The sequence below is a fragment of the Amphiura filiformis genome, chromosome 15, assembly GCF_039555335.1.
Source record: "Amphiura filiformis chromosome 15, Afil_fr2py, whole genome shotgun sequence".
NCBI lineage: Eukaryota > Metazoa > Echinodermata > Ophiuroidea > Amphilepidida > Amphiuridae > Amphiura > Amphiura filiformis.
Window position 1 is genome coordinate 31975737 of NC_092642.1, and position 72089 is coordinate 32047825.

At 36.8% G+C, this 72089-nt stretch overlaps 2 protein-coding genes and 1 long non-coding RNA gene across 3 annotated transcripts; 1 reads left to right on the forward strand and 2 right to left on the reverse strand.

Annotated features, from left to right (window-relative positions):
- Positions 1-7119: 7119 nt before the first annotated feature.
- Positions 7120-39982, reverse strand: LOC140171518 (hypoxia-inducible factor 1-alpha inhibitor-like). Its single transcript, XM_072194785.1, has 8 exons — positions 39802-39982; positions 35553-35800; positions 34234-34382; positions 31628-31773; positions 12741-12847; positions 11245-11308; positions 9567-9677; positions 7120-9141 (listed from the first exon to the last, which is right to left on the reverse strand). Exons 1-8 carry the CDS (start codon positions 39940-39942, stop codon positions 9070-9072), a joined length of 1038 nt encoding a protein of 345 aa, XP_072050886.1. The 5' UTR covers positions 39943-39982; the 3' UTR covers positions 7120-9069.
- On the reverse strand, positions 20278-23088 carry LOC140172190 (uncharacterized). Its single transcript, XR_011861695.1, has 3 exons — positions 23009-23088; positions 22033-22100; positions 20278-20373 (listed from the first exon to the last, which is right to left on the reverse strand). It is a non-coding gene; the product is annotated as an uncharacterized lncRNA (long non-coding RNA).
- Positions 39983-51107: 11125 nt separating the features above from the next.
- Positions 51108-64653, forward strand: LOC140171519 (5-deoxyribose kinase-like). The gene is made up of 8 exons (XM_072194786.1): positions 51108-51338; positions 56877-57026; positions 58412-58547; positions 59252-59426; positions 60352-60589; positions 61345-61501; positions 62714-62798; positions 63687-64653. The coding sequence occupies exons 1-8, from the start codon at positions 51177-51179 to the stop codon at positions 63856-63858; spliced, it is 1275 nt and encodes a 424-aa protein (XP_072050887.1). The 5' UTR covers positions 51108-51176; the 3' UTR covers positions 63859-64653.
- The last annotated feature ends 7436 nt before the right edge of the window (positions 64654-72089 follow it).

Genomic DNA, 72089 nt, shown 5'->3' on the forward strand with positions numbered 1-72089 from the left:
TGAAAGCACAAAAATAAATGTTAGCCTATATGAAAATTGCCACTTTTACAGCAGTGCCATGATGGGACTTATAGTTTATGATACAGATTCCAGGCTCCCTATATATACAACCTGTATAATAGTCGGATATAATGAACAAAAAATCCAGGATTTTCAGGCCCTTGCACATGCAGCACACAGAAAGAAATGATAACAATCAAATCATCTATAATAAGTGATGTATGTGAAGAGCTTTGTTGTGTTGCAAAAACCCTTATATCCACTTGAGCAATTTTAAGAACACATGAAAAAAATCATCAAAAAAATCACTGCTCATCCTACCCAAGCATCCCGCCAAAAACTGCTTTTGTTGCAAACCCCCATAGATCAGTACTTTTTTGATTTTTTGATGTTTACTCAAAATTGCTCAAGTGGATGTAAGGGGTTTTGCAACAAAGCTCTTCATATATGTTGTTCTTGAACTTCTGATCTAGTGCATTGCAACATGTAGCATTTCAGTTTAAAAGTGTAGCGAACACACCATGATTTAATAAAACTTCATAAAAAGTAATGCAGCCATTACAAACCCGGCTATAGCTTTAGAAATATTAATCATATTCACAATATTCTAACATAGAAAGATGGGTGCATGGTTTATGTGTGCACATTTTGATACTCCATTAGCCCAATTTTGTTCAATGTTAATTACATAGCATTATTTGTAAAGGAAAAACCCTCAATTTTTGCACTACATTATTTTATTGATTTGGAGCCAGCGTGAAGATATGGCAGGTCTTACATTCCACAATGATTACGTTAAACTGTTGGGGTTTTGTTCTTAAAAATGCTGATGTGTTGTTACTGAAAGAAATTTGACTAATTGGGTACCAAATTGCACAAACAACTGTCTTTCTATGTTCAAAAATTTGAATGCAATTAATAGTTCTGAATTGAAGCTTTAGACGTATTTATAACGGATTCATTACTGTTTGTGAGGTCTTTAGTTTGGAATGTATCTGAGCAAAACACAAATACCTCCACATTTTCTCCATACAAAGATTGTACATAATTATGTATATGTTCAGATTCTATTTCTGGGGTCTACATACTATACCATACAGTATCATTTACAGCACGTTTTGGTGTCTGATGAAGAAAGCGTTTTGTAACAAATTCTCACCAAACACAGGTCAGTTATAGCATGGAAACAGTTATAGTCCAGTTGCTCTACGAAAAAAAGAATAAAAATCAAAACCACTAAATCCCTCCGATTATCCCCTGCTGAGCCCCTATTATAGAGCTATCAACATGGTGTGACTGCAGATTCAATAATGCCATTATTACATAACATTTTCTATCTATTGGTTTATCATTATGTGGGCTTGGATAGCTGGTAGTAAAATTGACCAAAGGGGGTAATTTCCAGTAATTGGGCCTGGATTTATATCCTTTTTCATAGAGCAACTGGATTATATATATAAATTTTATATTTGCACAACAAGAGCGCCACAGCTAGGTACAATATATGTACCAATTGATAGACAAAAAAACATGACAAAGCATTATGTCTCCTATCATGGCAAAACCCAGCAAAAGTCACCGTCCAATTTTATAAATGGCTTAAAATAGGTTGATGGGGTGAAATGGTCTTTATATATCATTAAACCTTCCTTTTTTCAAAACTTTGCCTGACTTTGCCATGTTTGCCATAATGGGTGACATACAATTATTTCTCTTAGAAAATTTGTGACAATGTCACAGAAATTAAGTTATACTAACAAGTTATACTATTCTAACATATATTTTTGCCAACTGACAATATTTCATATTTCAACAATATAATATTCAAATATACAAATACAGATTTCTGTATATGGCATTGAAAATAAAAGAAGCATACATTCCAACTTTACAAGCTAAATATTTGCAACATGTCTGCGTATATATAGGCCTACTTGCAAAGACAAAAAGAGACTCATAAATATATATTGCTGTATATCAACTGGTCAGTGCCAGAAGTGGGTATGTGCATTAGCTGCCCTGTGAACATTTGTCAATTTACACACAGTATATTGTACTGTACTCATCTATACATGGCAGCTACACATGGCAGCTATTGCACTTACCGGGACTTCTGCACTGAGCAGTCAATATTCCGGGAAATTTTAGCGAGGTTTTCATTTGAACACTGTTCTCTGTTAATTTCAGAGCCAAGACTTCAAAAGCCCACAAAAGTATTTAAATTACGCTTTTATGTGATCTCTGCATGAAATCAAAAATAAAAGAAACCACATTTAAAGTTAATCCCGCCCTCTACAATCATTGCAAGTTTTAAACAGTGTCATTCTCAGCTAATTGCTAAATTATTGCAATTCACAAATACATAAGACATGCAGACCACATATCTACATGTTGTATTTTACAACGTCAAATTCTAGTTCATTTTTGCCATATAATTTAAACAAGCTTAATCATAATAAAAAAAGCATGTATTTTTACACGTCTACAGCTGCTCGGCCCTAATATGTTAACCCCCTGAGCACTACCTGCCGATCTAACATTGCCTCTGATTGGTCAATTACATGATATCTTTACTTTAATTACCAATTAGAATGGTCCAATTGATAATGAAAACTTCTTTTTGGCCAATCGACAGGTAGTTCTCATGGGGATAAAAGGGTGATTCTTATATTCACTTCACTAATATGTGTCATAGTTTTGATCAATATTTTCAATTACCCTCACATGGTAAAAAGATGTAAACTTAATTGAAAAGACAACAAGGGGAAAATACTCAAAGTTGCAATACAAAATGGCCCATTCAGTGATCCCAGAAGGAAAAAAGTAAAATTGTGTATCAATTTCCTAAAAGTGAAGAATATGTCATTAAAGTTATCATTAGGTATTTTTGAAATGAAAAATTTGGCTAAAAATAACAAAAACAGCATATTAACAAAGTTCAAGGTCCCAAAATCTGAATTTTCATGATTTTTACGATCATGCGGATGATCAAATCACTGAAGAGGCCTTTAACCAACCTAAGGCAAAAGCCTGTAACACCGTTTTAATCTTGTAAGTGTTATAACATTTGTCCACCTGAGTCAAACAGAAATGGGGCAATCTTCAGTAAACGGCTCTTTTCAGAGCCACCACTTATTTACTTTTATCTGTTGACAAGGGGTGGTCATCAGTGAATGGCTCTTTTCAGAGCCACCAAATAAACTTTTACATTAGCAGATAGGCGAGGTCTGCTTGTTCACTGTTCACAGGGGCAATCTTCAATGAACAGCTCTATCCAGAGTCATCGGTAGGCAAGGGATGGCCTACATGTCTTGTACTTAGGTACTTTGTCCTAGGGGTACTCCTGAGGAAAACTTGACAGTGCCAAACTTGTCCGATGGCGAATCCTCTAGAGGCCTATGCCACAATTAGTAAATTACTAGTAATGTGAATAAAGATACAACCATTATCATATAAATAAAACAAGTATGGGCCGGATGCATTCTCATAATGATCCATTTAACATGCAATGTCTGTACAAAAATAATTCATTTAATATAAACAACAATTATATGTCTTTAAACTCTTAATGCCTTTTTTGTACATAGATCAATTTTGCACTGATTTCAAATATAACACTTTTTTGCATATTATAATATGTAAATAATTATTTGATACAAGAAATATATATACAACTCGGTGGCAAGATATTTTACAAAAACAAACAAAAAATTGCGCTAGAAATTAAACTATATATGCTCATGCAGTAATACATGTACATGTACATCAAAGATTATATACATTCCATTTGTCCACTAACATTTTTTCGTGACACACACCTCAAAATTGAGGTCAAGGTTCACATGGGAGATGAGGTACAGATATCCATTGATATATTCAGAATCTCAAATTTGATTTGAGCTAACTATAAAAAAGTTCTATGGACACTGGTGTAGTCTACAGGGTGTCTTCAAATTAAGGTCAAGGTTCACATGGGTGATGAGATATCCATTGATATATTCAGAATCTCAAATTGGATTTGAGCTAACTATACAAAGTCCTAAGGACACTGCAGTCTACAGGGTGTCTTCAAATTAAGTACCAGTACACGCAAAAAGGATCAATATTGCACATATCTCTTTGTAAAGGCGCAATAGCAATTTAAGCATCACAATTTCTACCTTGGTACTGATCAGAGTATACACCATACCTATAACTGGCACCTTCCTGTTGTTGATGGGGTGAACATCAGTATCATTACATCCAATCTAACATTGCCTCTGATTGGTTAATTACATGATATCTTCACTTTAATCACCAATCAGAATGGAGTTTTGCAAATAATTTGCCCCAATTTTTTTGTGTGGTGAAATTATTCTAACAATATTGCTGATTGGTCCAATTGATAATGAAAACTTCTTTTTGACCAATAAATGGAGTTGGCTTACAAGTAAGTCCCATGTGGATACACACTTGCAAGTATAATGCAATTTAATTACTGGTCGAAAGTAAAGTACTTTCAAAAGTAGGCTACCATCTAAACACATCTACTATGTGAGATCAATGTTCACCCCCATCAAATGGCAGGAAAGTGTCAACAATAGGAATGGTTTATACACACAAAAATTGTCAAATTTAACTAGATAGTGTAGTATGAGAGAGTGAGAGGAGAGGGAGTGAGAGGGGAGGGGAAATAAAAAGGAGAAAGAGAGTGAGAGAGAGATAATTATTCAAGCGATAAAGTTAAATACACATACAAATGCATATACAAAAGAATCAAATAATATCCAGGAATCATTTTTATCTAGTATCATTATGCAGCTGCTTAATAAACATCCAAATATTTAATTTAGAAACATTAATTAATCACTCTACAAGACTGTGGAACAAAATATAAAAATAATTTTTATGTTATTTATCTTGGCATCATTTAAACAAAGAGGGTCTTATTATTTGACCAAAGGAGGCAATTTTGACAATTTCAGTTATTATCATTTTAAAATAACCATAATAGTGTTCTATGCAGGCTTGGGCGACTAATAGTAGACTAAAGTTGGAGTTGTGACTGGTAATGCTAGTCGCGACTCCGACTCCTGCTATTGATAAAGTCAAACTATTGTATGTCGTATATAATACCTTTAAAAATAGTAAAGAAAGGGTTGAGAATTGGGATCCCAATTTTCAAGCCTTAAGGGTTGGGTATGAACGTTTGGACAGTATTTATTTTGGGACATCAGAGCACATCAGACATATCGATTGCATTCTGAATACTGAAGAATGTCATTCTGATATCAAATAATTTTCATTTTTGAAATTGCAATTTAATACACATTTTATGGCAAATCATTAAAATTGATATTTTTAAATATTTAACAGTACTTGAAGTAAACTTTATAAATCTGATGATTTATACTTAAAGTGTATGTAGGTGGGATGAAAAGCCGACGATCAATTGAAAATTTTGACTTTTCAGTATTGAAGATATGGATTTTTTCCCAAAACACCAAAAAAAATAGGTCTTTTGGGAAAAAATCCATATCTTCAATATGAAAGGTCAAAATTTTCAATTGACCGTCGGCTTTTCCTCCCTGCTACATACACTCATTAGATTTATATAATTTACTTCGAGGACTGTTATTTATCAAAAATTTGAAAAATATCAAATTTTTATAATTTGTCATAACATTTGTATTATATTGTGATTTTCAAAAAGTGAAAATTATTTGATATCAGAAAGACATGCTTCGTATTCAGAATGCAATTCGATAGGTCTGAGGTGCTCTCATGTCCTACAAAAAAATACTGTCGAAACGCAATAAACGTTCATTTTAGATCCCTTAAAAATGGTCTAGATATACATTGTAATGCAAGCACAGCGGGCAGGAAAATTGGTATATTGAAGCATTTCCGTTCTGTTTTCTAGAGCATTTTATTTTAAAGGTGCATCATGAATGTGTGCCAAAAATCGCTTGCCCCCTTTCATAAGTATTATTTTATGGTAATTGCAGTTAATATACATTTATGCATAGCTTCCAGGGGCTGCTATTCATAGAGTTGTAGTTACAAAAGTTGAAGAGGATACCACTCCCAAAACATTACACATTCTACAGTTATAATGTTGCACTATGTATTACATATTATACACCAAACAAAAATAAAGTTTACGTTATGCATAAAACCAAATCTTCTTTGGTGGTTTGATATATTTATATAAAAGAGTCAAATTTATGAAATTCACATTATGATTCCTGAAGTACAGCAACTTGATACCATATTTGAACTAATTAGTGCCCCCTAGGCTTTTCTTTTCCAACTTACAACTGTTTAACATTTAGCCCTCTCCAAGCGGGTGAAGAATGCAGACGACAAGTTTCAATTTTTTTTTAAATTCAAAAATTTCAGAATTGTATATTTTCATGACCATATTTGGAATCAGCATGAAACATGCATTAAAATGAGTACAAACAAGCCTTATATTCATTCAGCGGTTTTTGAGATAGCTCTTGATATTTTGAGAAAATATCCAAAACTTTTTATTTTGAAGCTTATGGCTAGCATGTAGAGCAATTAAAGGGGCACTTCATGATCCTAAGCCTCAACCCCCCAGCTTACCAAACAAAAGCTGAGATTTTTATACCATCAGAAACCTATTAAGGGATGGGGTATGAACGTTTGGACAGTATTTATTGTGGGACATTAGAGCACATCAGACATATCGAATTGCATTCTGAATAATGAAGAATGTCCTTCTGATATCAAATAATTTTGATTTTTGAATGGCAAATCATTAAAATTAAAGTGTATGTAGGTGGAAAGAAAAGCAGACGATCAATTGAAAATTTTGACCTTTTTTATAAAAGATATGGATTTTTTTCCTAAAAAAAAAAAAAAAAAAATAGGTCTTTTGGGGAAAAAATCCATATCTTCAATATAAAAGGTCAAAATTTTCAATTGATCGTCGGCTTTTCCTCCCAGCTACATACACTTTAAGAGTATATCATTAGATTTATAAAATTTATTTCGAGGACTGTTATATATCAAAAATTTGAAAAATATCAAATTTTAATAATTTGTCATAAAATTTGTATTATATATATGAATTTCAAAAATGAAAATTATTTGATATCAGAAAGACATGCTTCAGATTCAGAATGCAATTTGATACGTCTGAGGTGCTCTCATGTCCCACAAAAAATACTGTCGAAACGCCATAAACGCTCATTCTAGATCCCTTAAGCCAACAATAATGTTTGTATGCATATCCTCTCTTGTGGATTCAGTTGTTTGACAGAGACATTGTCCAATTTATATTTTCTGTCTTTCAACAGACAGAAATTACAACACAATGGCCTATAAGGGGCACTGTAATACACGAATTTGTGAGTTGCACATAATGTCCGATCAACTTGGCCTTTTTCGTGGATATCTATTGAAACATCCTAAAAAAAGGATGCTAAAATTGTGATCTTTTGAGTACCACCTTTAAAGCACTTTTAGCATGCAAAGTTTTGGTTAAAGCACTTTTAGCACACAAAGTTTCATATTGTTTATTAAATTACAGGTAATAATCATCAGATAAGCAATGATTATGACATTGTTTTCGATGACAAATGTCAATTTGGACTTTCAGAACAGAATATAATAAGTGTCCTTGAACGACTGTAAAAAAAAAAGTGCAGTGATTTATAGTGCACTACGCATAGGCACAACGCCTAGACGTTGATCCACAAGCCTCAGCACACTTTACTTTGTTGAATGCCTGAGGCACTACTTAGGTCAAATATGTTATGCCTGAATTTGGCAGAGATAGAAATAAGATGAGCCCTTGGCCCCAAAAAGGTAGTTTGTTTCGGTTAGAGTTTGTTCCTCAATTTTTGTTTTCATGTACATTTTATGTATAAGAGCATCATAGTATACAGCTATTTTGCTTTGCAAAGCTCAGTAACGTGCAAATCAAATGTACCTCTTGATTTTGTTGTTCAGAACAACGCCTGCAGTTTTACTGCCGCAAATGCACGCAACATACATAAGAAAGCATTCAAAGATCAGACTATAATGCCAGTATATATCCACTTATTCATCTCACAAGTTTACACTTCCTTTGCTGCACTGCGCATATAGACCACTAGACATGTGGCGTCATTGCCCGGCAGTATGCGAGCAAATTATGGCAATTTCCATTGTTCTTTGCCCTGCAGTGTGCGTATGCATCGTAGTTTGATCAGGGCACATGCATTTTAAATCACCCACCACATTTCATATAGTACAAGAAAGCCATTGAACAGTGTAGCGGTTCGTTCAAGCATATCGATAGACCAGTCTCTCGCCTTTGTTGATAAACAATGATGTCAAGTGGTCTATATGCACCAACAGAAAAATCCCACTACATGCTCACAGCGCATGGCGTAGAAGTCCATGTTGGTCATCTTGGATATGCGAATGAGGGAAAACATACTGTATTTAATTCACCTTTATTTAAATTCACCTTTACTGTACAACATCCAAGATGGCCGCTCATGCACCAGGAAGGGACTATTCCCATTACTCCCATTTATGGGTTGTGCACAGGAAGTGTTAAAAGAGCACATTATTGCCAGTATTTCCTCTTCAAAGAAATCTGGGAACCAATTTACAGATATCTATAATACATAAACATGCAAAAAGACAGTCATTTGAAGAAAATTTTAGCATATTTGGCAATAACCAAGAAGGTAAATAATTGTGGTAATAACCCCATGGACACCACTGTCTTTCTTACAGAGTCTCTGATTGGTTAATTGCATGATAAAATCATCCGAGTAACCAATCAAAATAGAGCTTTTAAATTCTTAACAATTTTGAGGTTAATCCCCTGTCATCAGCCAAACTGACTATTCTTACCATGTCTCTGATTGGTTCAATAAATGATACAGCCCTCTTTCTAACCAATCAAAACAGTTCTTAGAAAACAATTTCAGAGATAATACCACAAGATCACTTTCTTCAAATGTGTTGCAAATAAATGGATAACCTAACAAATTCTGCAACCTGTTCTTTCCTTTGTCTTCTCATTGTCTTGATTCTTCACAGAACCTTCCATTGTTTACTGGATCACACCGGTGGCATAATGTTATGTGTGTTGTAGTATCTGCCGTCTGTCATCATATGTAATAATGGACCAATCTGAAGTGAAACAAAAATCGGGGAAAATATGAGAAGAAATCAGGACCGCCCAAAATACACTGTGGCAGGATACTCGATAAATCAATTCCTTTGCATATATGGTTCCCTGTAATACTTGACATTTTCTGGTTTATAATAAACTTGGTATAACATGGATCAATAGTAAAAATCAACCTATCATTTGCAATATCTGGATGTGTTCTGTTCATTTTTCATTGAACTTTTTTTTCACTATTGATTCACATTATGTACAAAAATATGACTTTGAAAGTTCTAAAAAGTTACAGAAACATGCTAATTTCGGCCATTGGGCTATTACAGTTGAAATCCATCCACCATGGCAGACATCATGACCATATCTCCCACAGAGGGGGTGTAGATTGTAAATGGTGCCAACCCTATTTGAAATTCACACACCCTCTTACCTCTTCCGGGTTTCTTAAGCATTCCGATAGCATTTTCTCTATATTCCTCATAATGGATACTTTCTGCTGTGATGATAACGGATATGGGATCTGTTTTGGAAGTGTGCCAGTCTGTAAAATATCAACATGCAATCAAAAGAATCAGAAGAATGCCATATTCCTCAAATGGTATATATAAATATTCAATGCCTGAGCATGGATTGTTGAAAGATATATACCGGGTGCCCCCCAAAAAGGTTACATGTAGATTTTTGAATATAATCTAAGTTAATGTTAACAAATAAAATATCCTTTTCATGACATAATCTACGTACCCTCTACTAGTACCCCTGTGAATGTCAAGTTCACAACCTACATACTTAGCCCGCATTCCAGGCATTCCTGACCAAGCTCTTTACGTGACATAATGCAACACAAGGTTCATTATACCACCATGCATTTGGCGGGATACTTGAGTAGGCCCAGCCATAGCATGGCAGATGCAGTATTTTATTCTGATAAACACAGAATAAATCTTGTTCAGTTTTATTTCAAGAGTTCAGTCAGAAATGTAAAAACAAATAGCAGCGATTTCATGTCAACAAAATGCAAGCAATTAAGGCCTAAATGCAAAAGATTGTTATTAATTTCACTATGTTGATGACAGGAGATACAGCGTGCAGAAAACTGCTTTCACCAAAAACGTGCTCTTCTCTAATAGCCATCCTCCTTTATTTGTTACCACCAATAGTCAAGAAGCTCTAAAACTGATTTATTTCCAGTGTATAATATTTAATTTTTCAATATGTTCTTTTGTGCAATAAGTTCAACAATAAAAAATTAGCGAAACATAAAAGAAATAAAGCAAAAATCTGAAAACAAAGTTGTGCTTGTGTTCGACTTTTGTTGTGCGGTATTTTGGTGGTTAGTCAATAATGACACCCATGTCATCTTGCGCTCATAAGTTAAATTGCTTTTAAGACACGGAATTGAAACTTAGCAAATAGTTACAAGAAGGATGAATAAATAATATCTGATAAAATTACATTGTTTTGTTGCACCATCACAAAATGTGGTTCATTCTCTACATGTAACCTTTTTATGGGACACCTTGTATATCACAATGTAAAATGTTGACTTTTCTTTTTCACAAGGCAAAGCCAAGTGAAATGGAATACATGTAGTCCAAATTTGACAAGAGTGATATACTTATACCATTGCACAAACACGGGCAGGCAATATTTGTTTTATACAGACTGTGACAATAAAAATTATAAAACTGCAATTTTGCTTGTTAGAAAAAAATAAAAGAGATCATGGCAACAATGTTATATGCAGTGGAATCAATAACATCTTGGCTAACAGACAAAATTTACTTGGTGTTATTACTAGTTTGTAGTTTGGTCTCAAAAGTGTTAAGTTAGGGTTTAATGCATTCAGGTTAGGGTTAGGGATTAAGGTTAGAGTTTGGTTTAGGGTTAACATTAGGGTTAGTTTTAGGGATAGGGTTAGACTAGGGTTATAGTCATAGTTAGGATTAGAGTCAGGGTTATGTTTAGGGTTATGGTTAGGTTTGAGATTAGAATTAAGGTGAGGTGAAGTTTAGGATTAGGGTTTATTCTAAGTTATTGGGGTTTCAGACTAATGACCCGTCAGACTATGAAGGGTCAGAATTACATTGACAGGTTAGTTCCTTTACCTTGTACCAGAATGTGACAGATGTTGTTTCTTTTCCATTAGGATTTGATTCTATGTGATGCCACCTGGAGGAAAACAAGAAACAAACAAATCTAAGAGTGGTGTGGAACAATGGTTGATGTCTTCGACTCTGGTGCCACAGATCCAAGGTTCAAACTCTGACAGCGGCACAAAAAATCATCAGCAACTACAATTCTTCTACCCATTACTGCATTGAATTTTGCAGTAATGCCTGCATGATGGTAGCTCGTCCTGGTTGCTTAATTTCCTTTAGCAACCATAATGAGTTTAGGGGTTGGGTTAGGGCCCCGGTTAGGGTTTAGGGTTAGGATTTATGGTTAGGATTAGTGTATTGCAGCCTAGAACATCACCTGAACACTTACTAATGATTTCACAAAGGTTAAATAATTAAAATTTAAAAATAATATAAAAATAAATCAGTACTATCAGTAAATTTGTAAATCAACAAACAGCTAAATCAATATTTGTCAAATTAACCCTTCTCTATCAAAGAAGGACTGTTGCAATATTGATCACCATCCTCATACCATACCCAAAGAGTACCAGACTCAAAATTGCTCTGTATGTAATGCTATGGTAGACTAACCCCATCAGTCATCTACACTGCGCCGGGGTTCTCAGTACAAATGACCATACAGGGACGTGCACGCAAATATGGGTAGCATTTTCAGCCTCTTGGTATATCAATGACCCCTTTTTCAAAGCCTATTTTGGTATATGAATGGGTCCTTTTTCAAAATTTTCTCAATTTTTTCGAAAATAGCCCAATTTTTCGTTAATTTAGCCAACATTTTCAAAATTTGTAAAAACTAGGACAATTTGGGTTAAATTCTGCCGAAAATTTTGACTTTTGGTATATCAATGGGTCCAAATTTCTTGAAAAATTGGTATATTTATGGGTCCACTTTCAAATTCTCAGCGGCACGTCCCTACCAAAACCAAACTTGAGTACCCCCGGGCACTGCGCATGTACTTGTGTTGTAGTGACGACTGAATAACTTACAGTTCATAACATGTCAGACTTCTGAAAATATTCAATGCGACTCTGTGCATTGTACAGTGCTGTTGTGACAAGATCACGCTCTGAAGGCCGACTTTGAAAAATACCCTTTTTACGTGAATCTTTGGATGCGTCTGATACTCCCCTTGCCATTATACATGTAGTGTCCCCCCGGGTTATACATGTACATATAAATGTAGAGACAGCTGGTTTCTATCATGCATCACATATCATTATGATATTAAACGTCCAAGTTGTCTAGCTGGCCATCCTCATCCCAATGGCATAGTTCAATAACCTCAATTAAACAATCATAGAGTAAAATTTGACCTCATGCTGCAGAGTATGAGTTTATGTACCCACATTTTCAAAGGTCATTTAATGAATGTGCAACTGTATTGGGGTCAAAGAACTGTGCCCTGATAGATGAGCATGTTGTGGATCCTATGATGCATGTCTGTGTTTGAGTCACTTACCAATACATTGGAATATATAACACTTCTCCTGGATTGATAAATCCTTCTAGGGCTTTCACCTCTTTAAACTTGGGGAATCGCTCATAGTCGGGGTCATCAAAGTTCACCTGATGAATCAAAAACAAAACAAAAAAAACAGAGAGCATTTGAGGTCAGTGTTAAATTAGCAAAAAAACAACAAAAAACAAAACAATGGTGGCTGCAATAATTGAAAGTTGGGTCTTGATTGAAAGTCAATTGAGCCTGAGATTGTAAGTTAGCTTTGATACAGAGGTTAATGACAGTGCATCAGTTGTTTTGAGGGGATTTTTTTTTTAATTTAAAAAAAAAATATATATAATTTTTATTCAGATTTGGAGTAGGCCCATGAACACAAATTATAAAAAGTAATACTTTTTGGCGTATCTGCATATTTGATGTCTTGTTAAAATGCAAGAAAGTCATATCTACCAGAAACAACTGTCATTTTTCACAAGTTAATTAAATACTGGATGACCCCTGATGACCTTGTATCTTTCAGAGATGCCAGTGGGGTTGTCTAAAAAAAGAGGAAACAATTCATTCCAGTGACAACTTAAAGCGTAGCAAGCACAGTGTCAACGGCCTGGGTACAGGGGGCCAGCTAGGGAAGCGCCCTTTGAAGCTCCTTGATTCTAGCCATTTTACGTTTCCTAGGAAAGGCTATTTTCTTACTCAAATTTAAGTAATTTAAGTTTTTTAATGTTTTTCCTATACCCATACACAAACTCTAACCCACCCCCAAACCTTACTACATATATACAAACCCACCCCAACCCAACTAGCCTGATACCCTTGCCCCAAATCCCAAAATGGAATTAGGGGTGAAATTGATTTCACTCCAAAATCGGACCTACATTTAGTATGTTTAGTAAATGCATGAACACATATTAATAAAGTTTCAATTACTTTATTTTGCCGCATCTCATCAAAATGTCAATTTTTATGGCTAAATATAGGAAGGAGACACCTTTCATATAATTTTGGAAATAAAAAAAAAAATTCTAAAATTCTAAAAATACAAAGAAAATACATTGGAGTTCAAAAGCTTTTTTTTCTTCTGTAAGAATTCTTTTCTTACATGCAACAGCTTTTTTCTTGCAGGTTAGAAATTGGATAAATAGGTCCATGCATGCATTTTGTATATGATGACCTATTTATCAAATTTCTAACCTGCAATAAAAAGCTGTTGCAATGTAAGAAAAAATTCTTACCCAGAAGAAAAAAAGCTTGTGCACTCAAATGTATTTTTGTTGGTATTTTAGTATTTTAGAAAAAATTTAAATTATGTGAAAGGTTTCTCTTTTATTTTGTTAGCAATAAAAATAACAATTTCGATAAAATGAGGTAAAATAACGTAATCAAAACGTTATTAACACATTCATGCATTCAAAAACATTAAATGTAGGTCCAATTTTCAGGTGAAATCAATTCCTCCCTTTACTTAAATCTTTACTTATTTGACCCCAGGTGACCTATGATGACCTTAAAAATGACCCTGTGATATTTCACAACATTTTACAAGGTCATCAATTCTGACTTACTGTTCTTGAAAGCAGAAAGGTCAAAATTGGGGGGGTGGTCAGTTTTTTTGGCCACACAGGGGTCAAAAGGTTCAGTTTAGGGAGTGATACGGATTACATTCTCTGAGTCTGTATCAGGCTTGGCTTGAGCTATCACCATCACCTGATACAGACTCCTTGACTAGATATAATCTGTATCACCCCCAAACCTCACCTAACAACTAATACTATTGATATAGGCAGAGTTTTCTTTGACAAAGACATACATATATAAAGCAAGCACATTACAAGATCAATTTCTATTTTCTCGTCTTTTAATGTTTCTATTCTATGTGGTATATGATATAACACTGATGTGATGCAGAGGATGTTTAAAGACATTCCCATGACCCAATGGGGTTTCTGACCTTGGTATGTCTGGTTTTTGTACACATGTGGCAAGTTGACCATACTTTGCATTGGGATTGTGTGCAAATATCTGATGTTTTCATCCTATTATTTAACATTGAAAACATCGAGACTTAGGAATAAAATTAATGCAGTGGGACAATATGAATGTTTCCTGTAAGAAAATCAAATATCAGTCCTAAGTCTCAACTATTAGCTCGTTGGCTGCAGTTTTAAAATGACCATTTTGTGTGTGTGTCAATGGGGACTTTGCCTCTAAAATTAGGTTATATTGGTCAAATTTCCCAATCATAGTGCATTGTAGGAATGCCTTTAAGCCTCCTCTGGATGTGATGTGACTTGTATTTGCACATTTATAACAAATACAGTGAAAAATGATTAAAAAGTTACTTAGCACTGAAGGATAATGGTATGAAAAAGTATTCTTTCCCTTATATGCCAAGGAAGAACAATTGTCATCCTTACCCAGGGGTCCCAGGTTCAAATCCTGGTTATCTATCTAGCCAGCACTCTAACCAATCAAGGGAGCCAGTGGCACAAAGCGTAGAGACCCGGCATTTAAAATAATATTTCTCCTATTTTGCGAGTGACAAGCATCACAGGGAAATAATATTTTATTATATTGCAGGGAATTAATTACAATTTGCATACTTTATAACTTGCATACTTAGCCAAAAATTCCATGCATTCCTGAGCAAACTGTGTATGTGATATGAGGTTCGATCATTACCGTGCATTTAGCGGGTCATTTGAGTAGGCCCAACCATAGCATGGTAGACATAGTATTTTATTCTAGTGTTTCTTTCTTCCCTAATCTCTGCAATACATCATATGTGACTTCATCTGCTCCATGGGGGCCAAAGGAGGCATTTTTGAAAATTGAGTTACTAGTATAATTATTATCTTGTAGTAACATTATGCTATTATATACTGAAAACACCAAAGGTCTATTATAGTCTACTTGGTTTTTAAGTTATGAGATTTTGTGATATGTATTTTCTTATGTATTTTATTGTTTTTTAACTCCATATGTTTGCCTTTATTTCAGTTACATATTTGCCGTCTTTGGCCTCCATAGACCAGATCGTGTCACATATTCTTGACACCGGTACATTCCACCTTTTTCACACTGATGTGCTACATTTTAACACCTGAATGGAACCTACAGTTTGAACATGTAACTTAGACAACAGGTGAAATTTATGCGACTACTTTAATTGACCTAGCGACTTTGCAACTCAATTTGTTGAGTTACATTTCTAGTATCCTTTCTTTTCTGCCAATAATCTGATATCTCCCCATAAATTACATACAAAAATGGATTTATTGATGAATTGATAGGCAGTATGAACCCTATTATCCATACATACATTTCTGGGGGAATCTCAAAAAGGTTACACTGTGCAAGGATGCACGTTATACACAATGGTACCCAACAAAAGAAATCTGTAAACACAAGGGCAGACATTTTCCTGGCCATACGTATTTCTTCATCATGAGTTTGTGTTCGTGCTGCCTGTTTTGATGTATTTCTTGCAATTCGAAATATTTGTATGTAACATGCTGCTACCACCATAAAACACAATAAGTTAACCCCAATAAATATCACAATGGAAATGATAGGGGAAATTTGGCTTCCAGAAATTTCAGCAGTGGTATAAGTGACATTTTGTTCATATTGTTGTTGATATATATTAACATCATTTGGAATAAACACTACCGTGCCCGATTTTGCTGAAAGCGGATCAAAATTAGTTTTAGCTTCAATTTCAGTAAAATTAATTGGTATGCTGTGATTCTTCAATGAGGTCATGTGTCTACGAACTATTGGGATGCCAATGCACACTTCAGAAATGCTAAATAAATTGCCCTCCTCACTTGCTAAGCCAATAGACAGACCACTCATCAATATGGCTGCTAACCAAGCAAGGGTAACACAAATTCGAGCCATTCTTGTTGTTAACTGATGGCTACCAAATGGGTATTTCACTGCTATGCAACGATCAATGCTTATCAAAGTAATAAAAAATACAGATCCCTCACTAGATAATATCGATAAAAAACCTGCTAGTTTACAAGCAAATCCTTGTCGCCACCCAAGGACATATGATGGAAAGAACTCATTATAGTATAAATCAGCAATAACTAAAATGAGTATGCTGATGCCCATGAGGAGGTCTGATAATGACAACTGTGATATGAGTAATGTTTGTACTTTGTTTGCTTGTCTTTTTTGGAAGCGCAAATAAAAAGCAATGCAGTTACATATAAATGAAAATAATCCAATAACCCATATTGAAACCCTAATAGACACATTAGGTAACATTCTGTTACAAGTTAAATATGCTGGGCGTGGTTCTTGGGATATGCATTGGGCATCTTCAATAAAGCAACAGGGTGAATATTGGTCAACTAATATTACCGTTGAATTGTGGAAAATTGTGAATGATGGACGAGTTATTTGGTACATGTCATTTCCCCTAAGGTCAATAGTTTTAAGATTGGTTTGGAAAGCCTTATAATCAATTTCTAGAATAATGTTATGAGAGACGCTTAGAAATACAAGCTCATGTCGGTGATAAAATACATGTTTTGGTAGTTCCAACACATGGTTATTGGAAAGAAACAGATATTGTAATTTTTCCAGTCCACTAAAGGTTTCTAATGTGAAGATTTCAAGTCTGTTGTCACTAAGATCTAAGACTACCAACTCTGCTAGTGTTCTAAATGAAGGTAGAGTTAAAAGAACATTTCTACTTATGTTCAAATTGATCAATGCACTAAGATTCTTAAATGCATTAAAAGGAATTGTTGCTAAACTGTTTTGAAATATATCTAAATTTAACAAATTGACAGTTGTATGTAATAAATCGGGTGGAAATTGGGTAAGTGTGTTCTTGCTTATATCAAGCACTTTTAATGCAGTGAGAGACTGAAAAAGCAGGGATGAATTTATCTTCAGCCGATTACATCTTAGATTGAGTGATTTCAGCTGGTACAATTTCTTAAAAACAGGCAATGTAGCCAAGTTATTGTGACTCAGGTCAAGGGTCAATAGTTTTTTCATTGAAGAAAATTTGGTAGATGGTAATAATGTAACCAAGTTATTATGACTTAAGTCAATGGTCAGTAGTCCTTGCATCCTGGAGAATATTCTATTAGGTAATGTGGTCAAACTATTGTAGCTCAGGTCTAGGGTGCTTTGGTGTGTTTTTATTAGGGATGTGAATATTCCATCTGGTAGTCTAGACAAGTTATTATGACTCAGATCAAGGAAACCACGGGATATTTCCTGTAGTGATGTGAATATTCCATCAGGTAATGTGGTCAAAGTATTATGACTCAGATCAAGGAAACCAAAGTATATTATCTGTAGTGATGTGAATATTCCATCTGGTAATGTGGTCAAAGTATTATGACTAAGATCAAGGAAGCAACCAGATATTTTCTGTAGTGATGTGAATATTCCATCAGGTAATGTGATCAAAGTATTGTGACTCAGAACAAGGGAACCAGACTGTATTTCCTGTATTGATGTGAACATTCCATCAGGTAAAGTGGTCAAAGTATTATGACTAAGATCAAAGTCATTCCGGAACATTTTTTGTAGTGATGTGAATACATGTATTCCATCTGGTAATGTGGTAAGAGTATTATGACTCAGATCAAGGTTACCATTGTCTATTCTATGTAGTGATGTGAATGTTCCATCAGGTAATATGGTCAAAGTATTATGACTCAGATCAAGGGAACAATAATACATTTCCTGTAGTGATGTGAATATTCCATCTGGTAATGTGGTTAATTTATTATGACTCAGATCAAGGGCACCCCTGGATATTGCCTGTAGTGATGTGAATATTCCATCTGGAAATGTGGTCAAGTTATTATGACTCAGGTTAAGGATACCGTATATTGTCCTTAGTAATGTGAATATTCCATCAGGTAATGTGGTCAAAGTATTATGACTCAGGTCAATGATACCATCTATTTCCCTCAGTGATGTGAATATTCTGTCTGGTAATGTAGTCACATTGTTGTAACTCAGGTCAAGGTAGACGCTTTCATCTAGTAATCTAAACACATATCTTGGTACATGTATGATGGTAATATCATTGTGGCTCAAGTCAAGATAACTCAAACTAACTGATGAATGAAATAAGCCAGGTGTCAAATTAGTCAGATAGTTATAACCTAGGTTAATTACTTCTAATTGTGATAAATTCTGAAATATGGTCATGGGAAGTACATGAATGTTGTTATGGTCTAAGATTAAATATTTCAATGCATTGAGATCTGCTAATGCATGTGACTGAATGTGATTTAAATTGGTGTTAGCAAATGATAGACCCAAAACAGTTGGTTCATAGACTATTAAATCTGCACTGGTCTTATTAGTACTGTCTGTAATGCACAAATACCGCCATTCTCGATAACCTAATGTACATGTGCACGACAGAATGCATTCACATTCACACTTGATTATGTGAGCAGTTACTTTAAAGCCCATAAATGCACTTGAATAATGGACTCTGTAAATCTTGTTTTGTTCTGTCTGCCTGACAAGATTGTTATATAAAGTCAAATCACACACATCAACCTTATCAGATAAACTTCCAAAACAAGTTGACATATTGACATCTTCAGCGGCAGTATCTGAAGCAATATCTCAGTGTGCTGAAAGTGAAATAGGAATTGGCTTCCACTGAACGCTATCATGCAAGGAACATAGTCACCTGACATTAAAGCATATTTATCTGCACACTGTTGGGTTTCATTTCCTAACATTTCTATATAGAAATAAGAGTATACTGTGTTCCGACCTGAATGTAGCATTTTGATAGACAGAGCCATACTATTTCTAGTAGCAACCGACACATTGCATTTGTTTTGATCAGTAAATGCTTTGAGCTTAATGGGATTGGTAGAGACTACTAGAGTTTGGTCAGTATCACATGCATCAGTAACACTCAGGGCAGTGGGAGATGAAGGTGCAATTTCTTGTGTATTAGGCAATGTGTTTCCAGAACCAAAGTCACCACTTGCAGAACCAAAATCACCATATTCAGTAGTATATGATGAGAGCCAATTTCTTGGTATGGTTCTATCATTTTGTTCTGAAAATGTTGACAAAGATGCATCATGAATATCAGATTGTTGTGACTGATATTCTGTTTGAGTGACAAACTCTGTCGTCATGACAATGTTAGTTTCCAGAGAAGTTGGGTTTTCATTTTCAATGGTTCCTTTGCAATTAACATTTGTCAACCAAATACAGAACACAAGTACTAAAAGGAATTCTCGCTTGTGAACAATTGTTCCAAGCTGACTTTGCTGACCGGTCAGAAGCATTGTAATGTAAAGTGAATTTGTAACAGTGTATTAATATATTATTTTTGTAAGGAGTATGTGTATGCGTCTTTGATATTTAGTGACTTGATTGATTATAGAAATAAAAAATGATAAAAATTTGTGCATAAAAGTCTCCTTTAAATCTAAAAAGAAATATAACTACTAAGTACTTATGCTAAGATTTATGAATACTTGTACACACAAAAATACAATATATTCATGAAAATAAGAAACCGATGAGTTATTCAAAGCTATATGATGGAGTGTCCAGTGCGTGGCTTTAGTTTGGCGTTCAGTAATCTTGAAAAACAGGCTTGTTCTCTAGTTCACAGCTGTGGAAGAAACAAAGGAAATATAAAGTGTAATTTGACACTTCCATGAATGCAATAATTATTATTGTATCATAGAAGAATTAATGAATAAATAACTGCACTTGAAGTCAAGGTAACCTTGGTATTGTATCAGAGCAAGAATGAATGAAATACTATAGATGAGCAACATATGTAAACAGAGGTAAGAGATTGGAATGTATAATGTGACGTGTCATGTCAAAAGGAGACACTTTTGGGCAGGTTATCAATTTTGAGGTTTTTACATATCTTAAATAATTATAGAGATATTTTGCTCCACAATGCCCAATGAAATCAGACATTCCTAAGCAAAGATATTGAGTTCGTAAGTTATGGTATTATAAAATTGAGATATCGGCCTTTAAAAATATTGAGATGTTGAGAGTAGGAATTACCATGAAAAATGTCTCAAAAAATACAAGATGCCAGATATATTCCGGTCTGAAACTATCAGACAATATTCTAAACATTAATAACATCACAAATTCGCAACAAACCCAAATTGTGAAAAAAAATCACTCGGGGCAGATTTTTAGTTATTTCTCCATTTATGATCCTGCCCAAAAGTGTCTCCTTTTGACATGACACGTCACATATGCTTGAGGGAACAGTACATGTCCACTTTTCAGTTTTAATAGCCCCGATTGCTCTTCTAGTTTGATCAGCTCGTAATCAGTGGGCCTTAGAACATCGCAGATTAATATCAATAAATCTTATTTTGAGAATTGCCTTATGACATCTCGCAAGAAGCATTACAAATTACTAATTGAAGTCCTATACTTTGTCTACTTTATTTAAACACCACAATATATAGTTTTGTGATGTCTATTTTGTATTTTATTGTTTTTTACTCCATATTTTTAACTTTTCTCAATTTCAATTTTGCTGCTTTTGGCCCCCATGGACCAGATTGTGTCACATATATATGGTTCAATGTCACTATCATAGTGATGCAGTGAATCAGAAAATCTAACAAAAATCATTGAACATCTGACGTTGAATGTTTTTTGTAAAGAGCATAGGTATGCTGACATATACTCTGCATGGGATAAGACCAATTAAATGCAACCTAGTATAAGGGTAAACAGTCACATTTTAATCAATGTTGGACAAGTCTTGCCTGTACGGATATTTTCAAAAAAACTTAATGACAATCCTGTTGATTGTCCTAAAAAAGAAAAAATTATGACTCTTTTGCTGGGATCATCGAATTGACACATTTTCTGCAAAAGCGATCAAGTACATTACACTCCATCATATTATACGAGGGGGTATCAAAAACTTTTTGATACCCCCTCGTAGAGGGTATGCAATACGATGTCACTCATAACAGAGTCATCCTCATTTAAATAAAATTCTGTCCTCCATAAGGTACCACGGGAAAATTCGCATGATAATACAATAAAACGTGTGATAGGTATGAATGGTTGTGGAATCGATCTAGAGATCTGTCCCTCTGTCATCTTAAGTTAACTTAGAACTGTCCTCCAGCATGGCTGCCATTTCAATTGTTATACCGTTCCGGTTGGTTTATTGCATACACTCTATTGGAGTTCTACAGTCACTTTGTTGTCTGTAACAGAACTCAATTCAACAGCTCTCACTAATTATAAAAACAAATACACATGAAATGAAACTCACATTTTGTCTGTTTCTTCTTGATTGGTTTCCAGAGAAGTAGTCCTATCACAAGCCAAGGAATGCTCTTTCTGTAAAATATAAGATAAGAATAATACATGTATTCACACTAAATAACCGAACCAATGAAGTCAAATGTATATACTTCCACATTGCAGCTGCAATATAACGTCAGCGGTGAAATTAGAACCAGGTTGGATTTCTGGTCATCGCCGAGGTTTGATTTTTGTTCAACTTCATTGTGAGGGCTAGTGATATATTGTTCCTTTGTAATGATTGATCGATATAAAATGTTCATTTTAGGGACAGTTAGCTAATCTCATTCACAGCTGATTTCTGTCAGTCCTAACATTCGCAGTTCGTAATAGACCATGCAGTCTGGATGCGAGACTAAGAATCTCTCTAGGTTGCATTTACAAAGTAATGGGGTGAAGAAATTCATTGTTTTAATTTAGTTGATAACGGTCACACTTGCAACTTTCAAGTGAAACATACAATATTAAAAATTAACATGATTTACTGATATGATTTCAGACGTCAACGGTCAGGCTCAGTATAAGGGTGGCATGACAATGTATGTGTTCAATGGGAGCCCGCTCTAGACCATAGGGGGTAACCAGATAGAGGGAAGGGGTTGTGTTCCTTAGTCAAGAACCTTGTCGCTATTTTGGCATCCCCAATCCCCCTCACTTCTGAAAATCTCGTATCACACTATACTTTGTTTGGCTTATAATTGGCAAAAATTATTGATCGGTTTTGATACTGCAAGCGATAAAGTAGCAACTTATGCTTGCATAAATTCACATAAGCATAATTATGCTAGTCACACATTACGCATAGTGCAACCATCATAGGTGCTGTGCTCAACTGCATGAATGCCATTCTAATTCTATATCAATCCACAATGGTATGAGTCTGCACCAAATATAAGCAACACAAAATATAGATGCAGGTATAAGAAACTTAGATCTGTACTTACCAGGAATCTTCTACTTGCTTTTGAGTCTAACTAAGGCCAAGTTGTAGCCCTAAAGTGTCTTGGATGAACAACTCCTTTCCTGTGAGTGAAAAAAAATATTAGCCAATTTGTTCTCTGATTTTTATTTAATAATAACATAACCTTAACACCTATTATTTGAAATCAGCTAACTTTGTTGTGTCTGTTGGATTTTAATTTTAATTTTAATATAAAGACATGTATTTAAAACCCACTAAGCGACCAAGATAAGAAGTGGGTTTTCTTTCATTGTGCATCATTATTTTGGCTTAAAATGCTCAAACAACCTTCCTTACAGTTCTTGCTAATATTATTTCACAATACTACATAAACTGAGCTAAAAAAGAAACTTATAATTTTTTACAACTTGTGAATCACAAGGTCATATCTTAAAATACTGTCAATCAAAATGAACCAAAATTACACACAGGATTACCTTAATACTCTACTCAAAACACATGTCAGTAACCAAGCAGTTGTCCAACTCACACAACAGCAAAATGCACTGTCATGGGACAGCTTCCTGGACTTCCTTCACTTTCACAGCCCAACATTTGGCACCCAGGACAAAAAATCTGTCAGAATGCACACAAGATTCTTGCACAGATGATAAAACGGTGCTGCTTTCTGCTTTTCATACACTTTTTTCATGAAACAGGGCTGGGCTGTGAATGTGGTCCAGGAAGCTGTCCCATGTCAGTGCATTTTGCTGTTGTGTCAGTTGGATAACTGCTTGGTTACTGACATGTGTTAAGAGTAGAGTATTGAAGTAAATCTGTGTGTAATTTTGGTTCAATTTGATGGACAGGATTTCAAGATATGACCTTGTGAAAAATTATAAGTTTCTTTTTGAGCTCAGTTTATATGTCCTAACAATGTATATTGACATGATTGGATAATGGCATATGACCAAGCAAACAGCAGAAATTAAACAAATTATTTGTTTATCTGCTATAAGTTAACCAACAAAAAAGGTAGGCTACAATACGCAAGTGCAATGAGTAGGCATGCCTTTTCTCCCTGGGCTGTCTCCCTTTGCTGAGGACGGGGCTGAAGACAAGTTACTTTGTGCTATCCCATCAATTTACCAATAAGTTTAATGAAAATGGATTATTCCACTGTAAGCCATTAATGTACGATCTTAGAAAATGGAATTGGTTAATTTTGTTCACACCTGATTTTTTTGTAACATTTGTAATGTTTACACATGTTCCAACTTAACCTAAATGGAATCAGCCAAATTTGTTGTGTTTGTTAGACAGGCTTTGCCATTTGAAATTTGCAGGGGAGCTTTTAATCGCTCTCCTTGGCCTTATTATTATTATAACAATTGCAAAGATTTCCAACTGTCTCTCCCACAGTCTTTAATACTTTAATACCGATACACAGAAAAATGTGTTAAAAATTGAATTTTAGATAAAATGTTGTTTCTGTAGGACAAGGAGTATATATGGTAAATTGGCAAAAATTATATTGATTCTAAGTGTCATTGTATATTGTACACATTGGATATCTTACTTGCATAATCATGGCTATCAAATATATTTAAAAATTATAATTGTTTTCGAGATCCACCAAACATATATATGTATATCATGATATAAATCATCACAAATCCAAAACTTGCAAAGTTAATTCACAAAAACAGGCAAAATGTTTACTTACCAAAACGGATGCTCTAGATGACTTGATGTCCTTTGGATCCAGAATCAAAAGAGAGACAACATGAAGCAGAGTTAGCGAACAAAGATTGATTGTATATTACATGTACAATGTATAGTGGTTTTGATACCACTGAATGAACCCTCAAATCCAAGACTGAGTGATGAGTTATAACAGGTGTCTTGTCCTCATGAAAAAGTTGAGATATGACTGATCACCCACCTACCAACATCAATATTTATATGCAACCTAACCTCCCTACGCCCAACCCCTGAGATGGGCTGTTCCAGTTGATAACCATACACCCCTTTGGAAGACATGAATTTAATCTCCCACACGGGGGGTGTAGATTTCAAATGGAGCCACCCATTAAGGTAACCCTATTTGAAATTCGCACTCCCTATATGGAAGATTAATGCTATGTCTCCTATAGGGGGTGTATGAATTTCAAATAGATAAGCCCAATCCAGGCACCACAATCTGTTCTGTGAAAACATACCCTGGTTGGCATTGGTTTTTTGATTTATGATGGCAATCTGGGGGAACCACACACACAAGGTAACTGCATACAAATATGTGACACGGTCAAGGGAAATGAGTCGCATGTGGCTAATATCGATTTTGAGATATTGGCAAAGATGTTAAGGGGGCACACAGGATCACTCAAAGTCGGAAATTTTAAACATTATTTTGTATTGTAAAAGTAATGATGATAAGTTCATAAAAGTATACATTTTCAGAAAGGAAATGACACAAGGAATCCAACTAGTACAGCAGATTTTTGCAAAAATGAGCAGTTTTAAAGATACAATACAAAACAATGTCTAAAATTTCCCACTTTGAGTGATCCTGTGTGCCACCTTAAAATTCTTTTGTTTCATATTGTTTTTAGTGATTGATAAATTGATGTAACTTCGCAAAGAAAAGTCGTATCAGCATGAGGTTTTCAGTTTCTGGAAGCTTTATGTCCTCTTTAAAAATATATGTAAAACTAATTTTCGACGAGGGTCGACATGTGACTCATTCCCATTGATCATGTCAAATATAGTCAAGATCCTCAAAAGCTTAAGTTGCAACATAATTCAATCCTTTGCACCATCATGTAGCAAATTCCACAATTTTTTCTGCCACTAACTCTTCAACAAGCTTTGGTTTCACATTTGTTTCTATTATTCACAATCCTGCCACTGAAACCAACTTATTTAAAACAAAACATAAAGCCTTTTCAGCTCTGCAATGTGAATGTGTTTGATTTTCTAATTTCAATAGGCACAACTTCCTGAATATACAATGTACATGTACCCAGTAAGTAGTTTTCCAATATGTGATTTTCAGTTCACCCCGGAATCGCTTTCCTGAGAATCTGTTAAGTACCGGTATTTTGATTTTTAATCTGCTGCCCAAGACCCTATTTTGAACAAAAAGCCACACTGCACATTATAGAGTGTATGCAATAAACCAACCGGAACGGTATAACAATTGAAATGGCAGCCATATAGGACAGTTCTACGATAACTTAAGATGACAGAGGGACAGGTCTCTAGATCGATTCCACAACCATTCATACCTATCACACGTTTTATTGTATTATCATGCGAATTTTTCCGTGGTACCTTATAGAGGACAGAATTGTATTTACATGAGGATGACTCCCGGGGGGGCACTCGCATTCCCCAGCTATACGGGTATGTGCCGCGGCGACGACCCCCTTTTTCAGAGCCGCTAGCCGTTCCTTAGACCCACTAAATTCATTGATTGCCGCTCTTGAAGCCCAAAAAATTTTCTAGCCGTTCTATAGACTCTCAGATCACCGATCTCCGCTCTCATTGGCATTTTGATTGGCGTGTTTTCTGTCCTACTATTTCGAGCCCAAAAAGCTTCAAAGGGAATTTTCCATCGATTTCTTCCCCATTGAAACACATTATATATAGGAATAAGGTGGATTTTGGGCGGATTTTGGGCTCCTTGTACTTTGTAGTAGTGGCAACACTGGTTGGTTGATTGTAAACAGTGATTGCAGCACTGCCGGCCGGCGAGGGCCGAGGCCTTCAGCTGATAAGCATTTTGCTGAAATAAATGATTTTGAGATCTCTTTTGGGAATAAAATTGCCAAATATAAGGAAAAGTACCTCAAATAATTATGTACACGTCCTTGCAGCTGGCCATAACAGTGAATTAAAAGGTAATTTACGATCTACTGGTTCTGTTCCAATAGTGGAATGGTTGTCAAATTCTGCATACTTCACTCAATCGTCTCATGTATGCATGACATTTCAATGTAGCCTAAATGTTTTTTCTTTAGTTACGGCACTGAAAAAAATATTTTTGTGGGTTTGTTTTTATGGTGGGCTTTTAAATGCTGCTCGCTACTGCTATAATTAGGTCTGCAGGGTCTAGTTACTAGTAATTTTGATCCGAATGCTGTTTTGCTTTGCTGAGATTTCCATCGTAGGCCACCCCATCAGACCATGTACCAATTTTACATTAATGATTTTCTATATCAAAGTGAAAACGTAACGAAATTGAGCCCTGGTTTGGCCTGCATTGTTTAGTTCCGCGACCCCATTTTCAGATTTTGGCGGCTAATCAGTTCCCAAGACCCCCCTTTTTGGCTAGTTAATTAGTTCCCAAGACCCCTTTTTGGCCGCCAATCAGTTCCCTAGACCCCTTTTTGGCCGGCCGATCAGTTCCTTAGACCTCGAGTTCGAAACTGGCGGTGGCACACCCCTACCAAAAAAAATTCGGGTGCCCCCCCCCCCCGGGGGATGACTCTGTCATGAGTGATGTCGTATTGCATACCCTCTATAGTGATATGAGTACCACCCCCTAGCCCCTGCTTACAATCTAGACAGTGACAGCATATTATTAATTGGCTTCGGAAGTTTGAAACAGTACACCCATAATTTATTGAGTTAAGCAGTCATCAGATTGCCGCCATTCAATAAGCTTATTAGAAATTTTCTTTTGCATTACGTGTAATTTTACCCTTGTTTCCTTATGTTATTTGGTTGATCAACATTATCTGAGTCAAGTTTGAAACAATACACCAGTATTTTGGTGAGTTTACGTGCGAAAGTTTGTCACAATATTGCCACGGTAATGATGCCACCATTCAATTAGCTTATTAGAACTTATCTATAAATAACATGTAATTTTACCTTTGTCTTGTTTTATTATGGTATCAACACTAGGTGCACCTTTGACGGAGAACTTTACTATTGCAACACAGTTCTCAAGCAAAAACTTTTGGAAATCTGCCATGTGAACTGTCGTGAGGATTCTGATCCCTAGTTTGTTTCCAAATTTAATCCCAAGTAATCTAGGGGATATTGTGATATCCATAAGTGACAATTTGCAATTCTCAAATGCTGAATTTAAACTATGACCTTGCTTTAATCGGGGCTTTAATATAATATGGTTTAATTTGGCGTGCCTCTTGAGAGGTCACAGTATAAGCTTGCTGTTGCAATTCCAAAGCTGTACGACATCATCAGGTATCGCAAAACTCACGGTTTACAGCCTTAGATGGAGATCGTGTGAACACACATTCTGGAATTTACATGGAATTGCAATTCTGAAATTGCTACGACTGTCTAAACATGGCTACTAGAACTCTTTGTCAAAGTTTGAAACAATATACCAGTAATTTGTGCTGAGGCTTGTGGATCAACGTCTAGGCGTTGTGCCTGGGCGTAGCACACTGTAAATCACTGCGCTTTTTTTTTTTTTTTAGGTGCTAAAGTTTGTCATGCTTATCATGATATATAGCAAGATGCAGTCTGTTTATTAGAAAGGTAATATTACATGCATGTAACTATACCCTTGTTTAGTGTGTCAACACTATACCATATAGGATAATATTACATGCATGTAACCATACCCCTTGCACTATATACCAGGCATATCGCAAGGTGACAAAAAGTAGGGCACCCAAAGTTACACAAAGCTGAAAAAAATTCAAAACAGTACAAAAATTGCACAAACTGCAAAAAAGTGGGGTGCCTGGCTTGTGAAGTGCCTGCACTCTACCACTCTGCCCTTTAAGTTATAATTTGCCATGTAATTTAAAGGTACTATTATAGTTCGTCCAATTACAATATTATGTTTTCTACTGCACATTGAGGCCATCACCCAAACATTCTCAATTATTCCAAAATTTTGAGTTTTTTATCCAAAAAGACTTACATTTGTGGGCTTTTTGTGAAAAAAATGTATATCTTTAATACGAAAAGTGAAAATTTTCAAATGATCGCCGGCTTTTCCTCCTTTACATACACTTTAAGTTGATATCTAATTTATACATTTTACTTCGAGGACTGTTAAATATCAAAAATATCAATTTTTAATAATTTTATCATATAGCGAATTTCAAAAAATATTTGATATCAGATGGACATTCTTCATATTCAGAATGCAATTCCATATGTCTGATGTGCTCTCAGGCCCCACAAAAAATACTGTGCAAAGGTGGGTGACCAACCCCTTAAAAGGGAATTATTCAACAAAAAAAGTTGATGTCTGTAGGCCAACAATTGGCAATGAAAGGACCTTGTGTTGGCCAATGCTACAGCACCATGAATAAGCTACAATCCAGGCAAAAAAGGTTGGCACACTTTGCCTGTCTTTTGGTATATCTCTTCCCCCGCTCCCCCAATTCAATGTTGGACCAAGCCATGTTGTCAACAGGTCTGTGAGACCCTCCAACATTGAAAGATGGGGATGAGGGGAAGGGTGAGATATAGGGGGGAGACTGTGCATCACATATATTGCATGCATAACTATGAAATTATTATAATCTGATCTACTGGACTTACGTTTTTGTGAGTGGCAATATTTCACATCCTATCTCGGATGCATCATCAGGCCAACTGATGTTAAAGCGGCAAAAGTTTGTTGACCTGTGAAGAGGATGTTACATCAGTTGGCCTGATGATGCATCCGAGATAGGACGTGAAATATTGCCACTCACAAAAACGTAAGTCCAGTAGATCAGATTATAATAATTTCATAGTTATTTATACCTGGATGAATGATAATCTTCATAATCGTATATTGCATGCATGTTTCACTCGCCTCTCCAATTTTGATAGGGCACACATTTCCATTGTTTTGTGCAAGTGTGCCAACTATTTTTTTCCTGGATTGTAGCCTTTGTACCAAATACCTTCTGAAATTCAATTCAAAGTAGCTTATTCACATACACTTACCGCTATACTTAAAACAACAAGTATTTCACTCACCTCACATCTGCAACAACCTGGACCTGATCTTGAATCTTGATTCTTGGAGGCTGATCGAGCTGAAGTCGGTGTATACAGGCCTGCCCCACTGACTGCTTAATCAACTTCTATTTTCAAATTTCTATCAATGTCCGATGATCAAGTCACCATTGTCATGACATGGATATGAACATGGTGGTCATCACAGTGGTCCTAGACTGGTCACCACTTGGCACCAGCAGTCATGGCATACTATAGTGTGTGTATATGTGTTTGAAAGTGGGCTCTGCTGAATTTAGGCCATGCCAGGTCAGTCGAATACTAAACTAGGCCATATTGGTTGTAATTGCTACATGTATAACATTAGGTTATCGGCGTGACATCACATGGAAAGGCAAATTGGTATTTTCTACACAGAGAAAATTTACTGGACCTGAAAGGTTGTGTACAAACTATAATGGGTAGCAGCCGGCATCCACTACGATAAAATATTGGGACACTCAAACCATGCAACACCATATTATTTTCATGTGTAATTGTTGTGTGTATGTGTGGCAACTGTGCTTTAATATAAACAACATTAATTAGGGATATGGGAAATATAATGTAATAGGCGAAAAAATAAAAACTCATAACATAGCACTTATGCCAGTTGCGTGTTGCATAATGCATGCATGTCTCGCGCACGCTTATGTGAATTTACACAAGCATAAGTTGAGACTTTATTGATGCGCAGTAACAAAATGGGAATAATTTTTGCCTATTATAAGCCGAACAAACAGTGGAACACCTAAACTGCGGTTGTACCCCCCTTGCTGGATGGTGTTTCTAGATCAAAATAGCACAAAAACTCACAACCTCTGTAAGTTGGAAAACTGAAATGTATGCATTTGCCACTTTTGTTTGTCCTGAAGAAAATATGTTCTGTGTTTTACTGAACGTGTTTAGCGGTGGTAAAACATTTCCGGAGTTGAGAACAAGAAAGCCTAACTCACAATGTGACTCATTGTGAGTTAAGGCTTTCTGGCTCTCAACCCTTGATATATGTGGGGGTGCCATTGTAATTACCTGCAAATGTGGACCTATATTAGGATACACACATCACAAACGTGGACACACTTGCAGCTGTGGACGTCCACAGTTGCTGGCTATACCAAGGACAACACAAATAACGTAAAAATGCATTTGAAAGTGGTCCACGTTTAGGGGGTTCAGGACGGGTCACAAGTTGGATAAGAAGTTGTCGGGTGTAGGTCTACGGTGTGTCAAATGAAATCGGCAATGTGTGTCCTTGGTTAGATGCATATTAAATCATATGCAGAATGGGGTCCTTGTTTGCAGGTTTTTACAAATAGGGGCAGGGGTGTGTGTGCACATACAATGTACATACATATTCTCCCCTGCACACACACATGGGTACACCATACGTGCAATCGGCGTCAAATGTGGACGCTGTTTAGGAATATGCAAATGTGGATGTTCGAATCCGTACTCAATCGACATACAGAGGACATTTTTCTCCAGTTTGTGTATTTTTGTGGTTATGGAATTTAATCTAGTAACTGCGGACGTTATAACGATAGAGGACGTATTTTGCAAATATGTTATACATGCATTTGTGGTCGTTTGCAGACCTCCACAAACCTAGGATGGTCCACGGTTGGAATGTGGAATGCGTGTGTGTGTCCTCAATTGACGGCGATTGTACACAAATACATACCTGGCTTTGTCTATCATGAGGGTGATCTACAGGATACGGGTACATTTTTCCAAACTGATCTGGTGAAAATAAGAGGATACGCTTCTGACCACCCACTTGGGCAAAGAAATTTTCTTGTTCATCATAGTGTGCTGGTGTTATGCTGCCTGAAATTAAAGAAAACAATATCATTGCCAGGACAGAGCTAGCTAGTAGTATTAAAATTAATTGTAAGTAAGAAATGTTTGGTTACATTAAGGTAACCCAGGTGAGGCCAGAGTGATTTTCTGTAATATTTAACCCAAGGCTTTTATATTTGGTCAGCATACTACCCTAGGTAATCGACTTCCAAAAAGCACATCAACTTGGTCCGTACATGTTGGTTGCTATGGAAACGGCGGCCATTTTGGATTTTGAAAGGTTTGCGCGCAGTATTTCGCCTCCTTAATCTAATTATTTTTTTCCAAAAATTGAAAGAATGGATAGCTAAAGACATGATCTTGAAAGTTACAGAAAGAAAATAGGCACAAATAATAATCTCATGTGTGAACGACCTTGAAAATTCCAAGGTTTGCGATTTTTCGGCATTATTTCGGGCGTAATTGCTGATTTCTCGCAAAATAAAAAGAATTTTCAAAATTCCTGTAAATGTCTCAGAAAAGGTCTTTCCACCATCCCTGTGCAATTTCAGCTAATTCGGACATGGGGTTGTGAAAAAAAGCTGCGCGCAAGATGCTACCTTTAAGAAAATGGCATTTTGCGCAAATTGCATTTAAAGTCTAGAAACACTGTTTTTTATTTTTTTGCAATAATTATGCACATTTTGAGCCATAGAATGCAACATTTTATTCACATAATTATTATTTTAGCCCAAACCACTAATGAATCAAACTTTCCCAGTGATATAACCTGTTTTATTAATTTTAATTGATAAAACTTTAATTACGCAGGGTAAAAACAATATAATACATAAGAATACAATACATGCGTTTGCATAGGCAAAAACGAAGAGGTCACATTTTTGTGTCACCTAATTATCTTTGAACGCCCACAGATTTGGAACTAAACGTCCGATTTGAATCAAATAAAAAGCAAATTATAGCTGGAATTGAAAAGTATTTTATAAAAGATAAATCTAAAAATGCTCATTTTAACCATTTCTACTGATTCTTCTTGCCTGAAGGTGTGAGACAGATTGACAGCTCATCACCCTATTAAGCTACTTACTTGCAGTTCCGCCATTATGCACTATATGCGGGAGAGCCTCGAACTGGCAGCATACATGAAAGGAAGAATTACGTAACCTTACACAGAATGTTATATGACTGGTTCAATTCCCATTCATGTATGCTGCCAGTTCGAGGCTCTCCCGCACATAGTGCATAATGGCGGAACCGTGCAAGTGGCGAATACCACAGATGTTTGATGTGATCATTTATAAATTGTCTAAGAAAACATTATATCATGTTCAAATCTAGACCTGATCAATACCAACAACTATCACACTAATATGTACATTATATATTTCCAGGTCTTTTTAACATAGATTTTCGTTTCTTTTTCCAACTTATTCATCTTTTTCTGCTATTTGTGGTATTTTTTATTCTATAAACTGTATATACATGTACGTATGTGTGCAAATTAAGGGCGCTATTTACATTAATTTTAAATTTAAATTTAAATTTATTTAAATAATTTTTAATAATATTCTTAACAATTCATGATAAAAAGTTTTTTGAAAATGTTGTTGCTATTTGTAATGATGTTTTAATGCCAATATACCAGCGTCTACCCTTTGTAAAGATGAAAACATGATTCAAGATAAATAGCGCCATCAGTATTCACCTTTTCTTTAAAATGATGTAGTTTTACATGCTATCAAACAACCGTGACACATTACCCGAAAAAAATGCATATTTTGGTATCAGGTGAAAGCATGAATATTTTTCTCGCAACAGTAGGGAGCTTACAGGTTTAAAGTAAGACAATTAGGTACCATAGCTACTTCCTTGTCCAAGGGAATTTCAAGTTAGCACAAATTGCCTGCTCAGTGCCAGAAGTAGGTAAGTGCAATAGCTGCCCTGTGAACATTTGGCAATATACACACAGTATATTGTACTCCTCGACACATGGCAGCTATTGCATTTACCCACTTCTGGCACTGAGCGTTAGCGGTGTTCTTTGATGTTTCCCTTTTAGTGGTATGATAAATCACAATCTCCTGGGATATACGGCAACATTGGGCTATTCCTGTAAAAATCCACACTACCCCTGTGAAGATTTTGGAAATACCTTCCACATACAGGGGGAGTACGTTTTTATAAAAAAAACGCAGTGATTTATAGTTTATATAGAACCCACAACCTCTCGCACCATCGTCAAACGCATAATCGATTGAGCTAACTTGACTGCACAAATATACAATGGTCAGAGTTAATCATTTTGAAACCTATACTTCCTCTGTATTATGGCTTTACCTACATCATCCACAACTGGAGTGAGCATTTCAAATGGAAGTTACCCAATTATCTATTCTATTCAAAACTTATACTCCCTCTGTGGAAGACATTAGCTAAATCTTCCACATGGGTAGTGTGGATTTTAAATGGAATAGCACATTGACTCACCTGGTGGGGCTATGAGTAATAGGTTGGATGTGAGTGGCCCCCAGCCATGTCTCTTCTGTTGATCCGTCACCCACGACCAGTTGAATTTGACGAAATCATCAACTATTTTCTTGCCTACTGTGTCATTCAAAGCTTGCTGTAAATATACACTGAAAAAGTAGAAACATATTAATATGATAGCTTTACAGGATGAATTTTAAAAAACATACCATATAGACAAGTACCATTGTGTACATCCATATAAGGATGCATTTGTCAGCTGCTACATGTACACATGTCTCTTTTTGAATAGTAGCTAGGAATAAATATACCAGAGTCATCTCAAGAGGTCACTTCAAATCATCCTCAAGGCACTTGGTTTAAGAATACATAGAACATTCCTAAACCAAGTGACTTGGGGATGATTTGAAGTGACCTCCACATTGAGATGAGTCTGCTATATTATTCCAAGCTATTATGTGAAATGAGACACATGTAGCAGCCGACAAGTGCATCCTTTAGATGTGGATGTAAACATATTCGTCCATTAACCCCCCCCCCCCATGTCCCCACAAGCACCCTAATAACTTTACAACAAACTGCCCATGGATGCAAATCTGGATCAAGGCCTGAAAACATGGCACTAATGACGATGGTTGAATATTTTGGGCCATTTTTTATGTATTCAATTATGTAGACAATGTAAACAATAAGCCTCCACCCAAAATACTTTGTTAAGTGCCCTGGGCGGTTAATGGAATGAATACGGTACTAATCTTTCTTTTTTTCCCACTACATGTAGGCATAATACAATAGACCACTTGACATCACTGTTTATCAACAAAGGCGAGGGACTCGTCTATATATCGATATACTTGAACGAGCCGCTACACTGTTCAATGGCTTTCTTGTACTATATAGACCACTTGACATCACTGTTTATCAACAAAGGCAAGGGACTCGTCTATCGATATGCTCGAATGAGCCGCTACACTGTTCAATGGCTCTCCTGTACTATATGAAATGTGGCGGGCGATTTAAAATGTAACCCAAGATTTGAAAGTTGTATTGATTTTGTATTCAGTATAATGGAAGGAAATTTACAGGTGTAATGATATAATCTGAGTGTTTTTGTATTGTATGTAAGTGCAACTTTCAAATTGACCAGTGATTTATTGCTTTCTGGGCTATCGTATCAAATGAGGTGTCAAAATGCGCAGAAATAAATTCTGCTTCCAAAGCATTTTACAGATTTGTAATACAATAGCCCCTTTTTTTTTAATGGCCATTATTTAAGGGGGCTTAGTTACTTGTTTTGAGATGTTTACAAAAAAACTCACTTGTCACCTTCTATGTCACTTGCTCTGTGCAATCTTTTTACAAAGTCGTCAAATTTCATCTCCTCAAATTTCACGTCGGAGTGGAATCCCTTTGTTCTCTGCACTTTCCTTGTGTCGTAGTACATAAACTTCTCATTTTTGGATACCAGTACATTGAATGTGCTACTGCCTAGGTTTTCATGTAGAAAGTCCAGATTCCATTTTAATGCTGGTTCTACTAATTTTGAATCTGTGATGATGACTGGTCTCTGTGAATATAAAGCAAGAAATGGGTAATACATTAAGGTGTCAAAAAATACATGTAGGCATCTAAAAGTTTTACATTTGCAGGGTTGTCTACGTCGGTCAGGTATAACTGGCATTGACGCTGGTACACCGGCAAAAAAACCTGCACGTGCCGCCCTAATTTTTGCAGAGCGGTGCCTGACTTTGTACATGTGTGGATGCCGACCCGCCATGGCAGCGGCAGTGGCTCGGCACCCCCCTATTGAAAAAACCTGGAGCCGCCCTTGCCTAAGAGGCCCATAAAAAAGAGGCCTGGGCGTTCATTTTACCTCCGGGCTTGCAATGGCTCTTGGCGGCACTGGACACTGGATTCATTTGCCAAAGATCCCCCCTTCAATATGTTATCAAAAATCCAATAGACTCTAAAATTAACTTTGCAAAATCATATCTCCCCAGGGGTTGCAGGGTCGGGAAACTACACATTAATGTTACAAACCAGGGACTGAAATTGGAATTTGAAGGAGAGCATTAAATAGCTCTTCTGGAGCCTTCAAGGAAAGCTGTTTAGAGCAGTGTACAATAGAATAAGGAGAGAATTGTCAACTAAGGAGAGCTTAAAATCATTCTCTTTTTTATTTTATCACATTTCAGGAGAGCAGTAGATCCAGGGGATTGACAGTGATTCGCCGCTTCCCTAAATTTGGCCAAATTTGCACGCTACGGTATGCTGTACAGAAATTGCTGCGAACCACAAAATTTGACACACGTATGGGGGCCGCCATGGGGTGCTAACAAGCGCTCATTAGCACCCCCGCTACCATGGCTACACATAAAATACGCGTTGCCAACTGTTAATCATCGGAGGTCAATCACCTCGAGCTTGACAACGATGATCTAAATGGTCGCATGTCATAAGTTGGGTATGCTAAAAGGGTGGAGGGATTACACTTTTCTGAAAATTGCGATACAAATTTGATTGGCTTTCCGGTACCCCATATCCTACAGCAGTGGTTGATACCTCATTTTAAGCCTAATATTATACTCTTTAAGTCTACTGAAGCATATAATTATACATTATTCAGTAAAAAAATCACACCAGTTGAAATGAAAATTGCCAGGGGTGGAGGAGCAGGCGGATGTGGAGCAGGCGGATGCGGGAGTGTGCAATAGGGCCTATGTGAAAATTCACATGTCAGCATGTCAAAACTACTGGTTACTTTTTCAAATCTAGGGAGGGTATGATGTATTGACAGCTTTGAATGTTGAATTTGTACAACTAAAACAATTACTGACTACTTAAGGTGCTACTACACCCCCTGATAAATTTTGTGACTAATTTTGCATTTTTCTCAAAAAGTAACTACACACTGCACTGTACAAAAGTTATATGTATATTATAGGGGCAAGGAATCCAATTACTTCACCGAAATTTCAGTGATTCAAGACACGGGGTTCATTATATATGTTAAGAAATGAGGTACATTCTAGCGGTACCTCTTTTCTTATCATAAATAACTTACCGCTTGTCTTGAGTCACTGAAATTCCAGTGTAGTAACTGGATTCCTTACCCCTATAATATACATAACTTTTGTTACCAGTGTGATATTATTTTTTGAGAAAAATGCAAAAATAATCACAAATTTATTAAGGTGTGTAGTACCACCTTAAAAGGGTTATATGTTCCATTTTTTCATTTTTAATGAAATCCTAGTTGAATTTCAGTATTTTTAGCAATATGCTAATGTACATTTCTCTTCTTGATATTCATTTCCTCAATAATAAAATAACCAACTCGCTAATTACTTGTAAAAAGGTCATTGACCTTCACAATGTAATTAACATACGTACAATTATTTTAAATAGTTCATATGAAGCATTAATGTATTGAGAACATATCCTCCAAATCTGATGATATTCTTGCATAAAATAAAAAATTTACAGTCATTTTTGTAATTGAGGTCCGATTTGAGAAAAACGCATTTGAAAATTGAGATTTACATAGACGCCTGTGTATTAATTAATTAGTAATTAAGCGTTATCTCAAAAATTAAGCAGGTGTTAAGGTTAAAAATGGTGTTAATTATTAGAGATTGTCAATATAATACAACATATCAAAAAATACATTTTTTGTCATTTTTGACCATGTAATGGAAATTGTACCCAACTTATGACATGCGACCAAATAGACTGTCACGAACCCCTCACGGAAAATATCCTGCGCCTCTCGAGCCACTTCCGGTCCTGCCGGGACTCAAACCCACGACCCTGGGTTTAAGAGGCGAGCACGCTAGCGTATAGACCAAAAGAGGACTTCCCCGTCAGGTCTATAACACTAACGCACTTATACCTCTGTGACATGCTCCCCCTCCTCGTAAAAGGCGCGTCCTCGCCCTTACTTCCTCTGTTTAAACTGGTGCGTCCTTGATACAAGGCATACTCGGCCAGACTGGTCGTCCTTGATACAAGGCATACTCGGCCAGCCATTTTATGAACGCCTAACCCTTTCCGATGGGTGATCCCCCTGGTGTTAAGAAACACCAGGGACCACCGCTGCCACCATTTATGTCACGAACCCCTCACGGAAAATATCCTGCGCCTCTCGAGCCACTTCCGGTCCTGCCGGGACTCGAATCCACGACCCTGGGTTTAAGAGGCGAGCGCGCTAGCGTATAGACCAAAAGAGGACTTCCCGTCAGGTCTATAACACTAACGCACTTATACCTCCGTGACAAGACTATTGTCAAGTCTTACATGTAGGCCCCCTACGTGTAGGCGTGTAACTTAGGGTTAATTTTCTTGTTTGAAACAGTATTTTCTTGTATCTTGGCCAGGATAGCGGGATTGTTGGTCGGTTGGATGTAATCAATAAAAAATAGCTGTTCAACATTTGAAAAAAATGCACTGTAGAAGGCTTGAAAAAGTCGAACCGTGGATGCAACAAGCCGTGATTTTTAGGGGAAAATTTATTACTTGAGCGCGGAGCATACATGTAGGCGCGATGCAGCCGGTAGAAGTCGCGGTCTAGTGTTCCAGGCCTACGCGATGGCAGGGTAATGGCAGCTCCCATACTTTATTACTTTTATCATTGAGCTGTACCCCAATTTGTTTTATCTCTGGTAGATCTCAAGCTATTGCTCTCACTCTCCTCAAACTGGCAGTCCCTGACAAACGCAAAATCACTCACCAAAATCACATTTTCAAGCTTTTTGACTCATGAATTTTGTAACTGCAGTTAGCTCGGGAGTGAAAAAAAAAATATGAGCAACATTATGAAAGAAAGTCCGTGGGTGATTGGCAAAATCTGCTAATTCACATCAGTTACCGTACAAAATGATATAAAATCACTCCACCTCAAAAATATTTTGCACCTCCAAAATTTCATTTTCACCCACCATATTTGGGTTTCATGTGAGTTTGGGGGTGAAAAATTACCTCACTTTCAATCCTTTAAAATGCTAACCCAAAAACGCTACACTCCCCCACCCGTGGCGTGGGGCGCAGCATAATCATACCAAAAGCTCGGCCAGCTTTGGTGTTACACTTCCGCAAGGAGGTCTACAGGGAGATTTTCTACAAGGTACAATCACTATTCACTGAAGGTACAATCCCATTCCCCACCATTGCCCAGGAGAGTTTGTTTTTTAACTATTTGGTGGCAAATCCTGGGACTGGTTGACATCAAAAAAGCTGAAATCATGAAACCCAATTTAAATGATGAAAGTGAACAGGAAATTCAATAAATTGCAAACAATTTGATTATTTCTTCTTTTCTTTTCTTTTTTACTGTCTTTTCCTTTCAAATTTTAAAATATTGTGAATGCATGACTAGTTTACTTTCTTCAGTCAGTAATGAGAAAATAAATCAAACTTTAAGCTGAGCTATATTTAGCCATACAATATCATATTCATTGAACATGTTTACACACAAGTACAGCATGTGTCAATACACATACACACTGCACAGTCAGATTAGTCACGTAGGCCAAGGCAAGTAAGCTTAAAACTACAACTCACAAAACATACCGTTTCTGCAATATATCTGTTGATTTCTGGATCTGAAATACTTAATTTAGGAATGGGTTCTGTTGCAAAAGGATAGGTTCTCCAATCTGAGCTGGTCGAAGAGTTACAAGAGTCATTAACAGTGTTTATTTCCGTGTCCATTCCTGAATCGGATGATGAATCTGTGCTACTTCCACTGAACGCCATGTTTACAAATGTACCGCCCTCTACAGATTGGTCTTAACCATGAATCTTAACCCTGGAAGTATGGAAACTTTTGGGCCTTAAAATATTAATTTTAAGTAGGAATAAAAATAGACCTATTATTATTTAGAATGGCAAACATTTGAATAAGGATCCAGAATCCATCTAAGACTGTAACGTCAAATGTTGGCAAAAATGCTCACTTTTGGAGAAATCCCCCCTTAAAAAAAAAAGAAGAAAAAAACCCCCAATTTTAGGGAGTGTTCAGAAATACTTTGGTGGGAGGGGCTGGAAAATATTTTTTTCATGTTGAAATTTTTTTTAACCCCCCCCTTCCCGAAACCCACCCCCCCTCTTAATCTTTTTTGCCCCCCCCCCAAATATAGGTTCAAAACTATTTTGACCCCCCCCCCCATCCATAATGTACCATTCTACTAATTCAATTTTACTACCATTCAAATGGCATTAATGATACTAAAATTTGTATTCAAGTGCAATGAAATTGTATGCATGTCATTGATGTGGAATTGTGGAAATGTTTTTAGTAGCACGCTAAAATGTTTGCCATTTGGAAGCTAAACGAATGAAATTTGATGTAAAAGTGGATTACATACGCGCGAAGCGCGCAAAAATTTGTACTTTGGGGGCTAAAACCCGGGGGGGGCACTTCAATTTGAAATGGATATAGGTGTAGGGCTGGCGCTTTCGCACTAAGGGGCATTCGGTGAGAGCAACATGTAAAAAATATGGGGTCATTGGGTGAGAGCATGATTTTTGGCATTCGGTGAGAGCAAAATGTAAAAAATATGGGGTCATTGGGTGAGAACATGATCTTTTTTTTTTAAATGGAATCTTTGGGTGAGAACCAAAACAGCGCAACAAAAACCTCGAAAATCAAATTTCTAGTTCTAAATGGCTTCAAATTTCTTTATTTTTTCAAAATAAGTAACAAAATCAGTGATTAATTAAAGTTGCTGTTCAAATTGAACTTGTAAGGGTCTTTGGGTGACAGATCAAATGGAAAAATAGGGGGTCTTCGGGTGACAGAGCGCGGATGTGTTCGTAAAAAATGTGGGGTCTTTGGGTGACAGCGATGCTGAAAAAGGGGTCTTAACAGCCCTACATACGCGTCACCTCCAAAGTTGGAGTGCCCCCACTTCGGGGGCTAAAATGGCCAAATATGAGCTTAATAATTTGGTCAGAAACACACATACAACCGTCAACATTGGGGGGATGATTGAATGTGCCATCCCCCCCAGGACCTACGCCTATGTTTAGGCCTACTGGGACTTTTTGTTGCGGCGAAGCGCGCAAAAACAAGACTATTTTAGCCCAAAATACAGGGGCGTAACAGTTTTCTTGGTCGGGGGGTGAATAAAATTTCGGGGACACAGACGAGAAAATAAATTGCAGTTGCAAATACATATACCGGTTTTGTTTTTTAGAGAGACTGTACATGTATTTGAGCTTCAAAAAAGGCTTTATTGGGACAAAACGCGTGCAAAAATTGTGTATTTCGCCCATGATGGGATGAAAATGCCTTTATTGTGACAATGTGCGCACACAGCGTGCAAACATTTTGTATTTTACACTATTTTGGCCCATGATCGGGTTGAATTTATATGGAAAAGGGTCGATCTCCTTGCTCCTTTTCTTTGCCCTCCAGATTTTCTCTTTCATTTTTTGTCAGAGGGGCACTTTTCTCTTTCATTTTTTGTCAGGGGCCCTTCCGCCCCATGTCTACACTAATGCTGAAATGGCGTGGTTTGCTCTTAAATTGATGGGCCAGTTCGCGTGATCGCGAAGCGCAAAATTGTGCAATTTTACCCTATTTGGGCCCAAAACATGGTGCTTTTCGATGTGCTAAAAAAAGTTGCACATGGCAATTATTGCTTTATTTTTTTTTCTTTAAGGATTTTTAGGGGATGTCCCTCCATGGAAAAAAATTACGGGGGAGGACATTGTACCCCGGTTCTCCAAGCCTCCTCCGCCTATAATTGTAATGCAACATATTTAGTTGAATTATATCAGTGATAATAAATGAATAATCTGTACTGCATGAAACATTATTGTAAAAATTGTCAACACTAAAGAAGAGCAAAGATATTGCAGCTTTTAGTGATTTAAAGAGCTGACCTGAAAGAAGTGACACAAACCTCAAAATTTGTAACACTGGATGAAATGTACTTTTGTTCTGGTTTAATATGGGAACATAAATTTCTCTGAAAAGGTGTACTATTTGAAGATAGGCAAATATGAATTTGAAAATGATTATAAAATGTTTCCTTTACATATCTGTAAGGATGCAAGTCTCTAGTGCATGAAAACAATATTTGGCGCAATCTTTGGGCGCCCTCTATATTATAGAGGGCGTAATCTGCAGGTTGTGCCAGGTGAGCATCAAGTAGTAATATCGCATGTAGAGACGTTCGCTTCCGGGTCACGAGGTCAAAGGTCAACGGATGTCAAAGGTCAACCGGAAGTGCCGCCATTTTGAAAGGTCAACCGGAAGTGCCGCCATTTTGAAAATTTTCAAAATAAAAAATTTCAAAAAAATATAAAAAATTAAAAAAAAAAAAATTTCAAAAAAAAAATTGAAAAAAATTTTCAAAAAAAAAAAAAAATTAACAAAATTTTCAAAAAACAAAAAAATGAACAAAATTTTCAAAAAAAAAATACTTTGAAAAAAATCATGAGGACGCGGCTAATTGCCACAGATGAATATGAATGAGCGAATGTAAATAAAATACCGCCATTTTGAACCGAGAAGTTGATTTTTTTACCACCGTTCATATTTAGGGACATATTTAGGGATGTTAATATTTAGGGACGATAATATGAGTTAATGAGCAGTGAAATGAGCGAATGAGCATTGAAATGAGCGAATGAGCATTGAAATGAGCATTGAAATGAGCAGGAAAATGAGCAAATGAGCATGGAAATGAGCAAATGAGCATCGAAATGAGCAAATGAGAATGGAAATGAGCAAATGAGAGGTGAAATGAGCAAATGAACGGTGATATGAGTCAATGATGCGTGAAATGAATCAATGAGCATGTCAATGAGCATGTAAATGAGTAAATGATCAGGGAAATGAGCCAACGAGCTGCGAAATAAGCAGAGTAATGCTATATATAGAACCGGATCTCCTCTCCCCTCCCATCACCACCAAATATACAACAAAATGCACAAATGCGGCAAAATGCGTCGATTGCGTAACAAAATGCGTCAAAGCGTAACGAATCGCGTCAAAAATGCAACGATTACGCAACGATATGCGTCAAAGCGTAACGAATCGCGTCAAAAATGCGTCAATGCGTCGTACATTGCGTCAAAAATGCATCATCGCGTCATAATTTGCGTCAAAGCGTAACTAATTGCGTCGATTACGCAACGAAATGCGTCAAAGCGTTATAGATTGCGTCAAAATGCGTAAATTGCGTCGTAAACTGCGTCGATCGCGCAAGAAATGCGTAACGCAAAAGGGAGGTTAGAGGTTTAAAAATTGGGTAATAACAAGTAAAAGAGCCAATTGTATTTTGTTTCTCTACTTTATTTTCGTGAGTATTAGCGGGTTAATCATCGCCGCCTTCATCCGTGGCAGACTCCTCAACGTTATCATCTTCATCATACTGGAACAGCCCGTCAAATTTAGACCGATGTTTGGCCATCGTTCTCTTCACGGCTTTGTCCACGTCGACCCCTTTCTCCATTTTCTCCTCGAGATCGTCCGTGATCTCCGTATAAACGTCTTCGTCTTTGAGACGCGCGTGGCTTCGTAGAAACGTACTGTACTGGTCGAAAAAGTCACGTTTGACGGCCCATACGGTCTTCAGGTAGGCCTTTTCCTAGCCATCTCAGGGTCCATGCCGTCTTTGATGTACTTTTCGTATTTTTCCCTCCTCATATCTTCCGTAGCTTCTTTAGCTCCCTCGTACCATTCCCGATAAGCCTCGTTGTCTTCCAGTTCGTCGTTGTCTTCGTCCGACACATCGCGCTCTTCGACCTCCGAGTCGTTATCGTCGGAATCCATCTCCTCCTCCACTTCTTCCTCTCTTTCCTTGGAGTGTATGTGTCGCTCGTGTCTCTCGAGATCGTACTTGCGTGAGAACGTCCTGCCGCACAGGGAGCAAGGGTAAGATTTAAAGGTATTCATGTTGACTCGTTGAAGGTTTGGATCGAAATGACCGAGAGGTTTAAGCTAACCGGTTTATATAAGCTTTTGCGTTACGCATTTCTTGCGCGATCGACGCAGTTTACGACGCAATTTACGCATTTTGACGCAATCTATAACGCTTTGACGCATTTCGTTGCGTAATCGACGCAATTAGTTACGCTTTGACGCAAATTATGACGCGATGATGCATTTTTGACGCAATGTACGACGCATTGACGCATTTTTGACGCGATTCGTTACGCTTTGACGCATTTCGTTGCGTAATCGTTGCATTTTTGACGCGATTCGTTACGCTTTGACGCATTTTGTTACGCAATCGACGCATTTTGCCGCATTTGTGCATTTTGTTGTATATTTGGTGGTGATGGGAGGGGAGAGGAGATCCGGTTCTATATATAGCATTACTCTGCTTATTTCGCAGCTCGTTGGCTCATTTCCCTGATCATTTACTCATTTACATGCTCATTGACATGCTCATTGATTCATTTCACGCATCATTGACTCATATCACCGTTCATTTGCTCATTTCACCTCTCATTTGCTCATTTCCATTCTCATTTGCTCATTTCGATGCTCATTTGCTCATTTCCATGCTCATTTGCTCATTTTCCTGCTCATTTCAATGCTCATTTCAATGCTCATTCGCTCATTTCAATGCTCATTCGCTCATTTCACTGCTCATTAACTCATATTATCGTCCCTAAATATTAACATCCCTAAATATGTCCCTAAATATGAACGGTGGTAAAAAATCAACTTCTCGGTTCAAAATGGCGGTATTTTATTTACATTCGCTCATTCATATTCATCTGTGGCAATTAGCCGCGTCCTCATGATTTTTTTCAAAGTATTTTTTTTTTGAAAATTTTTGTTCATTTTTTTGTTTTTTTTGAAAATTTTTGTTAATTTTTTTTTTTTTTTGAAAATTTTTTTCAAATTTTTTTTTTCAAAATTTTTTCAAAATTTTTTGGGAAATTGTTTTTTTAAATTTTTTGAAATTTTTATTTTGAAAATTTTCAAAATGGCGGCACTTTCGGTTGTCCTTTCAAAATGGCGGCACTTCCGGTTGACCTTTGACATCCGTTGACCTTTGACCTCGTGACCCGGAAGCGAACGTCTCTACATGCGATATTACTACTGCATCATCTCCGTCACATTTAGGCCAAAAAAGAAATAAGGACAAAAAATTTGTTAAAACTCTTAATTATGAGTTTTATGGATAACTTGTAAGTTGCTTGATTCATGTTTGCTTTTTTCATTAAAAAAAATATGATTTTGTACTTTCGTCATTTAGTTGGGACAATGAGAGGCAGGCTGTACGGAAAATGTCATGTCTGTTAGTATTTTTTTATACAAACTTAAGTAGGCCCTATATTCATAATTTTGCTTGAAATAACTAAATAAATTTCTATTGACATAGTAAACACATACAATATCAATTACATTTCCAAATAGTAAATTCCATGTTGTCTGGGTCAAAGGTCAAATAAAGGTCAACAACAATTGTGATGGAGATGACAATGCTGTGATGGAGATGATAGTGATGTGACGGAGATGATATTTCTACACAAATTCCTATAGAGAATCATCTCCGTCACAGACATTTGATTTCAGTAATGTTTTCACACTACTTGAAAATTAAATTCATATAGATGAGAAGGTCTAGAATTGGTAAGCATTTTCTGATAAACTAAACTGGACTTCGCTGTATCTCAAGATCCGGTGATGTGATGGAGATGATGGTGATGTGACGGAGATGATATTTCTACACGAATTCCTATAGAGAATCATCTCCGCCACGGCAAATTGTGACGCCAACTGATGTAGCGGAGATGATGGTTCAGACATTGCTTACGATTAATAGCAGGGTTAATCTTACCCACGTGTTACATATCACCACAACAGCTTGTGGGACATATTCAACCATCATTATTTTCCGGAAAATTTCAACAATAAGACTTATATCAAATTGATCAGAAACGTTTGGAGATGATGTTGAATAAAGGTACGCGCGTGTATACTTGAAGATACCCTCAAAATTGGCAGGAAAAGAGTGCCAATGTGCACCTATTCCGGGTTGATGTTTTTCGTCGTCTGTAAAAGGCATCGTACAGGGTCAAATTATTGACCTCTGATATTTGGTCTTCACCTCCAGTCGTTTTGATGCCAATGTGACGGCAATGATGCAAAACCAAGGGACAGCAATTTTTTGAAACAAATTTTTGAATTATTCCATAATATTGACTTTAGAAGTGGTTTTAAGCATTTAAACCTTCTTAGACATGATCTTTACCCCAGTCAGTGGTAATTTTCACTTCCCACACTTGCTCACAAAAATACTACAAAATCACTAAAATTCGGTGCGTGACATCGGGACATGGGGTTTTCAGGGGGGTCGTCAGATATTGAAGAATTTTTTGACTCCAAGAAATTAATTTTTCCCCACTTGGATGTTCTTAACTATTTTTATACATACAAAAGTCCATGACTAAGCCAAAAAAGAAAAAAAAAATCCGCTTTTAAAACTTTTATGAGCGCCGGAAGTCGCGGGACTTAAAAGTTACTCTTTTCAGAGAATCAGCCATTTGCGCGCGCAGCTCGAAAAATTTACACCCCCCTCTACGTGCCGAAAAACTTTTAACCCCCCTGTTCATACACCCAAAACTTTTTAACTCCCCCTATTCAGAACTCCTAAAATTTTTGACCCCCCTACATATTTTCAGCCCCCCACCAGAGTATTTCTGAACACTCCCTTAGGACAACACAACACAGAAAAGAATTCTTCAGTAAGGAGTGTTCAGAAATACTCTGGTGGGGGGGCTGGAAAATATGTAGGGGGTCATACAATTTAGGAGCTCTGAATAGGGGGGTTTAAAAAGTTTTGGGTGTATGAACAGGGGGGGTTAAAAACATTTTCGGCACGTAGGGGGGGGGGGGGTAAATTTTTCGCACGCTGCGCGCGCAAATGTTCCTTTATTAAGCCAGAACAAAAGTACATTATTTGATCCAGTGTTAAAAATTGTCTTGTTTCTAACTTAATTTTGAGGTTTGTGTCAGTTCTTTCTGGTCAGCTCTTTAAAACTGCAATATCATTGCTCTTCTTTAGTGTTGACAATTTTTACAATGTTTCATGTAGTACAGATTATTAATTTATTATCACTGATATAGGCCTACAACTTAATCATGTTGCATTACAATTATATAGGTGGAGGAAGCTTGGAGAACCGGGGTACACATCCCCCACTAATTTATTCCATGGGGGGCATAAAAATCCTAATAGAAGAAAAAATAAAGCAATAATTGCCATGTGCAACTTTATAGCACATCCAAAAGCACCATGTTTTGGGCCCAAATAGGGTAAAATTGCAAAATTTTGCGCTTCGCGATCACGCGAACTGGCCCATCAATTAGCAAAACACACCATTTTGGCAGCAGCGTAGACAGGGGGCGGAAGGGCCCCCTGACAAAAAATGAAAGAAAAAAGTGCCCCTCTGACAAAAAATGAAAGAGAAAATCTGGAGGGCAAAGAAAAGGAGCAAGGATCCCCTTTTCCATCCAAATTCACCCCGATCATGGGCCAAAATAGTGTAAAATACAAAATGTTTGCACGCTGTGTGCGCACATTGTCACAATAAAGGCATTTTCATCCCATCATGGGCGAAATACACAATTTTTGCACACTTTTTGTCCCAATAAAGCCTTTTTTGACAGCTCAAATACATGTACAGTCTCTCTAAAAAACAAAACCGGTATAGGCCTAGGGGCCTATGTATTTGCAACTGCAATTTCTTTTTTCGTTTGTGCCCCCGAAATTTTACCCCCCCACGACCAAGAAAACTGGCTACGCCTATGTATTTTGGGCTAAAATAGTCTAAGATTTGTGCGCGCTTCGCCGCAACAAAAAGTCCCAGTAAAACCAGAACAAAATATACTCGTTCCCCAACCCCCACCTAAATTGTAATGCTTCCGTTGCCACTGATTCCAATCATAAATGTATGGTTTATTAATACTGGGTTGCATTAACATACTTATGCTACTTTATATACATATTTTAAAACATTTCCTCAATTCCACATATCAATGACATGGGTACAATTTCATTGCACATTAATACAAATTTTAGTATCATTTTAAAATATGTTTCCTCTGCCATTTGATGTAGAATGGTACATGATGAGGGGGGGGGGGGTCAAAATAGTTTTGAACCTATATGAGGGGGGGGGGGGCAAAAAAGTTTTAGGTCCATTAAGAGGGGGGGTCAAAAAGTTTTGGATTTCTTTTAGAATACCCTACCACTGTAGATTTTCAATGGGGGTCTTTATGAACGACCCATACACATACACTGTGAATGTAAAAAATGGTAGGGTATTCTAAAAGATAGCCAAAGTTTTGGGTTCGCGAAGAGGGGGGTTAAAAAAAATTTCGACATGAAAAAATAAATTTTCCAGCCCCCCCCCCCCACCAAAGTATTTCTGAACACTCCCTAAATGTTTTGCTATTAATTTACACCTATCTAAGAGAAGAGGTTTTTTATTGCTTGGTATGATCAACTTCACCAAATTTAGGGGGCTACCGTACCGGGTATCATTTTCTTCGGAAGGGGTCCCAAATATAGGCCTACTGGGGGGAGGGGTCATAAATTTTTAGAAAGAAAAATAGGGGGGGGGGAGAATATAATTTCCGGGCAACATTTTTGAAGCTCCGTTCATTTGTGTGTGTTCGTATAATACTGTAGGCTCTAACGTAAGTTAGTAAAAAAATCGACTAATTTTCGACTAACTAAAATTAGTCATACAAGATGTATTTTTTGTAATTCAAGGAAAATAATGCTGAAATTATGTATTTATAATGCTAAAATAACAGTTAATCGAAAATTAGTCGAATTAGACCTTTTTTGACTAACTTAAGTTTAGCAGTGTAGGTTACTCCCTATTCCAGAAAAAAAAGTAGGCCTACAGCACTAATTTTATCTTGTTTTGCCAAATGAAACAGAGCTAAATCTTAATCATTTAGTAAGTTCTAACTGGTAATAAAAGACAAATTTTACTAGTAGGACAATTTTGGAAATAAGGGCCAAAAACATGCATTTTAGGGTATTTTCCTTCCGGGTTTTCGCAAGTCTAAAGACTTGTACGAATTCTAATTTCAATTTATGCATTATAATTTTTTGGACATGTTTCATTCAAAATTAAATATAACCAATCATTTAACTAAAGTAACACAAAGAAGTGAAAATCAGAGTAAAATTATGACATGGCATATAGACCTACTCAAGATTTTGTTCCAAGTCTTTGATTTTCGAGACTTGATTGTCAGAAAATGGGCTGAAAATACATGTTTTTTGGCTCTTTTTTCAAGAAATTAGTAAAGAAGTGAACTTTATATTTTTTCTCCAGTTAGTGCAAAATGAATGATTAGGATTAGCTATGTTTCATTCGACAGAACCTGATATAATATTTTTTAATCCCAAAAAATTAGTACTGTATTGGGAGTACCGTATATTCATTACAATAACCACCCAATCGTGTAAGAACCAGAATTTAAATTTTTTTTGAGGGCGTTCTCTTCCAGGCAGCAAATGTTATTATGGCTTGTTGTCAGAGCTGAGAGTACACCAGACATATCGAATTGCATTCTGAATACGAGGAATACCCTTCTGATATATCAAATAATTTAGATTTTTCGAAATTCGCGATATAATATTAATTTTATGACAAATTATTAAAATTTAATATATTTTTGATATTTAATAGTCCTCGAAGTAAACGGACAACCGGGGCAAAACGGACCCATAGGGAAAAATAGGCCTTGGCAATACTGCCGTCTATGCAAATTATATTGAGGAACACAAGTATGGCCATTATTATGTTTTGATGGATCCAAGTTGTGATAATATTGGATCCAAAACATAATAATGATAAAATTGGATGCTTTTCGATCCAATTTTATATCAGTATTGGCCACGCAGATTTACAACAAAAATTTGATCTGAAACAATCTACTGACATCCGAGCAAGATCGAGTCAAAAATTACAACCTGTCTGACGTAAGATATGTAATGTAGATGTTAAATGTGCTGAAATTTTACTTCATTAATATCGGATTCCCAAATAATTGTGTATATTGTAAACACTAAGGTACCGGGTATGTTTCTTATTTTTTGTGAGGCAAAAAGTGAGTATTTTTTATCACTTTGGAATTTTTTCATTTGTTATGTTTCTTATTATTTTGTAATTTCTTATGTTTTTTTATTAAATAAAATAATGAAAAGCATAAAAAAACAAAAATTGTCTTAATGATAAAAAAAATCTCATTTTTCCTCATTTTTTTCCTTTGTTATGTTTCTTATTATTTTGTGAGGAAATAGTGAGAATTTTTTCATCACTTTGGAATTTTGTCATTTGCTATGTTTCTTATTATTTTGTGATGAAAAAAAACTCACTTTTTTCCTCACTTTTTGATTTCTTATGTTTCTTATTATTTTGTGAGGAAAAAGTGAGAATGTTTTTATCACTTTAGAAATTTTTATTTGTTATGTTTCTGATGATTTTGTGAGGAAAAAAAGTGAGAATTTTTTCATCGCTTTGGAATCTTTTAATTTTGTTTGTATTCTGCTTTTCAGAACCTTCAAATAAAAAGTACCTTTAAAATGTTTGCATTAAAAAAAAAAAAAAAAAAAAAAAAAAAAAAATACACCATCCGCCCTCTTCATTTCGTGAAAATCTTTTATTTGGTCTAGAGGATACTGATGCTGTGGCGCTATGCCAAATTTCGTATTGTACCAGACAATACCCGACCTTTTTCCGACGCGACCTGACCTTGGACTCTCAAAGAAAACTACTATTATTTCCGGGATTTACCATGTTTACCATGTAGTATTTTCAGTGACGACCATAAAGGCTGTATGTATTGGATTTGTTTGATCAGTGGGTATCGTGTACAGTGGTATATTGCTTTATTCTGTTATACGTAGCTCCAATAATTTGCGCGATTGCGTTCTGTTTGATTCATTTGAATGCTGCTAGGCCTAAATTCGTCGAACATTATTTTGAACGTAGGTTCATTGATGGCGTCCACAAATAAGAAAACAGAACTGGGAATAGAACATGCCGAATCTGTCATCTGTCATCATTTGAAACCACTGCTGGTTTCATTTAGTGCTATACCAGAACTGAAGGTTAGTCGCTTTTAATAGAGTAGGAAGTATAACACTTGAACTTGATATTGATGAAGCTGGGCTCACACTGATAGTAAACAATGACAATGCTTCTATTCATTTTTGCTTAATACGCGGCATGTGCCCCGCGGATGTGCAACAGAAATGCATGCACCGTCTAAAGAATGGTCTCAAAGACAATACTAGGCCCTATAGGCCTACATTGTATTATTTTAATACTAATTGTGCATGTGCGTTATTGTTCTGTTTGCTTCATTATAAATGAATATGTTTTATAGTAGGGGCCTAATATGGCTAGACCTAGACCCGGGACCTAGACCTAATGTTTGATAGCTTTCAAATGTTGCAATGCGTGAACCATGAATTTGTGAATGCATCAATAGAATAGAATGCATGAGGCTGTGTTAGGCCATATAAAATTAATGTTTTGGTTCTCGTCCAGAGGATTTTCATGAATTGATGAGGGAGGGAGGTGTTTTTTTGTTTTTTCAATGTAAAATTAGCATTGTCAGTAGTTTTCGGTCTTCTCCAACAGTGCTCGAGGAAACGATGAGGCCCTTTTTTTTTCAAATGTGAGATTCTGAGGATAAACCCCTAGAGTACCACAAAAAGACTTGGAAGTGATGCTTGTTCTCTAATAAACTTATTTATATGTATGAAGATTTCATAAATCATTCCAAAGTCTAAAAAAATTGAAAAATCTAAAAAAAAAAAAAAAAATCTGACAAATCCCAGAAATTGAGGAGGGAGGGACGAGAACCAAAATATAAATTTTACACGGCCTTATAGACCCGGGGTTAGGCCTATAGATCACGTAATATTAAACCTTATCACATAGGCCTATTTAATTACAAACTGATAGGTAGGCCTAACTGATAATGTGCTAAGGTTAGCCTACGGCATACTTTTGCATGATATATTATATGCCTAGCTGCACAGTTGAACAGTTCATATTGGCATAGGAAGATTTTCAACATGGGGGGGGGGGGCTGAAAAAAAACCCCAAAACATTGCCACCCTGGGGTGCCCGAGGGGGTTTCACCCCTCGAGTCAGTAAATTTGCAAACTATAGGTCACAACACCCATTTTCCCTCTATTTTATCACAATTTTTTAACTTCACCTAGGATTATGGGGGGGGGGGCTGAAAGGTATATATTCCAGCCCCCGCACCAAAGTTATTGAGGGGTTGAGCCCCTCAGCCCCCAGGTTCCTAAGCCTATGTTTCGTATAAATCTATTATGAAAATGGTTTTCTCCCCAAAAGCTCCTACTGAAGGTAGGGGTGAAAGTATTTTTGCTTGCCCCGCGCGCATGAATATTATTATTAAGTATTCAAATGTGTAGGCCTACTTTCAAGCTTCAAATCAACAAAATTTACACACTTTACAATTACAATTTGGGTGTAATACTATCACTAATAGGCTACTATCCCTTGGGTAAAGGGAGACACTGCTGCAGTGTCGGGGAGCTGAAAATTACCTTTGCCAACACCTGCAACCCCGTTGCAAAGAATCAGTATTTAAAATGCTGTTTCTGGTGTTGGATTTCCCATTGGGTGCTCCCAGGTACGGGCTGGTATTTTACCAGAGTGAGGGAATGAGTGCCCTCTGCCTCCCTAGCTCAGTTGCTGAACATGCCAGCTTTAGGGCGGAGGAAACCATCAGGTTCAACGGCCAGTATGTTCAAATGTCTTGGCCATTTGTTTTTGCTACTGTAACGATGTAGACAGTACAGCCAGCGACAAAATTATGATGAGATATTGCTCCGTTCTTTCTCCTTCTAGTTACTTATTTATGGTGTTCATGGCCTTTGTTAGGTTAGGTTTAATACCAGGTCTTTCAAGAGCACTTGTGAGTTATGTTCCGGCCGGACTTTGTCCTTAAACTGCTGGAGAACAGTGCGGTAAGATCGGGTGCTGTTTTTCTGGTAGGGCTAGTTTAGTTCCAAGGTCCCTTGCCATGAACATCATAATTCCATCTTCATTTTCTTGAGTATTCTAAGGGGTCAAGGACGGTAGTGATTCTCTTCAGATTGGAGTAGCCTATCCCAATGGCTCTAAATCTTCATCACGGGCCAAAGAGCGGAAGAGGAAGATTTACTTCTCAACGGTCATTAGGCTGGTGTTGAACATGTCATCATTGGTCAACCTTCCAACACTGGCCAACATGTTCCAGATCAGGGGCGAACTACTACATATTGGTAGATCTCGGCTGCTGTGTGTCCAGAAATAAGCTGAAACAGGGCTGATCACCCGTAAAGCTGCTGGGACTGGATCAAAATAATTCCCAGCAAAATTCATGATTACGAAAACTACAAGCAAATCTTCGAAAATACCGAGGGTAGATGAGCGGCAGTCTACTGTTGACTTCATGACGGACCAGCGGGAACTCGGCACACCATCACGAACTGTTGGCCCTGATTGTCGCATGTCTACCTTCAAACCTCTTGTAATATCTACTTATAATGTTCGTACTGTAAATCAACAAGGGAAAGTGCATCAGCTATTCATGGGCTGTGCTGATGCAGGTATTGACATTGCCGGAATTCAAGAACATCGTCTCATTATACCAAGCCCAACCGATGAACTTTGGTCAGATGATAGGAACTGGTTTTATTATTCAGTTCTGCTACCAAGCAAAGGCACGGAGGAGTTGGTCTGGTCATGTCCAAGCACATTCACAGATGTCTTAAGAGTGTTGAAGCTGTTTCCGAGAGGATACTATTTGTAACATTCCATGGCAACCCTCAGCTCAGTATCACTGTTGTATATGTACCCACGGAGTGCGCAACATCTTCTGACAAGGAGGAATTCTATTCATCTCTATCTGACCACCACCTGGATGGTATGAAAAGGCACAACATCCATCTCATCCTCGGCGATTTTAATGCCAGAATAGGAACAGACAGTCATCTTTCCCATCCTTGGGTCATTTTTGGTCCACATTGCTACCATGATTCAACAAATGACAATGGTGAGCGTCTGGTCAACACCTGCCAGGAGTACAATCTCAGCCCGGCCCAGATGAGATTCCCGCAACCCAGGAACCGTCTCTGGACTTGGACCCATCCAGCTGGATCAACCCATGCACAGTTAGATCACATACTAATAAACAGCAAGTGGGTGAATTCTCTCCGTAACTGTCGAGCATACAACTCAGTAAACCTTGCAAGAGACCAAAATTCAACTGGAAGAAGTTGCAAGATCCTGATACAAAGGAGGAATTTCAGCTGGAGCTATCAAACAGATTCCAGGTCTTGAGCATGGATGACACCACACCCATCTCTGTAGATACGAGACCTTCGAAACAGCGGTCCGTGAAGTTGCTGAGAAAGTTATTGGAAAACAAGAGCCATGCGGACTACCAAGTTGGGTATCAGATGCAACCATCAGACTTAAACTTGAAAGGCATGAGGCCAAAAAGCGGTACTCCATTTCAAAGTCTCGTCAATCTAGAGAAAGATGGAGGAACTTGAACACCAGCCTTAACAACTCGTATAAATCTGATGAGCTTGCTACCCTCAATAAGCAGATGGAAGACCTGAAGCTGGCCGACGAGATGGGGAATTATACCACCACCTGGAAAATTATACACTCGCTTTTCGGGAAGAACTCAAGGAAAGGGGTGAAAGTAAAAAAGAGAGATGGATCAGCTCCAACCAGTGACCATGAACTGCTTGAGGAATGGAAGGAATATTTTAGCTCACTCCTTAACAACGACAGTGGCACAGCAGCTTCAGAACTTCCTGCACCAGCTGTTGAAGATCTTCCTATTATCACTGAGCCCCAACTCGTGAAGAAGTAGTCAAAGCAATAGCAGCCATGAAGACCAACAAGGCAGCAGGATTGGACTGTGCTATAACTGCAGAAGCACTTCAGGGAGGAGGGGATAGCATGATTGATATGATTCTTGAATTCTGTATGGAAGTATTCTCAACGCTGACACCGCCACGTCAATGGGTCACGAATGTAATCATTCCGCTACCAAAGAAGGTGACCTCTCTCTCATGACAAACTACCGTGGTATTTCGCTTATGTCCATTGCCGCAAAAGTGTACAACAAGATCCTTCTGAACAGGATCCGACCCCACATTGATCCTTTACTGAGAAGCAACCAGGCTGGCTTTAGATCGGGTCGCAGCTGTGCTCAGCAAATACACATTTTGAGGAGGATCATGGAAGGCTTCAAGGAGTACCAACTTCCCTTAACAGTCAGTTTTGTGGACTTCAAAAAAGCCTTCGACTCCATCAACAGGTCCGTCATGTTTTCAGTGCTGCGGCATTATGGAATACCAAAGGTTGTGGTCAATGCCATCCAGGTGCTCTACAAAGACTCAAATAGTGCCGTTATGGTAGATGGCAGTATCTCAGAGCCTTTCCAAGTAACAACTGGAGTGCTTCAGGGTGATGTGTTGGCACCATTCCTGTTCATAATCCTGGTACTACCTTCTGATGAAATCAACTTCTGGAATTGACGCTGGAATTGTTACCTACCCACGTCAGTCAAGCAGGTATCCTGCCAAGATGCTGAATGACCTGGATTTTGCTGATGATATTGCCCATAGATAGATATTCTTCCATAGACCGGGCCCAGTCACAGCTTACTAGGACTGCAACTGCAGCAGCAGATCTAGGCCTTGTCATCAGCGCACCTAAGACAGAATATATGACTGCAAACTGTAACGCCCAACCAGCACTTGAAGTCTATGGTAGTACCATCAACCATGTCACAGACTTCAAGTATTTGGGTTCCAAGATGGGCTCTAGTGTTGGAGACCTAAAAAGAAGAAAAGCACCAGCCTGGGCAGCTATCTGGAAACTGGAACGCCTTTGGAGAAGCCCGTCCTTGCCAATCGAAACAAAAATCAAGCTGTTTCAGACAACGTGTGTTACTGTCTTTCTGTACGGGTGCGAGCCAAGGACATGGAAAACAAGATCAATGCATTTGCAACATCTTGCTACAGAGTAATGTTAAACATCAAGCGTGTGGATCGGATTCCAAATGAAACCATCTACAACCTGACCAACACCACTCCACTGGTTGCCAGAGTCAAGATTCATCAACTCAAATTCCTCGGCCATATACTGCGTCTTGAAGATGGCGAGCCTGTGAAAGAATATGCACTTTATATTCCACCACATGGGAAGAGGAAACCGGGACGGCCACTGTACTTACAGTATGCCCAGCACCTCCTGGGAGATACTGAAGGGATGCTGCAGCCAAACAAAATTGTTTCGCTTGCCCAAGATCGCATTAGTTGGAGAAAGCTTGTAGTCGCCTGCTCCGCAGCCGACTGATGATGATGACTATCACTGAATAATAACTCCAAACTGTAATTTTTAGTTTTAATGAGTTAATAACATATATTTTTGGTTTCTTTTTTAGGACATGAAGGGGCGAGAATCAAAAATGTTTAGACCGCAAAAATGGGGATAAAAAATCTACCTTTTTTTAGGGAGGATAAAAAAAATTGATGTCCGAGATTCCAACTCAAAAGGTTGCACGATATTGATATTTTATATCGTTCTTTTTTTCCAAGTTTCTCAGTGGTGAATTCTCCATCGAAGTTATTGATGCCAGTTATATGAACCACGTGTACAGAATACGAGAAATCACTGACAAAAGCAACAGCAGCAACAATGATGTTGCAACCAGTGTCATCGTCAAACAAGCTCCTTCTTCGAACAAGGTAAAGTAATGTTACATTTGACAGAAATCAGATTTTATGTATGGAATCTACCTAAGTTGTAGTTGAAAAAAACCCAGTAAGGTTAGCAACTATTTTAAACTGTTGCGATTTGTTAGTTCACAGTATCTTGCGAATAGTAGTAGGCTTTGGCAAAAAATGCATTGATCATTTCATAGTGTGTAGAAGAATTCAAATATCACAGGTATACTTTTGTAGGTCATGTGGTTCTTGGGTTATGTTGTAAAGAGGGCTGATACAACACATTTGTAAAACGTACATAACTCATTAACAACAATAAATCAAGCAAGTTTTCAAAGTATATGATTTGTAGAATGAACTTTTGCAAAACATCAAAGTGTTATTTTAGATAATGAAAATCGATTTGTTTTGGCTGCTTTGACCACCAATACCTAGTCTACCCTTAAGGTGGCACGCAGGAGTATTACATGACTAAAATTGAGTTCTCATCACTAATGTGATCACAAATGTGATGTGAACTATATATATCATAAACCATAAGAAACGCTATTTTCAAGACTCTTTTTCATTACAAAACGGAGTCACCCATTTTCAGGTAACCCCATTTGAAATTCCCACTCCCTGTGTGGAAGATTAAGGTCATGTATTTCATAGGGGGTGCATGGATTTCACATAGAATAGCCCTATGAATTTCAACCGGAATAGCCCATTGTTGCGGAACAGTTCCATACAAATACCCCGGGGGGCACTCCAACTTTGGAGGTGACGCGTATGTAGGGCTGTTAAGACCCCCCTTTTCAGCATCGCTGTCACCCAAAGACCCCATATTTTTTTTACGAACACATGCTCGCTCCGCGCTCTGTCACCCAAAGACCCCCTATTTTTCCATTTGATCTGTCACCCAAAGACCCTTACAAGTTCAATTTGAACAGCAACTTTCATTTATCACTGATTTTGTTACTTATTTTGAAAAAATAAAGAAATTTGAAGCCATTTAGAACTAGAAATTTGATTTTCGAGGTTTTTGTGGCGCTGTTTTGGTTCTCACCCAAAGATTCCATTTAAAAAAGGTCATGTTCTCACCCAATGACCCCATATTTTTTACATTTTGCTCTCACCGAATGCCAAAAATCATGCTCTCACCCAATGACCCCATATTTTTTACATGTTGCTCTCACCGAATGCCCCTTAGTGCGAAAGTGCCAGCCCTACACCTATATCCATTTCAAATTGAAGTGCCCCCCCGGACAAATACAGCACATAATTAATTTTGTTATACAGTGTTCATCAGCGTCAAATATATCTACGGTCGTGTAACTTTTGATTGTTGTAGGCGATAGGCCTAGTTTTTATATATTTTCTCTCTCACTTCACTAATTAATATCATTGTCATTTTTTTATTCAAGATGTCTAAGATTTTCCGCAACCAACAATATGACATATTGAGGGGCAAGCATGAATATCTTGTGCTCTCCAGATTCTATCAAATATTACCAGAATCCGTCCCAAAACCATATCTCTACGACGAACCTTCAAAAACACGTGAGTAATATAAAGAACGTAATTATGTGCAAAATAGCCCAAAATAGTTTATCGTCCTTGGATATTTCTCAAAATGTCAGACTAATAAAGAAACAACGTAACGTCTTGCGGGCGGGTTCTGGTCTGGACTAACACAATAAAATTGATGTTGACTTTCCTAATCCTGGAATAACTCGCAATATTATACTGAGGCATAGACCCTGAGAGGGTCTATGTCTGAGGTTGACTTTCCCGGATTCACATAAATATACTGAGGTTGACTTTCCTGTTCTCGGATTAATTCACACAAATACTGAGGTTGACTTTTCTGTTCCCAGATTAAATCACGCAAATAGGCCACGCTATAATAGTAATGTTGACTTTCCTGCTCCCGGGCTAACTCACACAAATACTGAGATTGACTTTCCTGTTCCGAGATTGAAATCACGCAAATACTGATGTTGACTTTCCTGTTCCCGGAACAACTCACAAAAATGTTGAGGTTGACTTGACGTTCATGTTCCTGAATTAACCCACAGAAAAAACTGACACTGATTTTTGTGTTCTTTGGAAATCCTGAATTAACTCACAAAAATACCGCAGTTGGCTCAATTTCCTACTATTGTTGTTTTTATTTATTTATTTATTTATATATATTTCGTTGATTGATTGATTTAATATTGATTGATTGATTAACTTATTGATTGATTGTTGATTTACTACAGTCGTCATAGAAGATCTTCGTCATCACGTGCCTTTACGACGAGCCCTACCTAGTGGAGATATCTCGGTGCCTAGTATTCTCTGCAAAATTGCGAGATACCTAGCTAATTTGCATAGGAAAACATCACAATCATATTTGGGTGAAGATGATTTTAAACAACTTAGAAAGACATTTGCGTAAGTGTTAATCATTCCTTCACATGTGATCGTTTTTTGAACAAATTAAACAACAAGATCGCATCATATCAATTTGTAAGCGCTCTTTAGCAAAAAACCGTATGACAAAACAGGCGAAAATAGTATTTTTGCACAATATTTGCAATTTAACGAGAATTGACCATTGCTCATTCTAATGGCGCTAATAATTATAAGTGTGGTCTTATATTTAATGACATAGTACTGCATCGTTAATTAACCCTGTATGTCGCCCTCTTTAGCTTAGGTATCACGCTGAATTTTACAAAGAGGCGAATCGCTATTCGGCAGTCTGTCAAAATCATAGCAATATATCGTCGGCCGTATCACATACTGACTTATTTGCAAAACACGCATTTCGAGAAAAGCGAACTTGAAAATTTAGCGATTTTCATTTGCTGCATACTCTTGATTAAAAACATTATTTTGATTAAAACCTGGTTAAAAGTAATGCAAAGATACCATATTTTCATTGTAGGCCTAATTCTATTATCACTATGTGAAAAAGATAATTTCGCCTATCAAGTGACAAATGCGTCACTATGTGAAACAGTTGCGCAAATACGTCAATATGTGAAGCGGCAAATGTGTAAAATTGCAGATACGACAGCTTGCGCAGTATATATGATCGGCAAATTATACGTCGTTATGTGATACAGACATTTCAAGGTTTTGCAAATTATACGACAAATTAATATACAATAAAATTAATTAACATCTTACTAATTAAGCAAACTTGAGGCATGGTTTTTGGTGAATACATATATACAGCGTAGAACATGACAAACTAATGTACTGATTTTCTCAATATTAAATATGTCAAATACGTCACTATGTGATACGGCCGACGATATAAGGAAAATTATTGTAATCTTAAAATGTTTTTTCTTTATCTATTACTTTACAGAAATCCTACACAGGTTGAACTCATGAGGCAATTTACAATTGTGAAACCATTCTGTAGCACAGACCCCAGCAATAAAACAATACCGGAAATACAACCTTACTTGCCTATGATTTATAAGGATAACGATATCATAAAAGCTGTGAAAAAATTAGAAATTATACTTCTTGAGAAACAAGATTGTTTAATTCACGGTGATTTATATACTGGACATGTCATGGTGCATGAAGAAGATGTGAAGGTAATAAAACCATACACTGCAAAAAACACGGTGTTAATAGATTAACACTATTTGAGTAACACCTTTTAAACACGTTAAACGGTTAATGTGTTAAAATATTAACATGTGTTAAAATATTAACAATTGTGTGTTAAAATATTACACTTTCATACTTTTATTAACACATTAACACTTATGAATAAATGAGGATGTTCATTTTAAACGCTTTAACACGTTTCGTAACAAACTCTCCAAAAGCAAGTAGTGTTAATATTTGAGTAACACTTTTAAACATGTTAAACCGTTAATGTGTTCAAATATTAACATTTGTGATTATATTTTAACACACAATTGTTAATATTTTAATATAAATGTTAATACATTAACGGTTTTACATGTTTAAAATTTTTTACTCAAATAGTGTTAATCTATTAACACTTGTTTTTGCAGTGTTTATAATGCGGGGTATCAATTATCGGGGCGAAAAGCCCATGAAAAAAAGTTGGGAAGTCCTAGTCTAGACAGTTTGAGTGTAATAAACGTCATCACCATCAAACGCTTCTCGTCAGCAGTTTGACATAGCGCCATCAATAAAGTTTCTCCAAGTAGCTCTCTCTCTCTCTCGAAAGTTCAGTCGCTTTCTTTATCTTCTTTGATTTCTTTCAGCTCTTTTTGAATTGCTGATATCCACGTAGTGTTTGGTGTCCCTCTTGGTAATGAATGTGGCAAACGTGAAATAAAATGTATTTCTTTTTAAAAATTGCTTTTGATTACAGATAATCGATGCAGAATTTGCTCACGTAGGAGCATCAGCAGTGGATATGGGAACCTACCTGGCACACCTATTGTTTTCATACCATGGCCATAGATTATATCCAAAAGATGACAGGCAACACTACCATACAATAATTTACCAAGCAATTCAAGAAAGTCGTAAGTTTTTACTGTAAAATGTAATAGATAATAAACCTTTGCAAAGCTCGCTGATCCTCATTTGACTCCCCCTCCAATGAGACAGACAATTGACAAATGAAAACGAAAATTTGGCTTTGCCCTCTCACACTAAAAGGTTGGCTACTCCCCTGGTGATCCTACTGGAAGGAGATTGACATTCGCCTCCCACCCCTACTCAATTTTGAGTTTTTTGCATTATGTGCCACCCTGAAGACCCTTGTATTTTTTCCGTTGCTCCCCCATTTATTGTTCATATTTTCCCTCAAAGAGCCCGTTTTGAAACAAAATCCTCACCAAAAATGTACTTTGTTTTTGATATAAAAAAAGTCCCTCAGGAAGTCCATTTTTTCGCAATTATCACTTAAAGGCCATATTAATATCACCTTTTGCCACGAAATAGACCCCAAGCCTCATATTCTTAGCTAGAATTTGACAAGTGCCCGTCATTTTCACGAAACTTGCTTGTCCCAAAATTTATCTGGTCATGTTTTGATTACATGATTTTGTCACTCAAAAATTATGAGCGGTAACTCGAACTTACCCCATGAACAGCACCCTCATTTAGTAGTCTTTGAGCTCTGGTAAAGTGCAATGGAAGCAAAAAACAAAACAAAACAAAAACAAAACAAAAACAAAAAGAAACATTATTTAAAGAATAATCGGTGACGTATTGCGACATCAGAACTTAGGTAGCCTATGTATGGAAAGAAGAACGTCCGAAGCTTGTGCCTATAAAAATTCACAGCGTTTTGAATGTGTTTTGAATATGAGCTAATTGGCATGCAGTGTACATGAAATTCAACAGTTTGCTGTTGAGCAGCCAGTCTCGTGTGGAAACATCAACATCAGAGAGTCCATTGGCTCCATTTGGGGGGGAGGGGGGGGGGGCGATGAAGGTGACAAGCTTGATATGTGGTCTGCCGTCTGCTCTTTCTTTCTGCATTCACAAAGTGGGCTTTGGGTGAGGCCCATCTATGCATACTGGCCCTGAAGCGACCCACCCCTGTTCGCAGACGGTTGAGTTTCACCCATGCATGGCGTGGCAAATCCGAGCCAGGGCTGGATTTCGATTTCGACGTATCTGGGATGTAGCTCTTCTTCAGGGGCGAAGATGACGACTGCCATCTCTGCTGCCATTCATTGCCAGTCCAGTGAGTGTAATATTTAATAACAATCTTTTTATTCCAACAGTGAATGTTTATTTGAAAGAATTTCGACTTGACGAAAACCAAGTTTCTGAAATTGCTGGTTTTACCGGATTGCAGCTTATAAGACGGTAAGCCCGACCTCCAGCCATTTGATCTATACTATTAAGGCCACATAAAATTGATTTTTTTGTTGTTCTCGTCCGGAGGATTTTCATGAATTGATGTGAGAGGAGGTATTTTCCCTTCTTCTCCAGTGTAAAATAAGCATTTGTAAGGTTATCTACAGCAATTCCGTAAACCTTGAGAGCGAAAGTTCGTTTAGTATTTTTTTTTAAAAATTGCTGTAGATGATCCTACTACACTGTTAGTATTACATATAGTTTTCGGCCTTTGCCAATAGTGCTCGTGGAAAAAGAGGCAATTTTTCTTTTTTCAAATCAGAGATTCGATCTTTGGACTATACCCCCTATAGAGTACCACAAAAAGACTTGGAGGTGATACTCGTTTTTTAAAAACTTATGTAAGTTGTATAAAGTTTCCCAAGGATTCCAAAGTCTGAATTTGTTTTAAAATTATGAAACAAAAACGCAAAAACGCAAAAAAAAAAAAAAAAAAGGAAGGAAGAAGAAGAATATAGGATGACATAAATCCAAGAGAACCAAAAAATAACTTTATACGGTCTATATTATAGTGATCGAGTGATAATGTGAGAAGAATCACAGCTTAAGTATCCGGCACATGTCATTGCAATTATGAGGAGTGGGCGATACCTCAAACAAAATTTTAATTAGTGCTCAGTATATAATTCTGATAAAACTGAGGTAGACTCAAACGCTACTCTTGATTTCATTATTTTGGGTGAATTGATGGATAATCATGGATAAACCGGATGGAAAACTTTGTTTAATTCGTCCTCGAAATTCTTGCACAAATTGGCGTCATATCATTTTCAATATTAAGGTTTTCTGTTAACTTGTGATGTACAATAATCATTATGAACTTTGTTCCCCATGCAGTATCATTGGATTTGGCTACGTCGGCGATATAGCGGGCAAACCAAACGCTGAACTAGCCAGTTATTTCACCGGTGTTTCTCTGTTAAAATCCTACCAGACTCTTACAACTGAAGATGAATTCATCACCTATTTGTTGGGACGGAATTATGATCACGGATTACCAACAGAATAAAACAAAATCGTGGTTTTCGCATAGTGACAAACTTGGGATACGTGAGAACAATGGTACCACTTTCTCAAGTGGTGCGCTTACACATGACTGTATTGTGGTCACTTATTGATACTCGCCTGCTATGTAAAGCGTTAATATGATGTCGGATCAGTGACCAATTTAATGGCGGGACCCCTTTGTTCGAAATAATGGTACCACTTTTATGAATAGCTTGTCGGAAAATCAAATCGGCATCAAAGGAACAAAGCATTATGTAATCTATTGCCACTCAGGAATTCGATAGAGACAGGGAGAAACCGACATCGCTTAAAAATATGATTTTCATTCTGTTTTGTCGTTACTAAGAATAGGGTAATAATCATTGATTAGGAGCGAATTGGAAATGCAACTCTATTTTGTAAAGGCGAGTAGTGGTGTGATAGTAGATTCTAGATACACGTGGTTCGATACAGGGCGTCTAGTTTGTACTAAAATCATTATTTACCTGACGTTGACGCTGTACGTATTGCTCAATTACCCAGAGACGGAATCGAGATTGTGGGATAGTCTAGCAGTAACTCGCTAAATCACAATCACAATTGCTGTCTTCAGTAGATAGCATTATCATAATCACAATTGCTATCTTCAGTAGATAGCATAGACATAATCACAATTGCTGTCTTCAGTAGATAGCATAGTCATAATCACAATTGCTGTCTTCAGTAGATAGCGTAGTCATAATCACAATTGCTGTCTTCAGTAGATAGCATTATCACATCCACAATTGCTATCCTCAGTAGACAGCATAGTCATAATAATAATAAAGTTTTCAATCCCATCAATTGAAAACCAATTTAACCCCTGCAGAATTAATGCTGTGGTCCCCCGTTGGTAGGGCCTATTGTGTGAATTTGTGTACTGTTGCTAAGTCGCGTGGTACACAGGCGTTGTTTTGCATTCCGATCATTTCTTGTTTCGTCATTATTTTGTCAGATTCAACAAGACTAGGTTGTGTTTAAAAAATTTTCTTTCGGAAGTTTTTTAGTGAACATATTTTTACAATTTAACCATCGTTCATAATAAGTAGTAATCCCAGTAGCTTTATATATTAATTTGGTTAGTGTAATTACAATATTACGTGGATTTTCATTGATGAATTTCGTCGGAAAAATACAACAAAATCTGTGCGGCGGTTTGGAATTCAGTTCAAGAACTTTGAGTGGAACATTGGGGAGAAAAGTAGGTATGCCTACCACCAGCTGGACTTAAAAGGATCGAATTTTATGTCTATTTGCACTATCACCGAGCATCTCGCCAGGTGCATGATGGCTGATAATTCATCAGTTATTGAAGTGCGATCATAGGCTGTAGTATGATAGTTCCAGTTTGGACTCCTTTCTACGACTCCTAAGTCTTTTTACGTGAACGGAAAATCGATGTTTAATTGAGTTTACGCACGAAACAACCAGCTGCAGCAAGGAGTATTAAAAGTCATCAATATGATAAGTGGAAATTGTGACATTGGCTGAGATTCTCTTAATATTTTGTTATAAAATGATAAATATTTGGAAAAAACTAACCCGAGTGATAGAGGCGAAGTTGCTGGTATACATGCGGTATGTGACAATTCTACGTGAACGGGTCACCCAGCAAATGCAATTCAATGACCAAGCAAGGTGTCCGTCGGCCGTCATCCGGCAGAGGTGTTGAGATCCCGAGTTGAGATCAAGATGACGAGTTGATTTGGTGAGAAATTTGCTTTTATAATCAATCCCGGGTTTTAGTAGTAAAGCCTAAAGGTAGAGCACATTTGTAAAAAATGGGCATTGGAAGTAATAACATTGGGTCGCCTGAGTGCGATTTATTTTAATAATTTCACTTCACAAAAAGGAGTTTAAATTTTTTTTTTTTTCAAACTGTGAGATTCGAAAAAGCAGAACGCAAAACCAGGTTGCCAAAAAATTTCTGCTTGATTTGCTGGCCAAATAATCGAAGTCTCCAAAAATTCTTTTAATTTGGTTTATGGAACAGGAAACTATCTGAAGTCGCGGGAGCCAAATATTGTAAAATAAAAAAAATTGTCCTTAATCATTGGTTTTGAGACAGGAAATTGTCAAAAGTCGCGAAAATAAATAAATAATATTTTTTTCAAAATTCGCCCAATTGGGCTACCAAATCGCGGGTTTGGCAATACTTAATGGCGGTCTCGATGATTGAGTAAATTCTTTACCGTCAATCAGTCCTGGGGATTATGCAAATAGCCAATTTCTATGGCGCGTTATCAACCCCATAGATTAAATGATCAAACCCATTTACGAAATTACGAGAAATTACATCAGTAATTCATTAATGAGATGACGTCATTCGAACATGTACCACGTATACAAAGATATTTACATTGTTGAATGCGATATCAAGTTGTGTTCGAAACGAAATTTGAGTGCCAATAAAGAGCAGTTATGATTTAAAATGTTTATTATTTAGTTTAAATTTGGGTTTCCACATATAATTTGCATCGTTCACAAAATGTATCAACTTAATTGTAAGTAAAACATCGGACTTCTGCAGGATGAAATAGGCGCGTGGTATAGGTTGCAGAATTCGACATGCTTGATTTTCTAGAATCCATGGACGGGAAAGATCGAATCACTAAACTGGTAAAAAACACATGGATCAGAAACAACAACCGTGGGTGGTCAAAACCCTTTATATAATCATGCTGATGCACGGCGTGCCTGGTTTTAGTTGAAAACAAACTGTATTGTTGTGGCTGCAATATCCGGGCATTGTAGGGATTATAAAATAATCCCAGGGTTTCAGTCCTGAAAAGGTTAAGATGCGGAGCCATGCGAGGTGTGCTGTGACTCCTGCTTTGCATAAAACATATAAAATGCCTCTGCTTTGTCCAATCGTGGGACAGGAGTCATTCACAGGCCGCGCTTGGGAGGCGTTGGCGTTTTTTCGGTAACTGTGTCGGGAAAATTTACAAGCAGTTTGTATTCCCATCCGTAGTAAAAAAAAAATAATAATAAAATAAGATAAAATCTTTGCGTCCATTTACATCAGTGAATAGAGCACAAGCTTTTGCTGATACAAGCGGTAGCCAAAAATCAGTCAATCAATAAATATGAATAGTGCTCCAAGTTTTTTGCTGATACAAGCGACATCTAAAAATCGTGCAATAAATAAATAAATAAAATGAAATAAAATGAAAAAATAAATAAATAAATAAATAAATAGCCTATGGGCATATAAATAAATGGGAAAAATATATATATTAATCAAAATTATATATAGCCTATGGGCATATAAATAAATAAATAAATAAATAAATAACAATTATAGCCTCGGGGCATATGAATAAACGAAAAAATTAATAAATAAATTGAAAATAATATATAGCCTATGGGCATATTAATGAAAAAAAAAAAAAAAAAAAAAAAAAAAAAAAGTTTCTGGTAGGGCATATATGGTAGCCAGTCACTCCGTGTGGAGACACGCTCCGGTCCTGATGGGACCAGGCTCAAACAAAATGTTCAAGCCAGCGTTAAAAAGCCTATAAACATACTGGCCTATATGCAAAGAGACGTGAAAAACTAATTTGAAGAACAGGAACAAGGAAAGGGGGTGTCACATCCAGACTTAGCAAGATAAAAGTGACACGAAAGCTGATATAAATAATCTGTTTACATTTATATAGTAAGCATTTTGATCTGCCAAGATCGTAAACAAGTGTTGTGCGATATGCAATATAGTAACATCGCTTGCGGTGCATTAGTGATGCGCGGTATATGATATCCTGGATATTACAAGTGGGATATTCGTGAATCATTTAGTCTGATTAAATAATGTTAGTGGCTTTTGAAAAAGCTTGAAATTACTGGAAGTCAAATTTTGGTTGGATTTTCATGAAAATTCCTGGACAATTGTTTAAAGCAATCGTTAAGGGTTAGGATAGGTGAACAGATTTCCTTTTTGGCGTAAAATACTAACATCGAAGGGCAGCATTATAATTTAACAATTTTGGAGGTCGTATATACCACAGCCACGATTGGCCATTTGGTTCAGACCTTTGAAGCTCTTTGAGACGAATAATTAGTCGAAGGACATGACTAAGGCTACTCACAATAGCGGGGTAACTGATCTTGGTTTTGCGTGAATAAGCTTATACCCCATTGAAGTCAATGGTCATCGACTTTTATACTGCCTAGTAGTGAGTGCAGCTGTACTACACGATGTAGTCCATACAGGACCAACGCAATATAAAATTAGAGTTTTGGTCCGATTTGAGTTCAAAGCGCATGGCCAATTTTCAAAGCGCATTCTATATCTGTTCAACACGTATTTTTCAAGTGTATGAGACCACATCTGGTTTCTTGAGAAAAATTCATTTACGGGAGATATTCATCATTTTCTAACCCGGTATCCGAAGATTTTCGTCTGATATCAAAATCGTGCATAGCAATTCACGTGTATCGATCCCGTGTATTCATTTTAGTGTCTCTGCTACACCAAATAATTATTAGCCAGGCGGTGTCGGTGTGTGGCATTTCAGGAACTCATAGAAAATGTATCATCAGGAAATTGTAGAGTCATCTGATGTAAAATAAGTTTGGTGGATCATGGTACGATTCCTTATATTTACTTGCCCAAATTAACTCGGCATAGTTTTTTACTAGATTTGGTTTTAATCTACTTGGCAGCATCCTTGTGAAGCTCGCCTAGATAGTGGGAACAGAGCACTGCCTTTCCACTTGGACCTTCTGGCATATTTAAAAAGTTGAAAAGTAAATAAAGAGGTAAATAAATAAACAAAATAAATGGAAAAATAATCATGTTCAAGATCAATTCAATTTTCAACTTTTGAGTATATAGTAAGGTAGTTTTATTAATCATCAGGCTTGTATATATGCAAAAGCCTTTGCTTGCACAATTTGCTTCCCTTTTTCTGTCTTCTTCATTGCAGATTATATCAGGTAACAGAAGGGAAGACGTGTTGCTTGTTGTGAGACTGGAGATTTGTTTATGACCACAATATTTGACGGTGATCTCATCATCAAGGGTTTACTTCAGTTTAGACCATAGACCATTTACATGGAGCCACATAACAGCTACATTGCAGCAATCAATGACTTATATTTGCACATTTTGAATTAATATCGAATGTTGCACGTTGCTTTATTTACAAGCTATGTACAATGGAAGAATCATTTCAAGTGCTTTTTAAAAAAAACATAAAATGGAGTACAATCTGGTAAGAATCACAAATCACGTACAATTATTGTACGTCGTCGTTGTCTTGTGGGTCATAAGTAATAATATGACTGACCTGGTATTGTGATTTTAAGAGTGTTGTTTCAACTCTGCCTGTCCAATCCAAGATGATGCATGTTGAGCATTCACAAGTTGGTTTTGAATGTCATCTGACCAATAGACCTCTGTTCCCAAAGTCCTGCAGTTGCTGCAGTCAATCTTCTGACATTCTGAACATTTGACAGGTATGTACACTTGTACAGCATCATCAATTATACTTTCAGTTGTCAGGTACTCAAAATTCTTGTTTAATGAAAGTATCCATAACAGTTGGAATGCACACTGAATATGTGCACATGATATAGTGGATTAAGGAGATGTAAATTTAATGCCAAGAACACTTAAGAATTCAATTGTCAGATTGGTATAAGTTAATAAGCAAGGAACGTGTCAAGTTGCTGCTTGAATGTTTGTTTTGGTTTTGTTTTGTATTGTTTTAAACGATCTTCTTGTTCAGAACCATGAATTGACCTATTGTATTTATTTAATAAATATTTATTGAAGACCGGTCTAGCAGGTGGGATCCTTATTTGTTTAGAATTTTTCATATTCAATTTGATACTGTGTTTTGCCAATTTTGAGATTACATTGAATTGATCATGTGTTTTATTGCTTCGCTGTATACTTCATTTTCATTTTTGTTTTCTACTCACGTGTTTATCTATGTGTGTACAGCTTGGCTTTTAAAAATTCGTGTTTTATGATTCTAATTTCATCTTCTGTTTGATATTTGTTAGCAGTATCTTGCTGTTGTTTATTCAATTGTTGTCTGGTTAAACTTATTTTGCTTTAGTGCTTATGCCGTCACTTTGAACATTTCACTTAGTTGTTTCTTTACTCATTTTGCATGTATTTTTTCCGTGCAATACCTTTTTGTGCAATGTTCATCGTGTGCCTATTTCAATTGTTTCTTATTTCTTAATGATGTATATTTATATTTTAATGGGTATTTTGTTTTTAAGTACACATGTTTTAATTGTAAGGCGCCTTGTGGTCTTTGATGTAATGCGCTATATAAGAATAAATTATTATTATTATTATTATTTGGTCGATTAGGTTTGTTTGTACTAAGGAAGGAATCAACTCCAGGTTGGCATGGGATAGCCTAGGCAGGGGCCAAGTACTATGCCCTCAAAATTTTTCTTGTTCAACAAAATTCAAAATCAAAAAAAATTGTGTTCAAGTTTTTTCGTGAGGTTGCGCAGCCGCCTAGTTATCACGTTGATTCAAGAAGTAGGTTGACCTATTGTATTTTATAGAATAGGCATGTTATCCTAGTTCTCTGTACACTTTTATAGCATTTCTCGTTTTATGAGAAAAACATGGCGCAGTGCTTAGATGTACCAGAAATATAAACGAGTGGCACACACAATTTGTAGAGCAGAGTTAACAAACGCACATGTCATTACCCACAGATATAGTTCATCCAGATGTATGCGTAATATTGACAAACCACTATGGGTAGGGGATTGCACCATAGACCATTTGCACTCGCAGTCACCGTTTGGTCTCCTATATATCAGGCAAAAGAACATCCAGAGAGCTTCCCATATCCCCCAGGCTTAACTGACGAAAATAAATAAAGAATCAATAGAATATGTTTAAAAATCTGGGGGGGGGGGGGATTGGGAAGTTTATTTCTCATTCAGTTCTTGCATGATCCATTAACTTCTTTGGCAGAGATTTTCTAATTTGAAACATATATCTATTTAAGTATGGATAAGAAATGCACACAAATTAAAGTATGTAGACATTTTAGTATGGATCAAGTATCCAATTTAACCTGTCAGGAATTCCCTATATGAATGTACGATTCCGGGAAACCATCTGACAGGAATATATATTATATATTTTGCATGCACAAATATTGTTAAAGGTTTCAGCCCATATCATTTTATATAATATTACTGGCTGTGCTCTTTGTTTGGATATTTATAATCTCCCCTTTTGTAGTTCACTGGGGATGTGATTTCAGATAGGTCATCTGGGGTGCTATATTAAATATTCCTTATTTTATATTTATATTTTATATTAACAAGATATTATTCAGCTCCTCTGTAGGGGTCACGAGGGTGGTGACTTAAGATAGGTTTCATCTAGGTCCTCTAAAATATTCTTGTTTATTTTAAGATATTTATAAGCCCTTATTGTGTAGGTCACTTGGGTGGTGACTTTTGATAGTTCATCAGGGTCCTTTGTAAATCTAAATATCGTTTTGCTAATAAGTCCAGGTTTTGGGGGCTGATTCCTTATATGCATGCTATATATTTTTGTTACATACTTATTGCAAATAAATCATATATGTCTGTTGAACGTCTGACAAAGACGCAAATCATTGCTTCCAATTTCATTATTTTGTCTGGGGTTAATAAAGTTTTCAATCCCATCAATTGAAAACCAATTTAACCCCTGCAGAATTAATGCTGTGGTCCCCCGTTGGTAGGGCCTATTGTGTGAATTTGTGTACTGTTGCTAAGTCGCGTGGTACACAGGCGTTGTTTTGCATTCCGATCATTTCTTGTTTCGTCATTATTTTGTCAGATTCAACAAGACTAGGTTGTGTTTAAAAATTTTCTTTCCCACCCACCACTCCTTTGCAATTTTTCATATTGAGAGTATGGTAGTGGTGGTGCGGAAAAAGTTATAAAGAAAATTTAAAGTTTTTATGTTAAAGTTAAAGAAGCAATTCTAACGTAATTGATAGAGCAAAGATTCGGTCACGATATTCGTGATTTGATGATTGGTTTGGTGCAGTCGTCTAATTCCTTTTGAGAGCGGTAAATTGCTCAAATCATGAAACTCTTGATAGGTGCCTTCCTTTGCTTTATCAATCAAGAACTTCCTGCTGATACTTTAACTTCATCTTGTAAAATGTACAACTCGGCGGATTCTCTCTCCTTGGGTTAATAAAGCATATAGTTAAATGTTATCTCATATGT

Excerpts from the sequence above, each read along its gene's own strand:
- LOC140171518 (XM_072194785.1), bottom strand. The coding sequence starts at position 39,942 with ATGGACACGGAAATAAACACTGTTAATGACTCTTGTAACTCTTCGACC. Across the intron at positions 31,774-34,233 it reads ATTACTCATAGCCCCACCAG|GCAGCATAACACCAGCACAC; the intron begins GTGAGTCAATGT and ends CTTTAATTTCAG. Across the intron at positions 9,142-9,566 it reads GCTTAAGAAACCCGGAAGAG|ATTGGTCCATTATTACATAT; the intron begins GTAAGAGGGTGT and ends GTTTCACTTCAG.
- LOC140171519 (XM_072194786.1), top strand. The coding sequence starts at position 51,177 with ATGCTGCTAGGCCTAAATTCGTCGAACATTATTTTGAACGTAGGTTCA. Across the intron at positions 51,339-56,876 it reads GTGCTATACCAGAACTGAAG|TTTCTCAGTGGTGAATTCTC; the intron begins GTTAGTCGCTTT and ends TTTTTTTCCAAG. Across the intron at positions 60,590-61,344 it reads TGCATGAAGAAGATGTGAAG|ATAATCGATGCAGAATTTGC; the intron begins GTAATAAAACCA and ends TTTTGATTACAG.